General features: G+C 46.6%; 4 protein-coding genes across 11 annotated transcripts; 2 read left to right on the forward strand and 2 right to left on the reverse strand.

The window, feature by feature from the left end:
• Positions 1–7724: 7724 nt before the first annotated feature.
• LOC100273409 (uncharacterized) lies at positions 7725–17911 on the forward strand. Of its 2 annotated transcripts, none has more exons than NM_001147846.1 (15): positions 7725–8080; positions 9688–9812; positions 10124–10226; positions 11364–11454; positions 12400–12572; positions 12965–13069; positions 13145–13233; positions 15426–15533; positions 15616–15706; positions 15810–15899; positions 16266–16313; positions 16503–16574; positions 16663–16762; positions 16951–17077; positions 17278–17907. In NM_001147846.1, exons 1-15 carry the CDS (start codon positions 7916–7918, stop codon positions 17558–17560), a joined length of 1770 nt encoding a protein of 589 aa, NP_001141318.1. In that variant the 5' UTR covers positions 7725–7915; the 3' UTR covers positions 17561–17907. The 2 variants fall into 2 exon arrangements, with proteins under 2 accessions (NP_001141318.1, XP_008661602.1); XM_008663380.4 differs by lacking the exon at positions 7725–8080 and adding an exon at positions 8811–9102 and having other exon boundaries at positions 17278–17911.
• Positions 17912–25154: 7243 nt separating this feature from the next.
• Positions 25155–29169, forward strand: LOC100304233 (S-adenosyl-L-methionine-dependent methyltransferase superfamily protein). Of its 2 annotated transcripts, XM_008663858.4 has the most exons (9): positions 25155–25606; positions 25670–25723; positions 26106–26278; positions 26551–26613; positions 26746–26812; positions 26929–27029; positions 27644–27688; positions 27863–28339; positions 28605–29169. In XM_008663858.4, the coding sequence occupies exons 3-9, from the start codon at positions 26147–26149 to the stop codon at positions 28776–28778; spliced, it is 1059 nt and encodes a 352-aa protein (XP_008662080.1). In that variant the 5' UTR covers positions 25155–25606; positions 25670–25723; positions 26106–26146; the 3' UTR covers positions 28779–29169. The 2 variants fall into 2 exon arrangements, with proteins under 2 accessions (XP_008662080.1, NP_001159150.1); NM_001165678.1 differs by lacking the exon at positions 25670–25723 and having other exon boundaries at positions 25237–25606; positions 28605–28986.
• Positions 29170–29823: 654 nt separating this feature from the next.
• Positions 29824–34576, reverse strand: LOC100193902 (uncharacterized). 6 transcript variants are annotated; one of them, NM_001308371.1, is made up of 6 exons: positions 33620–34028; positions 31065–31290; positions 30852–30917; positions 30666–30731; positions 30514–30567; positions 29824–30337 (listed from the first exon to the last, which is right to left on the reverse strand). In NM_001308371.1, exons 2-6 carry the CDS (start codon positions 31236–31238, stop codon positions 30212–30214), a joined length of 486 nt encoding a protein of 161 aa, NP_001295300.1. In that variant the 5' UTR covers positions 31239–31290; positions 33620–34028; the 3' UTR covers positions 29824–30211. The 6 variants fall into 6 exon arrangements, with proteins under 6 accessions (NP_001295300.1, XP_008661440.1, XP_035818807.1 ...); XM_008663218.4 differs by having other exon boundaries at positions 29843–30337; positions 31065–31287; positions 33620–34576; XM_035962914.1 differs by having other exon boundaries at positions 29843–30387; positions 31065–31287; positions 33620–34576.
• A 4298-nt stretch (positions 34577–38874) lies between these two features.
• On the reverse strand, positions 38875–40155 carry LOC100216890 (Endochitinase B). The gene is made up of 2 exons (NM_001353437.1): positions 39687–40155; positions 38875–39560 (listed from the first exon to the last, which is right to left on the reverse strand). Exons 1-2 carry the CDS (start codon positions 40126–40128, stop codon positions 39157–39159), a joined length of 846 nt encoding a protein of 281 aa, NP_001340366.1. The 5' UTR covers positions 40129–40155; the 3' UTR covers positions 38875–39156.
• Between the last annotated feature and the right edge of the window lie 30139 nt (positions 40156–70294).

Below are 70294 nucleotides of genomic sequence, written 5' to 3' on the forward strand. Positions count from 1 at the left end.
AGCCACTTGTCGGCTCGACTGAACATGTTTGCATGTTCCGACCACCGATATGGGGCCGGGGCAATATTGGTTGCCACTAGGACCTACCGATAGGTGAGCTTCTGTTGCCTCTTGTTCTCTTAGGCTTCATGGCCTCCAAAGATGATGTTGACCTCCCTGTCAATGCGTGGGAAAGCCCCATCACCACCTTCGCCTTGCTGTTGTAGTTGACCCTGATTGGCGGGTTCTCCTCACGGTGGGGGAGGCGATAGCGACTGAAACGGTCGACCGTGCCCGACGAAGTTCTTGAAGTCTCGACAATTCCAGAGAGTGTGACGCATATCCTTGTGATTTAGACACTAGGAATTGAGGATCTCATCCAGTGTCCGTACACCACCACGTGGCGCACCGCGGGACCGGGGGTGTGCACTTCTTCTCGAGGCCTCTTATCCCAATGCTTATCCGGTTGCTTGTTCACGTCCTTCCTCGGTGCTGGAGGTGCAGGCTTCGCACTCTCGAGGAGGTCTTAGGCTCGCTCGTCAGCAGTGATGTAGATGTCTGCCTCCCGGAACGGTTGTTCCGAGGTGGCGGGTGCCTTTTGGAGGATAGCCCGGACGAAGGCCAAGTCATTGGACCCTCGGTAGAAGTCCTCGATTATGACTGTCTCTGCGACATCGGGGATGCGATTTCTCATCGTCTAGAAATGTCTGAGGAATGAGCGTAGGGTCTCGTCGCTCTGTCGCTTGATGGACTTGAGGTCCCAAGGCTACGCCGGTTTGTCGGAGAGGGATTGGAAGTTCGCGACAAACCGACGGCTGAAGTCATCCTAGTCGTCGATGCAGTACTGAGGTAGATGTCGGAGCCATTGTAGCGTGTCCTGCCCTAGGACAATTAGCGGTGATGCTGTCATGACGTCTTCCGTCGCCCCAGCGGCTCGAGCAGTGGTCGTGTAGACGACCAGCTAGCCACTTGGGTCTTTCTTGGGCTCGTACTTGTCGATGTTGGAGACCTTGGAGTTTGGGGTCGTTGGATCACTCAGAGTTGGGGGGTAAGGGCAGAGACTCCACACGTCCCCTGTCCTCCCGGCGATGATCACGTCGATGGTCCTGGGGAGGTGAGCGAGCGTCGTGTCGCCGTGATCGACCCAGGGCCGGACTGTTGGTGGAGGTTGCGCCTGACTCGGTTCTGGTAGCACGACTACGTGCCGGTGCACCACGATCCCGATCATATTCTTCTTGCTGCCTCATCTCTTCCACGCACCGACGATCGCATGAAGCATTGATATTGCTTCGCGTGTATCACCGACTGTTGATGGCACGGTGTAGGTCATTTGACGGGTGAGCGAGGGGGAGAAGGTGGTTTGCCGCTTGGGTGATCACCTGTCGATAGCCTTCTGCATCGGGGATGCACGGTAGGCCATTGGCAATCTGAGCCAGTACCCCTCCGACCTTGCTTGGTGTATTTAGTGCTCAAGCAAAGTCAGGGAATAAGTTCTGAGTGAGAAGTGGATTCTCACGTTGGATCATGGTGTCCTGCTCGGCTTGTTTCTGCTCGCGCTCTTGGGCGTGGCGACGATCACGGCGGCGGGAGTTGTGGCGCTCTCGAAGCACTCTTCCATTGGGGGTTCCCCTGCTTCAGAAGCCTCATCCCGGGAGACGGGTTGACCTAGATCATGTTCCCCGGCTTCATGGTAACGGCGCACATTGTGGCGCCTATTCTGGCGTTGGCGTGCATCGCGCTAGGGGGCTCCTCCCCAGCACGGTGGGCTCGTCGTCAGAAATGGGTGTGCCTTCCACTCTTCCTTGGATGAAGAGGACGTTTGAGAAGAAGGAGCTCGGTGTGGTGGTGTGTACTCCCTCCATCTCCTTTGAGGGCGGAGCGGTCGGGATGACCACTTGTGGTGCCTCTAGGGTCGTGCTAGGCCCAGAAGCATTCGCTTCTCTCTACCGAGTGATCCATGTCCACACCTGGGTGGGTGAGGTGGACAACAGAGTTTGTCGTGATGGATAGAGGTCTTGATCAACCGAGTCGCAGGAGTTAGGGCGTTCCTAGGACCGCCCAATTTTTTGCGATCTTGTGCGAGAAGAAAACCCTCCGAGGTTCCCGCGCTACTGGCGGGATCCTCGTTGGCGCTACTCGTGGCTTCCTTGGAGTCGCCTTTGGCGTCCCTAGTGAAGGTTTTTTCTTGGATGGGTCCGCTATGCGGTGCAAGGCTGCTTCCTGGTCTGCGATGCAGGAGATGGGCCTTAAGTGGAAGACTTCTCTGGGGTTGAAGGTGATTACCATGGAGTCATATATCAACGTCGCACCCCCTACCTGGCGCGCTAGCTGCCAGTGTTTGTGACCCGACCACGCACCACGGGGTTACCCACGTGATGCTTTAGGGTAGGACGACGTCGTTGATCGTGGCTCGATGGTTCGTGCTGTAACACGATGGGGTGACACACAGACTTAGACAGGTTCGGGTTGGGTGGAGTCGTGTAATACCCTACTTCCTGTGGTGATTCTGGTATTGATGTGAGGAATACAAGCTGAGAGTTGTGGGTGTTGTAGGCTAAGATGAGATGAAATGGTAGGGGTCCCTCCCAGCCTTATATACACGACCATGGAGAGTTATCCCGTTACAAGCGATGATTTCTATCTACTTGCTTATCTCCTTCTTTGTCGCGGGTTGTATCCCTACATATACGGTGTCATATTCATCCATTCGTCTGAGTTACCGTTGAGGGTTTAGCCTGTCGGGTGATCACAATTGCATCGCCCGATACATCCATGCTCCTATAGCACTTAACTCGGGCGTTGGTTTTTGTCGACTTAGATCGTGCCTGCCCAGCCTGGTTATGTCTATATGGGCCATCTCATAGGATGACCCAAGAGAGAACCTACCTGGCGGCCCATGACACGTTTCGGTGTACATGAGGACCCGGGGGATATCTATCCCCACACTTTGGTATAGCTCTTGTATCTTCAATGTGCTTGTTGGGGTTTTTATATCCCCAACCACTCAAATAGCCGTTGGAGTAAATGGGCAAAAGTAGTCTAGCGGGTGGAGCATCGGATAGTGAATAGTGTCTGTCCGATGCACACCGGACAACCTACAGTGTATGTCTGGTGCACTGCTAGGTTATGGTTCTAGCGCGTCAGACAATAGTTCTGAGTTGTCAGGTGACTACTGTCTGGTGCACACCAGATAGTCCGGTGCTCCCTGCCAAAGTTTTCTCGAAGATGGAGAGTTCAGCTGGCCTTCACTATAAATGCCACTGGATAGTCCAGTGCACACTGGATAGTCCGGTGCTTCCTTCTGGTGCTGGGCTGCTTCTCTGTCTGAGTTCAGGGCACCCACTAGACAGTCCGGTGCACACCAGACAGTCCGGTGCCCTTCTGTTTGCAAGCTAAAATTTCGTCTTTTCTTCCAAATTTCTTCAAATATTTTTGGCTATCCTTGAGGGTGTTCCTAAGACTTAGACAAACATATGTGCTATCAATCCAACTACTTTAAGTCTCATTTCTTGGACTTTTTGCTTTCTCTAGCTCATAACTTTGATTTTTCTCAAAGTAGCTACAAATAAGTGATTCTTAGATGTGTCAAAAAGGTTCTTAGGGGTATATGCAACCTGACCAAAGTGTGAAACTAGATATTCTTTATATTTTTCAAGTTCTACCTCTCTATGGTTGGTTTTGAGCTGTTTCTGACTTAGAACCGAATTGAGTGGACTTATGCACCTGTGAATCATAGACTAGGCAAACAAGTTAGTCCATAAGGTTATGATTGTCATCAAGCACCAAAATCATTTAGAGAAAATAATTAGAGTCATTTCCTTTTCAAAGGTCTCTTCGGACCAGTCGAAATCCCCAAATAAGTCGGACGGGGAATCCGTCTTCTTCTTCTTATTGTCGCCACCCACCTTGGGCTCCTCACTGAAAGCAAGAGAGGTTGGCATTTTCAGACGACTAGAAGGAAGTGGAAGGCAAGTGTGGAAAAAGAGACCCCTGGGGCCTTCCATATGTACTAGTAAGGAAGGCACCCCTTGATATTCCCAACTGTGCTCGTTTGTGTCATATAGACAACGTCACACAAGTGATAGTTCGATTTCTAATACACCGCAGTTTCCCACTTACACGACATCATAGGTCACTTATGCACATTGTGTCGTTCCATCCAATCAGAGTACTATTTTTTTGGAAAGGGTTGCTAAACCTCACCCGATAACACCCATTAGGTGCACCCATTGGGTGGAGGACTATTTTTTCAAAAAAAAATCAGCAAATGGCATAAGAGATGTTTATCTTAATTGAATTCTGTCGATCTAAGTAACAGAGAACTCAGTAAACCAGTCTTCAGTCGAGCAATTTTCAGTGGGGCATTCCTTAGCTGAGCATTCTTCAATCGAGCAATTTTCAGTCGGGCAGTCCTTAGTCGAGCAGTCTTCGATCGAGCAATTTTCAGTCAGGAAGTCTTTAGTCGGATATTATACCTGCAAGGAAGATGCAATGCTGACTGGTCCAACATAGGATAAGTTGGAAAGGTCACTTGAGGAAATTTCTGTTTAGGACCTTCAAGTTGATTGTTAATCAAGTCAGCTCGAAGCTCGGGAGCTACACCCATTGGGTGCACCCAATAAAAAGGCATTGAAGAAAAGAGGGTTCTGTTGACTCGACAGAAGGAGCAATTATCATTGGGTCTTAGACAAGCAGTCAAGGTATTGCTTCGGGGCCTCGAGCCAGTTGTTCTAAAAAATAACTTGAGTATTCATAACCCGGATTGGGTCCATGGGCCATTAAAAGGTCTGAGTGACCCAGACAGGTGATTTTGTTGGCTATCTGATGAACTCAGACCTAGAGACAACGCAGGCGAGCCTGGAACTCTGTCTCGTGGGTTCACCGATGGACTCAGACATAGAGACGGTACCGTCTTGGACCCTAGGGAATCAATGTTCTGGCGATCTTTCTCCGATACGGTCGACATGGAGCCCTGCATCGCAAGATAGTCGGAACGGTTGCACGGACATGCAGGAAGGGTGCTAGTGGACAGTCCTGATCTCGTCTCTAGGATAGGCTTGTGGGGAAACCCCTATAGAGGCATCGAGAAGACAATAGTCGAGACATTCATTCATTGTTCTATTCCTCATACACTCTGTAATCTCAAACCAAGAGAAAAATCATTCACATAACATACATGACATAGGGTGTTACGCCTCTCGGCCGCCCGAACCTGTCTAAATCCCTATGTTCCATCATGTTGACCATGAACCATCGAGCTATTACTGATCTTCCCATCACCAAAAGCACTACATGATACACCCTGTAGTGCGTTGCCGATACCAAATACCGACAACTCTATCTTACTAAGTATAGAGGCAATGTTAGAGATTAAATAAAATGTGACATGTACTGGCATGTGTGGAACTATATATTCCTAATGTATGTAGCCCCATAGGTAAACCTAATATGCTCGAGAGAAGTTAAACCGTTTGGTCTATTACATTAGTATATTGGGTGAAGCATTGCATTTCCTCTTTCTGTCTCAGCTTGAAGATGGCTCCGCAACATTCATCTTTTGATCACTTTGGCACTTGAGGTCTGCCTCATGAACGTAAGGCTCCTACTCTTAACACTTGATGGTTGCCTCATGTATGCCTAATTGCTCTCATATTTCTATCTTATCCTTCTTTCTCTTTGACCCAACAATTACTTTCTCTACGACATGTTGGTTTTAATTGAAGAGTTATATCTACTAATAACCTAAAGTTCCACAACGTACCAATGCATGTCACCTTTTTTAGCTCATCTTTCTTGTCCAATCCACATGCATGAGTTGTTCCACTCCATATCCCTCATACAATATTAGCCTTTGTTTTCCATGTCTTGCTCATATTCTTCTAGCCATGTAGGCGTATCTAGATTGACCCATTTATTAAATTTGCAAGGCTTAATTATACAATATTGTCCGAGAAATATCTTGAAACCATCATTAAAATGTGGACATCTAAAAATTTCACATTGAATTTGTGTCAAGGCCTATGGTTTGTGCATGTGCTTAATATCGCTTGCTAGGCAAAGTAGCACTTTCGCTCATGGAAATTCAACACTTCGAACGGGTCAAACATTCATGTTGTCATTATAATTTAATAAAAGCGAGATTGGTGAGTAGATGTCTGCTTTAGTGGACCAGATAGCATTTGTGGTTTCACATCTAACAACATGGTAAATATTTGCCTTTTCAGGCACGAGTATAGGAAATAAAAACATATGCTATCATTTTCACTTAACAATTAAATGTTCTAGGTTAGACGTTTTAGTACTCCCTCCGTCCTAAAATAGTGTTCATTTTAGCTCTTGAATTTTACATCTATATTTAAATAAATGATGATAAATCTAGACACGTATGTAAAACATATATATCAAATATTATTGTATGAATCTATTGTTTTTCTAAAATGAATTTTAATTTGGGATAAAGGGATTATTTGATTAAATCAATAAATATTGTCGAATATTTTTTTTAGACATTTAACCACATAAATGGATGTTGTGGACTATCCTTTTCACCTTATAGTTGAAGACTACTTATCCTTTTCAATAACTGAAGATACTATTGCTATTTATTAAAGCAAAGTACATGAAATATAGAAACACACGTACTAGGGACTTAAAATGTACAAAAATACAAACACTTGTTAATAAGATCATAATGTCACAAGCTCTATCATACAACTACCGCAAAAGACACATTAACGGTACTAGCACCTCAAAACTGTAAATATTACCATAGGAAAAACTGTTATAACTTTTGCAAAGTACCGAGGCACTCCGCATGGTGGAGGATAGGACATCTTCCCATGGTACAAGCTGTTACAATGTAGTCACAAATCAATACATATTTGTTGATCTTTCATGGTAATATCAAACTCATCTTTATCAAAAGTACTTTCTTTATAGATATGGTCATGCTATACTCTAGACAAACATTATTAATTTTCATATATTTAGTTATTTTTTTAAAAAATAATTGATTTTTTAGAAAATTAAAATGACACACGTGATAACTTCTCCACCATACATAACCGACACACACAACATGATATTGACAAACAAAAATCCGATAGGCCAACTATCGCCAATTGGAGAACCACAATAGGAATGATGTAGAAGTAGAAATGAGCCATATTGACAATCTAGACGCCAAGCAATGTCTGCTGGGTTGACAATAAATGAGTCATATCTAATTATTTGTTAAAGTAATATTAAAACATACAATGACAAATAAAAAATGAAGAAGAGCATCAAGAAACATAAAAAAAGTCAAGAAGACGTTGGGATGTGCTAACTTAAGCCTAGTTTAGATACTCTTAGATTAAAGTGGTTTGGAGGGATAGGAGAGTGTTTATATTCACAATATCAAAGTCTCCCTTAATACCTTTCGATTCATTCTAATCCACCTCATTCCCAGATCACATAAACTAGGCTTAGGGTTAAGGAAAACATAAACTTATAACAAACGACAAGCAATATGACTTAGAAAAAAATGGGCAGACATTAATTTAAAAAATCAAATGCAAAGACAGTTAAAAACACGGAACAAAAGCTGTAAGAAACGCAAAAGGTAGTAATGGAGGGAGAAACTAGACACCACTAAAAAGGAAAAAAAGGTGAAAGAGAGAGGAAAGCTCTCGTTCCTAGCTTCCTTCTCTTCAACTAAGCGAGCGAATCCAACCCATCCCATCCATTTCTCCCTTCCCTGTTCACGGATTCCAATCCTTCCTCCACACCCCACCCTCCCTTCGCCTCCACATCCACCACCATCCAATCCGCGCGGGTGCTTCGCCACCCTATCCCGATTGCTACCTCCTCGTGGTGGGCGCCGCTCCGATCCGCCCGATCCGCGCTGCTCCTGGGGCTCCGGCGCGCGGCGGCGAGCGGCGGAGGCGGCGCAGGAATGGAATCCGAGGACGATATGCACGACGCAAACGACTCCGCCGAAGATGACTTCTACAGCGGCGGGGAGGCTGGTCTCGCCGCCAGCGACGACGGAGACGCAGACTACGACTTCGCGGACCACGACTCCGACGACTCCGCGGAGCTCCTCTCCCACAGACAGCAGGTGATCTCCGGGTCCCGGTCGTGGGTGGTGCGTGCCGTGTGTGAGAGTGGATCTGCTTCTGTACGGTGAATGCCGGAATTGGAGGGTTGTGAATCTAGGCGGTGGTTGATTTGGACGTCTATTAGGCGTTACACGTGTAGAATATTGCCTCTGTAGTTTATTAACACAGTTTGGGACGTGACTTGCTGGCTCGAGATGGTGGTGATGCTAGTTAAGGCATACCCGAATCAAGTGCAAAATGCGTTACTGAGTAATGCTGTTGATGCATACAATACATTTTAGGCACTAAGCAGACACATTGTGATAGACACTTAAATACTTTCCACGAAAATTGCACAACGTCAATTTGGAGGGAGTATTAATGCTTAACTCTATCTTTTGGCATGTGGCTAGTCATGACACTACAAAAGAAGTAAAGTTCCATCCTGCTTGATGAATTCCAAAATGTGGGGTATGTGAGCTGCCAATGCGTGCAGTCTGTGTCTCTGCGACATGTAGTGCATGAGAAAGTTTGTACTTTTGAGTGCCATATAGTCAGAAATTTTTACCATAAAATTTTATAGCATTTGGAACTGGAGATTGCAGTACAATTTAATCAGCAGCTGTAACAGAAAGAACAGAATTGAGTGCAGTTCTTTCTAATTTTGAAATGACTGGACATATAAAAGTGATGATGGCATAGTAAATCTCACTTCATCTGTATCTTTGTTTTCATTATGTTCTAGGTTTGCCTCGTTCTGCCTAATATGTACATGCTATTTCTACTTGACTTGGTACATCACCAATTTGATTGGGTGGGTGGGGGCAAGGTGAAGGTCTGAAATGGAAAGCATTTGATCCAATCTCGAGATCCCCCCCCGCGTGCGCACGCCCATCCCTGACCCATCCGTGTCTAAGACTCCAAGTATCATTCTTCCGTGCGTCAAAAAACTTGTTGAACCAGACACCCATGTCCACATCCAAGCAGCACTGGTTTACCATCCTTGTCCTCTACAACTCCATTTGGACAACATTCATTTATGGTAAATTACAAATTAACTGGATGTGGGTGGACACAGCTGCTATGTATTTATTTTGTTCAGCTATATTTGTATATAATATCCATGTTTCTTGCATATTTATACCCTGTTCTGCACTTTAATGTACTTAGGTACAGATAACCAAATAAACATGATAGATAGGGTCTTCATGAGTGCTTGAGATTGACATTGAGTTACATAGCTATTACTTTTTTGTGTCAGGATGATGGTTCGTTTCATTATGATCAAGATTCTTTTAACAGGCAGAACTCTAAACTTGATTAGCTTGTATGGCCTATACTTGTTTCGGTGTCTCCTTCCCAACACTATCACTTCCTATCAATCTCAATTAATGTTTTAGCAATTATGAAACATGCTGAACATAAGGTTATCACCTCAAAAAACCCAATGTTTACCCTGTCTTGGCAATTATGAGAACATACTGAAACTGCTGTGCAGCCTGTGCTTTTCTTGTAATAATGCACAGCTCTCTTACATCTTCAAGAAAATAAAACATGCTGAAACTGAAATAACTATATACCCTCATGGACTGCTGTTCTTACACTTGTTTGCTTATTTGTGGCCCAGCAAAATTACAGTATATTGAGTGAAGTTGATATCAAGCGGCGCCAAGAGGATGACATAAATAGGGTTTCAACTGTTCTTTCAATTTCCAAACCAGAGGCATGTGTTCTTCTCCGCAACTATAACTGGTACAGTACTCACCTGCAAGAAGATTGTAATCTTACTCTTGTAGTTTGCTTCTTCTGCTGCCTTGCTAAATATTTTTAGACAATAGGCTATCAAAATTAGAGCTGTGCAAGTAAGCTTAAGGGTTTGTGTTTTACTTAAGTCATACTGCTGTAGCCCGTTAACAGTAGTGCGCTCAACTTGTATAAAATCAATTATTGCTTCTAAAGGTGGTACTTGATTGCTTCTTTGTGTATCGATTCAGCACATGGTGCTTATCTGTCATTTTTCGTGTTGTTAATTTTAGTGTTCGATTCTAACGTTCACCCTACAGGAGTGTTAGTAAGGTGCATGACGAATGGTTTGCTGATGAAGAGCGTGTTCGGAAGGTGGTTGGTTTACCAGAGAAGCATATTGAAATGCCAAATGACAGAGAAGTATTCCCATGCTTCATTAGTTTCACTTGTTCTTCCAGTTGCCTAAGCATTTTTGCTCTCTCTGATTAGTATAGTTATTCTTGCCACTGTTAATTTTAATCTTGTTGCAAGTGTGCATGCTAATGCATCTATAGAACTGAGGCATCATGTAGAAGTGCACATTTAGTTCAATAGCTTGCATGTAGCTAGATATCTGGTGAATTAAACCACTTCGGTCTTTGGGTGACTTTTGTGGTATTGAATAACTTCTTGAGTTGTTTGTATGCGCATGCCGTGCCATGCCTGCATGATCTCATATCTTTGCAGCTAGTGGTGCAGGGCTATTTGCTCATAGCTCTCTCCCTCAGTCCCTCCCTCTCTCCCCCATAGAGCTTGGCAGTACAAGGGGAATACAGATTACATTGGTGTACTATGTACTCCCTGTGTAGTATTTGTATTGTGTGTGCGTTCTTGTGTTGGTTGTGTTCATGGGAAGTACTAGGGAGCACTCGTTACCAACAGTTTTGTAATTTTTTTAAACCTTGGTTAATTATTTTTCTCCTTGTATTTTTACAGTTATAGATATATCAAATTATAGTTAGAGATTTAATACTAGAGATAGGATCACAGCTCCTAATTCAAATCTATAATCCTATTATATAAGTTATAAGCTGTGGTGATCTGCTGGAGATGAATACAGTATTATCATCCTCAAACTTGTTTCTTTCAATATCCTCACCCCACTTGTAGGATGGGTATTGGATGATGGACAAAAGTCTGTCTGTATAGTACATCGGTATCACAGTGCATAAAATACAGACACATGTATTGCATTTGTAGACTTGCAGTCACTCATATTATTTGACCCATGTGTACTTTTTAGTGGACAATCATTAAATTAGCAACAATCTATGTCAGGATACATAACTACCAACTCCTGTTGTTGGGAAATAAAGTGTTTGCTATGCTTGTGTGGCTGGAGGTTTGTGAAGCACATGCATTAGCAGAGTTTTGTGCATGTTATGCATCATGTGCATCTGCCCTTTAACTTGCTTATTGTCACTGGTTTCTACTGAACGTTGATTTGGAACCGTGATACTCCTGAATAGTTCAATGCTTAAATCCTCGGTGTTTACACATTTGTTTATATCATAACAGGTAACATGTGGAATATGTTTCGAAAGTTGCCCTCTCGGATCGATGAGTGCTGCTGCATGTGGTCATCCTTTCTGCGGTACATGTTGGCGAGGTTTGTCAATTGGGGCTAGAAATATTTATCTGCATACAAAGGAACCTTGGATTCCTATTTTTTGTGAAATCATTTCCACTTCTTCATATATTCTATGAAGCCATAGGTCCATAGCAACCACTCCTTTGGCTTTATGTTTATGATGTTAGTGATTCCATATTCAGTTCATATATTTTGTACTACAGTTCTTGTTGGCATTGTCATTTCTGCTTCGCTTTCGCAAACACCTTTATAATTGATGTCATAGTTACTTACAAAGCTTGCTCAAACAAGAAAATGACATCAAGTTATTGTCTAAAGTTACATCTTCATTTACCACCCAAAGTCATTACTCGTTAGACTGTCTCCAACAGATCATGCATATGGTCGTGCAAAACACCGTTTTGCACTGTAGACTGTACTGTTTACAGAGTGAACTTTGAAATAGGAGATAGGATGGGTAAGATGCTGGAGACAGCTTTATTCTGTCTAGTTGAGAGACTAGTCCTCTATATTACTGTCTGACCTTGGTTTTAGGTTTATTTCGTTGACTATTAATGTGCTTCATGCCTGCACTTTACCCTTACATGCCCATAGTGCATGTGGATGTGATTCAGTTTGGGTATGGACTACTTGGGTAAAGAACCGCCAGATATAATTTTTTGAAGCACAGGGGAAGAGGAAGTTTGGATCTTTACACAAAAAACAACAAACAGCAAAGCCTAGGCTATAGATGAAACCCAAAAATAAGCACAAAAAGAGGGTATTAATGATAAATGGCTTTGCATGCACCAATTTATTATACAGTCTCAATATGGTGGTGGGGTGTTACTCAATTGTTTTTTATTGTACTTTTGGACATCTTTGTGTTGTTACTTCATCATTTCATGGAAGCAACTTGCTCTAAAGAATCAACCTTTGAATTTTACTATGTCACTGAGTAACATTTTAGTAATGTATTGACAGGTTACATTAGCACTGCTATAAGTGATGGTCCGGGATGCTTGATGCTGAGGTGTCCTGATCCGTCCTGTGCTGCTGCTGTTGGACAAGATATGATAAATTCACTGGCTGATGTTGAGGATACAGAAAAGTATGGGCGATATCTTCGCAGATCTTACATTGAAGATAATAGAAAGGTGAGTTGATATAATCATACTCCTATAGATGTTGGCACCGACCACAGTAGACAGTTCCATGCACAATAAAAAAGTTGTGCAGTTGATAATTAGATTTTCTCGATTCTGCAGAGTTATTTTTTTGGAATAAATAATTGTGAGAACTGCCGTTTCCATGTTCCCCTTTTCTCAAAATAAGGAACTCAACATTTTCCATGCATTTTGAATGATTGACCACTGTGTTCTCTTTGACCCACACCAATCAGATTCTTTGTACTAGGCCTAAAGTCTTAAGATGTTGAGTGGTAGATATGATACTGCATTCTACTACCATATTTAGCCAACATTGAGTTTGAGTTTGACACTTGACATGTTTTGAAGTCATATTAATTGAATTGGACTGTGTGGAACAGACAAAATGGTGTCCTGCGCCTGGATGTGAATATGCAGCGGAATTCGTCATGGGCAGTGGCAGCTATGACGTTAATTGCAACTGTTCATATGGGTTTTGTTGGAATGTGAGTGCTGAAACTGATTAGTTCATTTTTACATAATCTGCAGTGAGCAGACCATATATTTTCTTCTTTTTTCAGTGCACCGAGGAAGCTCATCGTCCAGTAGACTGTGCCACTGTTTCGAAGTGGATCCTCAAGAACAGTGCGGAGTCGGAGAATATGAACTGGTATAGAAGGATAAAGCACAAGTTTTTTAATAGTGCCGACTGTTTGGAGTTTCTACTTTGGATTAGTCTTAGAAACACTAAGGTAGTGTTTGGTTATGGAGCCAATTGGGATGGAGCGGCTTCATCCGGTAGATTTTAGGGAGCCGAATGATTCATCATTTAAGCATAATTTTCCATTTTTAGAACCACTGTTCTACATGGAGCCAATCCAAACAACAACAAGTTGGGAGCGGAGCGGCTCCGTTCCACCATACTTCAGAACCAAACACTACGTAAATATTCCCCCCCCCCCACCAATTAGCCCAACTATGCTGCAAAATATCCTACATTGATTCCACTACTCGCCAACTCCTTGTCCTTGCTGAGCACGGGTGTGACCCCAAAGGTAGGTCATGCAGACAACTCGGTCGCATATTGTTTTGTGCCAGCGTGTCTTTAAATTGCATAGTTTGGATTTTTTTTCATTATACTTATTTTTATATAGTTTTTCTGTTTCATGTTGAACATTTAGATGCATGTTGATCCATCATAAAAATGTTGCTTGGTTGATGTTCTCTAACCTGCATAATGATTAGTTCACCATTTATTTAGGAATATAGGACCTGTTTGGATACAAGGGCTAATTGCTAGCTAGCTAAAAATTAGCCCTAGTGCATACAAACAAGAGAGCTAATAGATGAGCTAATGTTTTAGCTAAGTCTTCAATTAGTTGTTAGTGAACTAGCCAGCCAACGCCAACTTATTTGGGGCTAATTTTTAGCCCCAACTAGTCAGTTATGTGTATCCAAACAGACCCTTAGTGTTGTGAAATTATGGTTGCATCTTGCATGGCCTGAGAAGCTCTGATTTCAAGTCGGGCGACCAGCTAGTCGACCAACAGGACCGACCAGACGCCTAATCGCGATTAGGGCGACGATTAGGTCGACTAATCGGTTCTGGTCGGCCTCTGGTCGTCCCTAGTCGTCCTATGTATATTCCTAGGCATATAAGCCATATATATATATATATATATATATATATATATATATATATATATATATATATATATATATATATATATATATATATATATATATATATATATATATATGTATTTCTAGGCATATAAGCCATACTGAACTGAAATTAAATTGGAAGTTTGGAACTGAATTACTGAAATATAACAGTAGCAGGCTAGCAGCAATGCAGCATAAGTGAAACCAGTGAATGAGCTACATATGAGTGAAACCAGTGAATGCAGCATAAGTGAAACAATAGAGTACCTGCTAGTCTGCTACCTAGAGCAGATCAGCATCCAAGCAAAAAGCAGCAGCAGCATCCAAATAAATGGGTACTGCTACGCAGAATGCAAAACTGCAGACTGCAGACAAGGGGGAAGGAGGGGAGCAGGGATGACGAGCTCATCTTGTGCCTTGTAGATGAGCAGGGGGCAGGGACGACCTTCAAGGATGAGCTGCACGCCGGCGCTGGTAGACGGTGGAGAGCCCTGGAGGCTGGAGCAGCCGCCGCCGGCAGAGGACAGAAAGTACAGGAGAGGGGCGCAGGCACAGGGGAGGCTTTAGGGTTTAGGGGCGCCAACAGATTTATGCGGCTACTGGGCCCAAAAAACGGTGAAGCCCAATAGCACATCTAGCCCGCCGCGCACTGGTCGACCAGAGATGGCTAATCGGACGACTAATCGGACGATTTGGACGCCTAATCGACGACTTGGACGACCAGAAAAACAAATCGCGTCGTCCCCCTAGTCGGCCACTTACCGGCGACCAGCCCGACTAATCGCGATTAATCGCGATTAGTCGGACGATTTGTAAACAGAGCTGAGAAGTATAGTTTCTTTTCTGTGAACCTCAGTTAGTTCAAGTGTGATTGAAGTTTTGTTCACTTGTGTCCGCTGGTTGTATTTAAGGTTTTGTGGGTGAGTCCTTTCTTCTTTGTCTCTATAGGGGTTGTACAAGTCATCTAGAGTTCTAGACTCCTTAACATAATGATGCGCAAGTTCTCTTGCAAGATCAAGAAAAAAAGTGTGATTGATTTTGTGAAATCGCTGTTGTGGTTGTTTGAGGTCCTGTAAGGTTACTGTACTTGGCTATTGTGGTCTTTCCTCTCTCTTAATGCAATAATGCACATATTTCCTGCGTGTTTGAGCAAAAATATCCAATATTGACTTCGAAACTGTCTATTCATGGTTTCAGGATACTGGCTAATTCAAAGCCTTGTCCCAAATGCAAGCGGCCTATTGAAAAAAATCAGGGATGCATGCACATCACATGCACTCCACCATGCAAATTTGAGTTCTGCTGGTAGGCATTCTTTCTTTTATACATTTTATTCTTATTAGTTTTAGCAAATGGAAAACATGATAGTTGTACTATCATACTACAGGCTATGTCTTGGTCCATGGTCAGAGCATGGAGAGAGGACTGGTGGATTTTATGCTTGTAACCGCTATGAGTCAGCAAGGCAAGAAGGAGTGGTAGCAATTCTGAGCTTCCAATCTGATATCTTTTGTCCGGCCTGCAAAATTTGGGTCATGTACTAGATTTTCTGAATTTATTTATGTTTTGTTGTGGCTACAGTATGATGAATCTGAAAGGAGAAGAGAAATGGCAAAGAACTCGCTTGAGAGATATACACATTATTATGAACGATGGGCAGCCAATCAGTCGGTAAGTATTGAATGTGGCAGAAATGACCTGAAACTTTAAATCTACATAGCATGGAGTTCAGATTGACAATTGATGCATGCCAAGCATCCTGTTGGCTGGAATGACTACTGTCCAGGGTTTTTGTCAGATGTTCATGTTGTTGGTTGAGAAATAAAGAAAATGGTGTTAAATAGTCCCCTTACAGAAAAGGCAGCTGAGTTGCGCATTTAGATCATTTTTTTTAGATTTTGGTTCTTGTCTGCCTAAACCCTTTACGATGGAAAAAACATGGTGTTGGACTGTTGGTTGATATTGCAGTTTTCATATCACTACATTGTGCTAGAACACCTTTTAGTTACTTGAACATCTGTTTTGTCCATGGCGCAGTCGAGGCAAAAGGCACTGGGGGACCTTCAAAGCCTACAGAACGACAAGGTATATGACACATCCCATTGTTTATCTTCTTTCCTTATTTGCTCATTCACATGAACCTGATAAAACCATATACATTTTTTCTTGAACAAAAACAATATACTATTGGAACATTAAAAACCTTATAATGTAGCTATCTCTTTAACCTATCCAGAACTTATACTCATACTGACTTGTCCATTTCTTTTTCAGCTTGAAAGGTTAAGTGACATACAAAGTCAACCTGAGTCACAGCTGAAGTTCATTATAGAGGCATGGTTACAGGTATTTACTTCATTATTGTTCGTTAGTCAAGATTAGTTTATCACAAGTCTTAGTGTTTTATCTTGACCAGTTTAATGTTAATGTACAGATTGTCGAATGCAGAAGGGTATTGAAGTGGACTTATGCCTATGGATTTTACCTGCCAGAGCATGAGCATGCCAAAAGACAGTTCTTTGAATATCTGCAAGGTTTGCCGTTTCTCTCTCATAAATAATCATGTATAGACTTTGTTTAAGGATGCAAGTGATGACACCAATGGGTCGGTTGTGTGGTCCATTTTTATCATACTCCCCTTGCTTTGAATAAGATGAGTTTTGGGTCAACCCAGTTGCCCTACCTATGTACTAAACGGACTATTCTTGGTGTCTTTATCTAGGTGAGGCAGAATCAGGATTGGAGCGGCTACATCAATGTGCAGAGAAAGAACTTCAAATATACCTTGATGCAGAATCTCCCTCGAAAGACTTCAATGATTTCCGTACAAAGTTGGCTGGATTAACTAGGTGTGTGTTACTTCTTTCCATGTTATCTATGCTTGCCTTAATGACATGAACAAAATTACAAAATAACTGTTCTGTTGTATCCCTGTGGATGTTTACTTTGTTTTTTTTCCTGTGAGGGCTTGACCACCTCTAAGGCTATAACTTCAAGAAGTCGAGTTTTTTTAGTATATATACATTTGACATCTTCTTTAATTTTACAGTGTGACTCGCAATTATTTTGAAAACCTCGTCCGGGCTCTGGAAACTGGATTAAATGATGTAGGTCCTTCCACTAGCCATGGTACATGCAGCAAAAGCGCAACTTCGAAGAGCCTCGGTGGTAAAAGTAAGAGTGGCAAGAACCGAGCATCAAGCACCAGTTCCAAGTCGGGTGGCTCAAGCCGAGGTGTGGATGATAGTAACATATGGACGTGCGATCAGTGCACATATGCAAACCCCAAATCTGCCAGAGCCTGCCAGGCTTGTGATCACCAGCATCGATAGCGCTGTCAGTCCTTGCTAGAGATTTGAACCCCATTTGTTGAGAATCTTCTGGTGCTCCCCCGTGTAATACACAAACATACATGAAATTGAATGCTAGCTGATCTCTGGGGGTAATTGCACTAGGAATGCTGTAGGTTTTCGTGTATCTCGGATTGTTTGTCGACTGACATCGCCTGAGAAGCCTCAACTCATCATCCAGTTCGATTTGTGTATATAAGTGTATCATCTGTAACAATGTTCTTTAGATGAGCTAGGAGGCGTCTGCTGCCAAAGGAACTGAACTGTTGTACTGCTGTTGTAATATAATAATGCATTTGTCAAATTTAAAGAAAGTTAGCCATCCTGCTACAAGAGAACTCTTGATACTTGTGATTGTGGTAGTTGTACCAATTTCCTGCCCTTTAGCGTCTACAGATAGGACAAGAGTCTTGTACATAAAATTCATTTTGTCTAAATTGAGAGGCAGAGCCCCATTGCACACGCTCGGCATATTTGTTTCGGTTCTGGAGCGTGAAAATATCTTTTTGGGTGACTTTTCATTTATATTTTCAATCCTTTTTCTAAATCCTAAACTCTAAAAGATCCTTAAAATTAATTTCACCAATATAAAGCAGTGGTTTTCTATTCGTGTGCCATCTCTCCCTTAGAGCTGATTTGGTGACTAAGAATCATGAGGTGCCAGATTAGCTTATTCGTCGTCATGTTAGCCTGTCTCTAGCATATACCCTAGCTTATTTTTTTATCTCAAACTTTACTCCGCAAATAATGTTACCTATAATATAAATATCCTATTTTACATGATCTGTTGTAGACAACTTTATGTCGTGCTTTGGTCTTTTTTTTTTCCTTCCTGTCGGAGAATTTTGCAAACATGACACCGCCGTGGGAGGGCTTCAAATATTTGGCACCGCCGTCGTGGCAATTGTAAGCGTGGCATTCAAATCTCCCGACTTTTGCAAATTTGGCATTGCGGTCGGTTAATGGTCATTTGGAACTCTCTCGTTCCCGTGCTGCCCTCGCTCCGTTCCGCTCCGTTAGGCACTTGCCGTCCCGTGAGTGTCCCGTATTCCATTCTCCTCTCCTCTCCTCCTCCTCTTGCTCGCGATAGCCTGGCCATCGTCTTCCTCGAGCTGGTCTGTTCGTCCCGGCGCGCACGGGGTGCATTGGGGCCCTGTCCTTATCCGGATCTCGCCCTTCCCTGCCTCTGCTGTCCCTGCGCCCGTGGTCCATTGCCGACCTCCGACGCTGGTGAGCTCTCCTTCTTCTGTAACCCTAGGGTTCGCAAATTTGGCAGCCAGCATGGAATCTGCCGCGGCGATTTATGCCCAGAAGTTGTCCTTGGCGGTTGTTGCAGCCCGTGACACACTGAATGCTTCTGCTGCCGCGAGTATTGTTGCTGGTGATTATTGCGCCACATTTTCCATAGGTAACGATGTGGTTTCAACTCTTGATGTTCTTGAATCCGCTGTTGCGGCGGAAAAAAGTGCTATGCATTCTTACAAACAGGCCAGTGCAGCTGTCGATTGTGCTAAGGAGACAGTGGCCAAGTATTCTGAGGTTTGTATTATGAAACTTATACTGAGCCAGACAATTATTGAGATTGTTTAGCCCTGTGATTGAACTGTGAACTGAGGAAATGTGAAGTTAGTTCATCCTTGTTGCTTAGCCCTGTGATGATTTCTTTGAAAATACTGAACTGTATACTACACTTCTTTTGATGCGATGAAATTTGTGAGGGCTATGGTTGTTATCAGCCTGTTAGATGTTGTTTGATTGGAAAATTTGACCTGAGGCTTGTGGTAATTTGAGATTATGAGGTGGCTTAGCCCTGTGATGAATTCTTTGAAAATACTGAACATGTATACTACACTTCTTCTTTTTATGCGACGAAAATTGTGAGGGCTATGGCTGTTTCATTGAAAAATTGGACCTAAGGCTTGTGGTAATTTGAGATTATCAGGTTTCTTAGCCCTGTGATGTTTTCTTTGAAAAAAGTGAACTGTATACTACACTTGTTCTTTTTATGCTAAAAAATTACTGAGGGCTTTGGCTGTTTCAGCCTGTTTGATGATGTTCCATTGATGAGGGCTTTGGCTGTTTCAGCCTGTTTGAACTGTATACCATTGATTACTGAGGGATTTGGCTGTTTCAGTTTGTTTCATGATGTGCCATGTTTGCAAAATTCTCCAGTTCAGTTATTCATATGGCTGTTTTCAGTCTGTTTGATGGTATGGTTTGGTGACCCTGAACCCTCTGATCACTTTGGCAGTATCACTGGTATGGATTTTTTTTGGCCTGTTTGCTGGTAATCTTTTGGCCTGTTTTCAGATGCCCTATGATGTTTTTTTGAATCTTTAGAACTGCCTAGTACATATGATGATTTTTTAAAAAACTGAGGGCATATTATGATCTTACTTCATATTCCACTATATGCTCATATGGCTTACCATATTCTGATGTAACCTTTTTTTAGGTGAACCAAAAACTAGCGCAAGCACTCAAATATGCCATGTCTCAAATGAGTGATACGGCTAAGAAACTACAAGATACTGCCTCTTTGTGCTACACAGACGAAGATGTTGTAGACGGTTTCAAGCTTACTCAAGTAGCTCGTTCAATGGACGAGTTAGCTGAAATGCTTGAAGGAACTGCAATTGACTGCCAAGTCTCCATGATGGATCCAACAACTATGTTAGAAGCTGGCTATGCTAGTGAAGACAGTGCGGTGTGGGAGGACGTATTCCGTGACCGAGAAATAATGAATCAGCCAGTAGAAGCGGAGACACTTGCTGAGCACTGTGCTAAGTGGGGGCTTAATTATAATGAGATCTGGGATAGATCAGTGTAACCTTGGCTTGTGTAGTTCTTTTGTAAGGAGTTCAGTTAGATGAACTAGATCAGTGTAACAATGGCTATGTTATTGTAATGTGTGAGTTCCAAATTGTAAGACATCATGAACTAGTTGTTGCTTCTGATCCTCTATGAAATGCTATGAAGTACCTGTATGACTACATGAACTATTTGTCTTGTGTATTTGTGTTCTATTGTGTCACTCAAAACAGATCCAATTCTTGCCCAGAAAACAGCTGCATGCCCAGAAAACAGCAACAAGCAATAACAGTCCATTGATTCTTGCCCCCTGCGCAGAAAACATCTGCTTACCCCCTGCGCAGAATGGTCCATTGATTCTTGCTGCTTGGCTGGTCAATTGCAATAACACAGAATACAAATGTAACACAGCAATAACAGTCTGCGCACAGCAATAACAGTCTGCTTGGCTGCTCCATTGCAATAACACAGCAATAACAGTCTGGTTGACGAAATGGTGATTTCTAGGGGCATACAAAATGTCCCAGAAATACCATAGTTTCATACAGAGGACAAAGTACCACACAAATTTCACAGAAATAGCATAGTTTCATACACAGACTATAGTACTCAAACATTCCTCTTCCTAGGTGTGATCTTTTTAACTAAGACACGAACTACACGTTCTTCTGGTGGCGACGAAGGTCTTTCTGTGACATTTCTGGTATCTGGTGGCGACGAAGGAATTTCAACTAGATCTTCATTAGCTGGTATAATTGCAAGGACAGCTTCAGTATCTTGGACACCTGCCTGTGATGACTCAGCTACATCTTTGGGAAACCAGCCTTTTGTTGAATTTTTCCTAGGCTTTCGCTTCCTGTACAGAAAGTAGTTAGTACTTCAAGATACACAATTTGGTCACAGACATTAGGTAATATCAGAAAATAAACAGATTGGACACTTTTCTTTGTAACCTTTTCTTTGTGCCATTTAATGGACATTTGTAGCTAGCTTTCCTGTGTCCTAGTTCACCACAGTTTGGACACTTGATCTTCCCCCGAATGCTTGTCTTACCATTGTCAGTGTTAACTTTCTTTTTTCCACTACCTCCCTCAAGGCATCCTTTCATCCTATTTTTCCTCTGTCGACCCACAGCTCGTTTTCCAATTGGAGCACCAACTTCTTTTGCGAAAGGGACTTCTGGCCAAAAGGATTTGTCACCGATAGGTGGAACCACCCTAGAGTATGCTGTGGTGAAATGAGATACAGAGTAGTAGTCATCGACAAAATCCTCCATTCTGACATCCCTAAATTCTTGAGCTGTTATCAAGCACAAAGCATGGTTACATGGTTTGCCCGTGTGCTGCCACTCTTTGCAAGAGCATTCCCGCAAATGAGCATTGACAATGTGCTTCGAATGCACATCATTGTTATCCCTAACCTCAGCAATGTAGTTGTCAGCTTTACGAACTGATAAATGACTTAGACCTCTAGTTCTGTCGTGTAGGATATGCAGGACCGAAGGTAAAATCCTCCCTTGCAACCTTTGTGCAATCCTCCTCCGCCTGTGAAACATCACCATAATTTCCTCCCTAATCCTTTCAGCCAAATCACATACAGGCAGATCCTTCCAATCCTTAATCCAATTGTTGAAAACCTCAGCAATGTTGTTAGTCACGTAGTCGCACTTGATGTCCGTATTGAAACCACTTCTGTACCAAAGGTAGTCATGATGCTCATGTAGCCAACTACTGACCCTAGGAATTTCTTGGATGCTACTAAAATAGTGGTCGAAGACTTCTCTCCTATAAGCTCTAGCTGCTGGATACATGTACTCAGACCCACCAAACAACTTTATGTAGTTTTGTATGAGATGCCTAAAACACTCCCTTTTCTAAGCATGCGGAAAGACATTGTTCATAGCATTTTTCAGACCCTTGCATGCATCTGAACACAATGCTAACAAAGGCAGATCCCCCTCAACCTTGTGCAACTGAAGAAAGAACCATGTCCAGTTTTCAGTATTTTCTGCCTCAAAAAATCCATATGCTACTGGATACATCCAATTGTGCCCATCAACACCTATTGCACAACAAAGGTGACCATTCCACCTTCCATTAAGAGCTGTGGAGTCAACACTAAGGTATGGTCGGCACCCACCCTTGAAACCAGAAATGCATGGACCGAGCGCACAAAAAAATGTACTGAAGAAAGGACGCCCCTCATCCATTTTGACATCTAGCTCAATGATACTGTCCGGTGACTTTTGCATAACTGCTTCTCTCCAACGCCATAGTAGCTGAAAGCTCTCTTCCCAACTTCCAAATAATTCTTTCAAAGCTTTCTCTTTCCCATGCCAAACTGTGTCATACGCAATAGTACAACCAAAACTGTCCTGCAATGTAGTTTGCAGCTCCTTGGCACCCATATGAGGTTTCTTCATTAGCAAAGGAAGGGCACGTGCCGCAACCCAAGCACCTGTAGGTGTCGTCGTCTTACGTCTACCACTCGAAGTACAAGTATGTTTGTCATTCAAGACAATTACCTGCAAAATTGGTTCAAGTGTCAATAGCTATATTCTTTGAGCACGAAAGGTACATATTAAGTGAAAAAGCTATATTCTCAGCTTACTTGAATTGTTGGAGCCCCTTTTATCTCAGGTCTGGCATGAATGCTCCAAGGGCAATCAGGCCCTTTACAATACCCTCTAAATCTAGTTTTATTGGTAGCCTCAATTCCAAGCTCAAATTCTTTATTTATCGCGTATTGTCTAATTGCCAGTCTGAAGTGGTGCATTGTTGCATACAAGCTGCCAGGCTGCATTACTGGATTGTTCATATCATATATGGTCCTCGTCTCATCAAGCACTGCATCAGAACACGGAATGCCTGCTCCCATATCTTCTTCACATGGATTGCTATTTCCAAAACGGGAAGCACTTGAATCTTCTTCCCTTCTATCATCTTGAGTATCCAATCCAAGCTGATAATATAGACCTTTTTCACTAGTAACATGATTTCTTCCTTCTTCGTTGTTGGTTTCTTCCACCAATATTGAATCCCAATCAATATCATGAATTCCATGCCCACTCCCCTATTAACCAATAACAGTTGAAATACATTACATAACAACTAAATTGCATAAAATAAATTCAAACTACTAACCAATGTAGGCTGTGTGTCAATACAAGTCAGTGCCCACTGGTGTTCTTCGACAGTGCTTGCAATCGTTTCGTCCATTGGGGGTACTGCCTCATTGTTGGAAGTATTATTCATACTTAATACAATGCACATACAATATATGCTCAATGGGACAGGAACATCGAAATGGAAGTGCCAGTTCCAAATTACATCGAAAATGTACTACGCTAATTAGTCGGCCGACGCTAACTGGAAAGGATCGACGCAAAGGAAATAATTACCAGAGACGGCGGCGTTGGGGGACTGGATCCGCGCAATGGAGTGGCTCTACGTGCAATGGACCACGAGCGCAGGAACAGCAGAGGCAGGGATGCGCGAGATCCGGTACGCGCGGGAAAGGACCACGGCCAAGAATGCGCTCGAGGAAGACGACGGCCTGCACCCAGTGCGCGCGGGGACGACCGGACCAGCTCGAGGTAGACGACGGCCTGCACCCAGAGCGCGCCGGGACGAACAGATGAGCTCAGCTCGAGGAAGACGACGTCCAGGGCGAGCAAGAGGAGAGAAGAATGGAATACGGGAGACTCACGGCAGAGGAAGACGACGTCCAAGGCCGGCAAGTTCCTAACGGAGCGAGGGCAGCACGGGAACGAGAGAGTTCCTAATGACCATTAACCGACCACAATGCCAAATTTGCAAAAGTCGGGAGATTTGGATGTCACGCTTACAATTGCCACGACGGCGGTGCCAAATATTTGAAGCCCTCCCACGGCGGTGTCATGTTTGCAAAATTCTCTTCCTGTCGCCCTCGTGCTAGCTCAACTAGCTCGGCTGCTCGGCTCAAACTCTGAGAACTAACCACCACCAACCGTGTCATGGGAAAAGAAAAGACAAGGTCAAGGCTGCGTCCTTACCTAGACCTACTGCCCCCGTCGTCAAGATTCTCCTCCATTCGTGGACTCGACCGCGACCGCCGACTTGGTCCTCGCTTGCTTGACAAGGGAACGCGGCCGTGCGTGAAACTGGAGGGAAGCAACAAAGCAACGCATATGATATGAAGCTGCGGATGCTCCACTCAGGTCACACGCTCCTCCCATATCATCCTGTGCCCTGTCGTCGCTTGTCGAAAGCTCTCTCCGCATCCGCTTCACGTCAAACGGGTGAAGGTCAGACTCGTTGGGTGCATCTGGCTACCGATGAATTTCGAAAAAAAATCTAGTGTAAAATGCTGTTTAAACAATGTTTATAGGATTGTTGGCACCCGTGTAATGATGCTGACACCAGCGAATATGGAGGACAGAGCAGCGTGTTCTTTTTTTCTACGTGCCACGCGGACCTTCTCTTGGGCTATCGTTCGCCCCTAGCCGTCACATGGTGGCACCGGTATCTCAGACTCCTTTGGCCACTGGGGGTTCAGACTGTCAAATCACCTGATCATTTGCACGGCCAGAGCCAGCCCACTCATCAGTGACTGACAGCACGGCGCAGAAATTCATGTGCAGTGATTTGACTGATCTCGTCACGCACCTGCAGGGGCACCGACGCACGCACCGTGCCCATCACGGACTCACGGTGGGGGAGGCTGCTAGTGCCACTGGCTGTCCTGAGTCGAGTCCTGTGACGCCACGAAGCGAACCAAACAGCAACAGTTGACCCGAGCCACCGGCAGATAACTATCGGCGAACAAACAAGGCAGAAGAAAGGAGGATATCAGAAGACGGTTGTAATTGCAAGAAGCTGCACGAATCAAAAGAGAGTTGCTGGAGTAAAATCGGCGCCCATGCCAGCAGAAGCGGCGAAACTTCCACCCCCACCTTCCCCTCCTGCTGCGTGTGTATACATATTTACTCGCCCCGGCTGGCTCCCACCACCTCACTCCATTCCTGACGGCGGTTTGACCTTCTGACCGGAGGGAGAGAGAGAGAGAGAGAGAGAGGAGAATCATAGCTGCTGCGTTCGATTTGCGGAGGGCTGGAGGGGACGCGAGACGGGACAGGACGGATCTTCGACGGAGCGTTGCCCGATTCGTCGCAGTTCCCGGACAAGGGAGGAAAGGCGTGGGAAGAGGGAGGACGCGCGTTGGTCTCCGATCCAAGAGGTAATCTCTCCGCCTCTCGTGTCGGCGCAGGATCCGATCCTGACTTTCCGAGGAGTTTTTCAGGGGGAAAAAAAAGAAGGGTTTTCCTTGGAGGCTACCGAGCGCTACTTCGGCCGTGTGGGTTGATTCGTACTCGTGTGGTTTGTTTGTTTTGCTCGCTCGCTCGCTCGCTTGCTTTTACCGAGTGATCTGAATGATGTTGACTGTTTATCTGAGAAGGTAGCGGCTTATCAAGGATTTAATAAGGTTCCACTCGTGGATTTGGATTTTTCTGGCCCCCTCTTTTGGTCTGTCCTAGTTTGTTAAGGTGGCTTCGGTTCGGACATTTGCTTGCAAAATTGAAGCGCCTTTGACGTGCAGAAGTAGCGAAAGTGGTTCGAGTTGCAGCGCTCCAGTTTTTTTTTTCTTTTCTTTTTTCTTTCCATTCACGGTTTATCGTCAGAACCGGTCTGGTTAAAAGGCAAAGCTTAATATCGTCGCCCCCCTCCCCCTTTTTCAGCTTTGTTAACACCAGAGATTAAAAGATAGCGCCGTAGCGCAATGAAGGCACCATCGCTACTGGTTCGGTGTTTCCCTGGCTTGCTTCCCAGCAAGGACACTAGTTGTGTGCCAATTGTGTCCGAGAAGGATCTGCAGCTACCATCACTAGCCGTTGAAATAATTCCCTCAAAGGTACAACACCCCCTCCCTCCCCCCACAGGCCCACACCCAATTTTTGGTTATTATTTGTATATTGGACTCTGAAAGGAGATATATTTTTTTTTCTTCTTTTGCAGAAATCGTGTTAGTGCTAGTTTAGGAACCACAATTTCCCGAGGTATTTTTATTTTCCTATGGGAAAATGAACTAATTTCCCTTGGAAAAATAGAAATTCCTTAGGAAATTGAGGTTCCCAAATTAGCACTAACACGATTTCCCCTTATCATTCCCTTATTTTTTTTCAGAGTGCTCACCCGTACAAATATGCTGGAGAGAAGGTTGATGTGCAAGGTTTTGATATTTTCAAGGTTAGCAGTGAATACAGCTTGCTCTGTTTGTTTAGAATTTGGGTTGGGAATACATTTTTTGTTTGATTCTGCTAGCCATCATGCTGTTAATTCTAACACTCAATTTTTCTTACATATGTTTTTGTTCTTCAGGGTAAAGTTAGTGTAGCAGATATGATATCCTTCTCACCTTCTGAAGTAGCATCATCAAAATATGATGGTAACCTTCTATCAAATAAGCATACCACACTTATGTCCCTTGTCAATGCATTCTTTTTTGTGTCAGAAAAGGTTTATCATTGTAATCTAACAAGAGAACCTACTCTTTTTCCGCAGGAGCTCTGAAAAGCTGGGAGAATTCTATTACTCTTGTCAACATTATTCGAAATGAGATCCGTGATGGCCAGTTGAGCTTCAGGGGCAAGCGGGTTCTAGAGGTAACTCCTGTGAGAAAACTTACATATCTACCTTGTTATTTCATCTAATTTGTCCTTACGACTGACCTGCTTGATGTATGTATGTTCCTGTTTTTATTTTTCATAAGAGCACTCTGCATGCTCCAGCAGAACAATATGGATGCATGCTGCATGATGATGTTACTAGTATTAGAGAGTTTGAGCTTGATATTTAGCTACTAAATGAAACTTCTAAGTTAGCACTAACAAACTGATCAGTAGTCATATACCCCCTATGGTCATAAAAACGTGTCGTTTAAGACAAGATTTAGTCAAACTTTAAGAACACAAATATATATATGCACTTTTAAGTTATTTAGTTCGAAAACATGCAAGTATATATGTATAACTGTATGGAAAGAACACTTGCCAAATCTTATAAACGTGAAGGAATTCTAAGAACATATTCGAAAGAAGTTAGTGGTCAAATATATGCATCAAAGGCCATGCAAAGTCAAATGTGACTAGTGTATTTTTGACCGGAGGGGCTTATACTTTGTCAATACTTAGCCTTGGACTTTTAGCATGGTCATTTTTTTAAAAGTTCTATGGTCACTTCATGATTTTTATTGTTATTGTTGTTGGTATTGGTGCAGCTTGGATGTGGATCTGGCGTCTCCGGGATTTTTTCATGCTTGAAGGTGAGTTCATCTTTCAGGGTGCATCATGATAATGTCGAATTAATAAAGGGGATATTCTTGTTCCAAATAGATTTGTGCATCTCTCTTCATGGTGGGAGCTGAAAGAGAGAGAGAGAGAGAGAGAAACCTTGCATGGAGAACAATGATCTGACTTCGCTTAAATGTTGCATGCAGGGTGCATCCACCGTTCACTTTCAGGACATGAACGCAGAAACCATACGGTGCAGAACAATACCCAATGTTCTTGCAAACCTCGAGCAGGCTCGGGACAGGCAGAACAGACCATCAGAAGAGAGCCCCGTGACGCCATCCCGGCAGCTCTTGGATCCAAACGTGCATTTCTATGCCGGAGAGTGGGATGAACTCCCGACAGTTCTCTCGGCTGTGCCGCCACCCGCGGCGCCAGCAGACCTCAGCTTCTCCGAAGACGATTTCATGGATGGCGGCAGCAGTAGTCATGATGGAAGCAGTGTAGTCGTCGGCCAGGACTACTGCCCCAGAAGATCTAGGAAGCTCTCCGGTAGCCGCCGCGCGTGGGAGAGGGCTAATAACGAGACCGACCAGGCAGATGGCGGCTACGATGTGATTTTGGTCTCCGATGTCCCCTACGCAGCTAACTCTCTGAAGAAGCTCCATGCGCTTATTTCAAAGGTCAGCTCCAAGATCCCTCTTTTTTCTTTTCTTTTTTTGCCGCATCTTCTTTTTTTTTACACGTTTCTCTACGCGTGGTGTACTAAGCTGAAATAGCAGTGGAGGCAGCACGCACGACACTTAAAAAAAGTCGATTAGGTTAGGTTCTTCCATTGATCAGAACCGGGCATAGCTAAGAGTGCGTGCTTCCTCGTCCTTTCGACCGGCGACGCGCTGATACGAAGCAGCGTTGTTTTAACGGCAACAGCGTCTCTCCTGCCTGCAGTGCCTACGCCCTCCGTACGGAGTCATGTACTACGTGGCATCGAAGAAGAGCTCGGTTGGGTCCAACGGTGGCGCCAGGCAGCTCCGAGCTCTGATGGAAGAGGGAGGCGTCCTTGGCGGCCACTTGTTGACCGAGGTGTGTGACAGGGAGATATGGAAGTTCTTCTTCAAGTGAGCAGATCCAGGGACTGGGAGTGGGAACGGCAGGGGAAATGGATCCTTCCTGACGTTGAAATGAAACCCAGTTTTTTTTTTGGTTTCTATCTGCAGCGATGTACATACATACCGCGAGGCGTATAGTACGTAGTTCCATTAATTCTTTGGCAGCAGCAGCAGCAACGTTGAAGCTTCAAGAATCAAATACCTGTAGCTGAGCTTGCACGAATCCTTCGCCGCCTTTGTAGAGATCTGTCTGCTATGTGCTGTGCTAGTGTCGTTCTGTTAAAGTACAGAGAGCAAATTGTAGTGACCTTTTTGTGTATATCGAATACACGGTGATGGCAATTCGGCCGGTGCATGGTATGTGTGAGAAACTCGCGCACAATTTCTACATGCATCTTTCTACACGTCGTACCATGTGTGTTGTTGGATTGGCTATCTGTGGGCTTGTGTGGCTCTGTTAAAAATTGCAGATTCAACTATGTCGGTAGCATGGCAAGGGATTTCTGGAGAAAGAATTGGACACTGTTTTACTATCGTGGAACAATATTCCAAACAAGCTCCGATCCAAGTCCCAAGAAAACTGTGGTGCTGTAGATTTGGCCTGCTACCGTGGTGCTGTAGACAAAAACAGGCTACGGCCACAAACACCGAGCAAAGCGGCCGTCCGGTTCTGCAGACCTAGTTGAATGAGGATTTGGGTTTTGCTTCACCCTGCTCCTCTATTATTCATTCGAGAACGTGCGAAGTTCATCGAAGAAACAGAAGAGAAGAAGGTACTACTGTACTAGAGAGAGAGAGAGACGCGTGGGAGTTGTTTTTTTCCATCCGCAAGGTTCGTCCGGTGTACCTGTTCATTTTGGTTCATGAATCATGATGAGTTAGATTCTTTGGACCCCGGAACAGTCTCTGTTGGCCCGAGGGGCCTGCCGCTGCCGGTCAAAAAGTGTGGGCCTGCGTTGCTTCGTCCTGCGGATGTGAGGGCGAACGAGCCTGTAACACTTAGGTTTTGCCTTGCCTGAACGTGCGGTTTCAGTTCCATCACAGCTGAGAGAGACAGTGAGCGAGAGAGAGAGAGCATACATCAGGCACACGCGCATGGTATTCTTCTGAACTCGATAACACTATCCATCTCAAGGAACAGGCATCAAACTGCCGCTCTGCTTGCTGACAGCCAGCCACACAGGCTTCTAATCCACATGCCGCTCAACACATAAACGGCGGACAACAAGCTAGGAGAGAGAGACCTGACCAGGCAGGTCACGAGAGTACTACTAGGAGTATAATACAAGGCGGCTGATACGGACACGCACGCTTGCTTTAGTTTCTTGCTAGGAGGTCGAATCGGGTCAGTCAGGCGCCTGGAAACTCAACTCCACGGCGCGCACGCAGACGCGGCAGCACTTGCGCGGTTCCCTCCGGACAGACAGACCGGCTCCTCCTCAGTCCTCACCTTCGCCTGGCCGTGTGCGCCGGCGCCCACAGGTCGGCCCCGTTGCTCTGGGTCAGCTGCAGCGTCAGGTCCACCGGCACCAGGCACAGCCCGCGGCTCCGGAGGCTGTAGCGCTGGGGGTCCTGGATCACATGCATGTGTTACACAACGATCTCGTGCTGCTACTAGGTTTCTTTCTTGCACCAAATAGCAGATGGTGTATGTTAGTATGTATGTATGGAGACGAGGTTTAGGGTTCTACAGGCTTGCGTCAAGAACTCATCAGTGGAGACGAAGACGAGGGACGGCGGAAGCTCACCTCAGGCGCAGCGCCAGCGGCCGGAGGAGCGCGCATGTAAGGGGAGCTCAGGACCTGCAGCAAAAGGATTCCCATGGACATCATCAGCTAGCGGGAAAAAAACGAAGGATAAGCGAACGGAAGGTGCGGTGGTCGCCGAAAATAGTAGAGACCTCCAGCTGCTGGTGCAGGAACTTGATGTACCCCGACGCCTCCTGCAGGACAGAAGCCGTGTCGGTCTGCAGCAACGAGGAGAGCAAAGGCGATGAATATAATCAATCCACTTGCGCGGCGCGGGTGAGAAAACACCGCAGGAATAATGCAGCAAAAAAAAAAAAAAACTTGCAAAACACTAGCACCTTTCCGAACGGTGACACGAGCTGCTGGAGCGCTGCGACCCTCTCGCCGATCTTGTCCTTCTTCTCCTGCACAGTCGTCGCAGCAGCAGCAGCAGCACCAACAAGAAAAAAAACTTGAGCCAAACAGATAGCCATGGGAGACCGGAGACGTACGTACGTACGTACGGGGGACAGTGGACACTGGCATCGTACGGTGCGTGCGTGCGTACGTACCTTTGGTGATACGGGCGCGAGTCTGGGGCTGGCATTCCTCGGCTTCTTCGACGACATGCTGCCGAACTCCTCCGAGCTGGTGGCCGCGGCGGCGGGGACGGCGACGGCCTTGCCACTGAAGTAGCTGTCCGTGTGGTTCCTCTTGCTGTGGTTGGCCACCTCGGCCATCATCATCTTCTTCAGTTCAGTCTCGGGCTCAAAGTAGCTCCTTGCCCTGTTTTTCCTGCTGAAATTCGGGAGGAAAGGCGTAGGTCAGACAGAGTAGACGAGCCTCCTTGCTCCTGCTAGGGTGAAAGATGACTTTTTACAGCTGTAGCCGTAGCCGTTGGTTCAGACGATTTCAGAACCATTTTTTTCTGTACAGGAACATCCCTTCTGCAAAACCAGTCGAAATGAAAAAGGATTTGGTCTTCTTTTTTTTCAGTTCACTGGGAAGCTTGTTAATGTTCTGTCTTCACCTTCGGACGCGAGTGCAGGGTGGCAGAACTGTCGTACCGTTGCCCCCCCCCCCCCCCCCCCCCCGGGTCTTTCACATCCGAAACCGACGATTTTGTTTAATTGGAGACTTTGTTTTGCTACCAAAAATCCAAATGCACTGGGCGCTGCCATTTGGACCGTAATTACCCCGAAGGTTCCCTTTGCCAGCACAAAACAAATTGGTTGGGAGTGATCAGACTGGAGAAGACAAGAGGTCTCATCATCTCATATGCAGGCACTGCGAGGCACCGCGGAGTTTTAAGCTACAGCTTTAGCGAGAGCTCGAGGACCTTATCTTCGTTCCCAGTCAGGCTTTTAAAACAATTGCAGGATTGAATGATTGGTCAGAGCAAAAAAAAAAACTAAGGTGATCCTTATCCGTCGGCATTAGAAAACAGATGCATGTAAGGACACATTATAGGAGCTTTATTATTATTATGATCAGTGACTAATTAACAAACGCGTATTTATTCTCGTCATCACACAGCAGAGTCCAGTTAGGAGGCGGCGGGGCCCCATGCATCTATCCTCTGGCCTCTGGCGCATGCGGAAGACAACAGGCAGGCGCCAGCTGTCGGTCAGGCTAGGCTAGCGGCTAGCGACGCTGCTGGTGCAACTGCCCTAGCCTAGCTAGCTAGCTAGCGTTCTTCCATTTGGGCGTCATTCCAGGGGGGGGCTTTGATTGAGAGCTTCAGACAAAGCAGGCGGCGCGCCCCACTGACTGCGTACTACTACTACTGTGGTGCTACTACAGGTTTGGACTGTACGTATATGTACTACAGACATTTGAAAGTTGGAAGCAGCTAGGCTAGTAGGCAGACAGGATCATTAGGGCTGGGCCTGAGCTACTGGAACGGACGTTTACATAGATGAACGCCCCTGGCAACTGGCATCATTTCCCTTCTATCTTCTTCTTCTTTTTTTCTTCCTTGAAGAAGGTTCTGAACCCTTATGGGTGGGTTCGTTCGTTCACGGATCGTCCATCCATACTACCGAGTGTACAGTTCACGTTGTAGTATATATTTCTAACAAACTTGGTGCTCTTTATTGGAGAGAACAAATATGGTTGTGGAACCAACAGACAGACAAGCTCTGGGAAGTAAAAGCGGACAAAAGGGATAGCTTTGTCCCCTTTGGACGACGCACGCTGGCAGCAGAGAACCATTCGTGATCATACTGACTGACGAATTTGTCAAGTAGCACCGGGTTGTTTGCAGTTCCGAGCATCAAATCTAAGCTACCCCCCCTTCCCCCCCCGGCGGTATTTTGCCATCGCCTAATTCCTCCTTTACTACAGAGACGCCTCCTTTACTAGTCCTCTGCAAGCATCTGCTTGCTTCAATGAAGCGAGTACAACAAGAGAAAAAGAGAAATAAATGGACGCGAGATCACGAGTACCGGCAGCCTTTAAACCAAGAGTGGGAGGCATTCAGTGCGCTCGTCGTCCTACCAGAGAGATAGAGAGTGAGAGAGAGACTAATCGCGCGTCTAATTAAATCCGGTCGCCGACGTAGGCCGATATCCGCCGTAGCCACCCGGGAGCCAGCTGTGTGCGGAAAGGACACGGGAGCCAGCCGAGAGAGACCCGCTCGCCGCCTGCCTGCCTGCCCGCCCGCCCGCGCGTCCGGACACGTACGCGCGCTGCGCCGCGTCATCTCTTACATGCACACGCCATGGCTGGGCTGGATGCTGCCTACTCTCTGGACTATCTCTCTCTTTCTTTATGCGTGTCAGCGTGTGTCGGTGTGTGCTTGTTTGTCGATGGAAGATAGAAGAGAAGAAACAAAGGATCATGAACATGGCAGGAAGGCAGAGAGGTTGACGCATAGATAGATCACTTGCGGTTGAGCGAAGAAAGAAGCCCCTGTTTGTCTGAAAGACCGGCCGGGCAAAGAAATCAATTAATTAAAGGCCGTCGCCATGGCTAACTAACCTACCCGATCGATGATACCGCACCGCAGCAGCACGTACAAGCTGGTCGTCGAGGAGTATCTAGCTACGAGCATGTATAAGAACACAGCTATATATGTGTGTGGAGAGATAAGGGTTAATTAAAGCTGAAAGGGAGAGGCTCTTACCAGGATCAATCAGCGGCGACGGACCACTGCGTGCGCGTGCGCGCGGAAGGAGATCGAGCGGGCACAGCTGGGGGAACCTCGTCGGGATGGCACGGCCGAACCAGCGGCAGAGCGCGCGGGGCGAGCGCTTCTTCTCGCGGCGGCCGGCGTGCAGCGCGGCCAGTTATTTCGTCCTGGTAGCCCGGAGCCGCGCGCGCGGGGCGAGCGCTTCTTCTCGAGGCGGCCGGCGTGCAGCGCGGCCAGTTATTTCGTCCTGATAGCCCGGAGAGGAGAACGAAGAGGCACCTGGCGAAGGAGGAGGAGAGGTTGTGCTGGGGAAGGACAAGACGAGGCCTACGCGCGCAGGAGGGTTTAAGGATGGATGGGCGCAGCGCAGTGCAGTGGAGAGGGACCGGGCCGGGCACATTTGGGATCAGGGAAGACGGAGGGCCCTCGCTCGCCGTTTATATACAGAAGAAGAGGAGAATAGTTGCTAGCTATTGCGAGTCTGCGTTCCCAACCTGGGTCTGGGTGTGTGTGTGCTGCAACCCGCAGATAGATAGATAGATGGATGGATGGATAGATTTACTCGAGTTTTTCAAAGGCAAGTAAACTATCTGCACTCTATCTCTATATGCGCTTAAACGACGCAAAGCAGACCGATGGGGTTCCCGTTCCTCATCACGAAATCGTTAGGTGCACCTCCCGGACGGGCTAGCTAGCTAGCTACTGGGGTGCGTAGGGACAAGCAAGGGGGAAAGGAGATGCTGTGCACACCAACTGCTACCGGTTCCGGCGTGACAGCAACTCTGGCGAGGACGGGACGAGACGAGACGAGACGAGCGTGGCGTGCATGGCATGGCATGCCATGCCGATCTCTTCTCCCTCCCTGTATGCTGTATGGTGTGTCCCGACGTCAGTGCGCCTAGCGCTTCCATTCCATCCGTGGCTAGGAATTGCCTTTTTCTTTTTCCTTGCGTGGCTCCTTTTCCGTTCCCTTTTGTTTTTTTTTTTCCCGGCCGCATCGGCCTCGGTGACAGCTAATATCCAGAGGGTGGAGACAGAGAGTGGGAGGGAGGGGGCGGCGAGAGCGACAGAGGGATCGGCGAGACGAGGACAGGAGGTGACGCCAGATGCGCTGCCCACAGGCCACAGCAGCACAGCGGCAGGGCGTGCGACGAGGCGGGACCGGACCGGACGGCGACAACCCGAGGGTTTTACTACTCTCTTCATCTCTTGTAGACTAGGAGTACTTGCGTTTCGGCCGATCGATGTCGTCGGGCTGGCGGGCGGGGCGGGGCGGGGCCGGCCTCGGCTCCGTTCCGTCTGCGCACGCAATGCATGGTGGCGTGGCGTGCCGTGCCGTGCCGCGTGAAAAGGCTGCTGCCTGCCTGCCTGCCCTGGTGCCTTGTGCGTTCATGCTCTGGCACGGGAAGAAGGCGACTTTTCCGCGGCGGGCGGGCGGGAACACGGGCCGTGCCCGTGCGTCGGTGCGTGCGGCTGCGGCTGCGGCCTACTACTACCGTGCAGCGGGGCGCGCGCCCGGGCGTGGACAAAGGAGGATTCGGAATGATACGTGGGGCGGGGCCTGGGCTGCGCGGGTAGGTGGTCGCGTGTCGCTTGTGCCACAGCTGCGGCACGTATGCGCCGCGCGCGCGTAGGACATCGCCTGGGCTCTAGCTGCCTCTGGGAAGGATCGCCCGGCCGCATGTCTCTACTACCTACGTGCACAACTCAACTTTGATAAAGAAAACCACTGCAGAAATACGCCAAGAATCTTGAACAAGGACAAACCGAGTTAGTATTATATACCTAATAACCTAGTGATGTTCTGCTCTGCGGCTGTGCCCATGCACGTGAGTCTACGGTCGAATGGGTCAGCCCTTTTTTTCTTCCCATCTGAGTACGAACTTCTAGACTGGGCAGTTTTATTTGTACAAACAAACTTGTCGACGATGATCAGTTAATAACTGGTTTACGTTACGTACGAGTACGAGCCGCGCTTGTCTTGACGGCCTGGATCAGTAGTTGGCTAGTTGCACGCATGCGTGCGTGCGTGCTAGTACAAGTATGTATCGACCTTTTCGCTTTTTCCGGATCAGTAGTTGCTGTGGCCGACAGTTTAACCCACTCAGGACCTCCATGTCTTTAATTTGAGTGAATTGCCTGTTTGAGCACCGCAGATTCCATTCCACCCCATCTCAATCTCTTTCGGCGCCTCCCGGTTCACCTCACATGATCCAACAGTGACCCCAACGGCGACGTCCGGCCGTCCCCTGCGTCGCCGTTCATGGCACGAGACGACTACTGCACTAGCTAGCTGACACTTGACAGCCAGCCAACAGCGCGCGCGCTCTCGCCTCTCGGCTCACTTGCTGCTGCAGGGATTTCAAGCACCGAACGGGGGCTGCCGGCTGCGTCTGCGTGCGGCCCCGCCTGTCCCGATCCGCGCCACGGCTGGCGCGCCTCCACGGCGACGGCGACCGCGTCGCGAATCGTTTTCCCTTTCCTCTGCCTCCAGCTCATCCGAGCGCGCGCCATGCACGAGTCCACACGACGGCTTTCGCGCGCGGGCGAACGCCAAGGACTGGACTGGACTGGTGGGCGGGGTCCACGCGCTTCCACCGCCTCCTGTCCTGGCGAGTCGCTGTCTGAAAGAGATCTTTTTAGGGCATGTACAGTGGCGTTTAATATGGAGGCTCTTAAGGTGTTTAAGGGGTGTATTTGCAAAAAAATCTTAGAGTCGTCTCTCCGTGAAGAGACGCCTCTGGCTCGTAAACCAAGTAGTAACAGACGCCTCACTTCCTACTGTACGAATTTATCGTCTGTTCTATCGATCTGCTGCTGTACAAATGCATTTAATTATGTATTTATTAGTAGACTACATTTATAGACACTCCATTGTATAATAGAGTCTCTTAGTTGTCTCTTGTGCTTAGAGAACCGTTTTGGTGTCTCTCCACTGTACATGCCCTTATGTGCCGCGCCGCTGCCTGCCTACGCAGTTGTTTTGCGCTCTGCTAGACCAGTGAACTCGCCTACGTACGCTACTTGCGTTGGTCTCGTGTAATTAGTATGCGTGTGGGAGAGAAACGAAATCGACACGACCGCCCGGCGCCCGGGCCGGGTATCCGGCGGCGGCGGCGGCGGTCAGGGTTGCTTCTCGAGAAACGTAGATGAACAGAACATGCCTCGTCACAAGCTGAAACATGTGTTGATTAGAAACGATTTCCGCCACGGCACCGGCATAAACAGGTCGCGGAACCAGCTGAGCAGCTAACGTTGTTCAAAGACCAACGGCCATATGTTTGGTTGCTCTCGTTTCTTATGTATATACCATGTGTTTGTGTTTGGTTTCCCGCATATGAATACTGATATAATCATATGTTTGATTATGGCTCTCCATATATATTTACTATGGCTGGACCTATGTTTGATTCGCTGCATCTAGTCATATTTGCACGCACACACCGACATAATCTAAACTTATTTGCCAGCATCCATTTATACGTAGAAATTGATATTACCTAGTAAAACAATCTCATGGGAACTTGGCTACACACGTCAAAACATCCAATCACATGAATACTGTATACCTTCTCTCTCTCTCTCTCGAAAAGATTATGGAATATTACATATCTGCACCGGCTGATTCTTCTTCCTGCGTCTGCTGCGCCGCGAATCGTGTCGCGGTCCGCGCGCGGGGAAGCAATCCCGTCCGGAACTTGAGGGCGCGCCGCTCGTGCAAGTGGCCGGGCGGGCCGGGGGTGCTCAATGCAAGTCGCAAACCCAGGCTACGTGTCTACCTACCCTACCCAGACGGGGGTTTGGTTTGTTTAACTCATTTTCGGTGATCGCATGTGCTTATAGCTTCGTAATCCCAATTCGAATTTGTTATGGAACGACGTGCATGCCGCTGGGTTCATCATGCGTTCCTTCCTAACCAAGACACCAGAAAACGCCAAGATCACCTAGGGTGCTCACTTCTTCCAAAATTTTCGCGTCCCGCATCTAGGTCCTTCCTCCCTCATATTTCATATTTACGTGTCAGGATTTCCTACTCTCTAAGACCGTCTGCAGTAGTATACATAGTTTATCCAAAATACTATTTTGTACTATTCTACACTAGACTGTACTATTTATATAGATACAGTGAAGTTTGAATCTACGTATGAGATATGTAATACCGCGCTTGTCTCTCGCTTTTTGTTTTGGCCGCGCGCGTGAACTACACGGTGAAAGAACATGGCGGCGTGCGGCACATGCAGTCCCTAGAGCACGACACGTGCAAGTATAATAGAAAGGCCCATTTGCCAGAGCCCATACGCAGGGGCACATATGGCTAGACGAAGATGTCTTTTTAATTTAGTCCAGTTTCCACGATTAAAACACTCCTTAGATTTTTTTTAACCTGCCCTAATAATATTTTTTGGAGGAAATTTTTTAACATCCTTTGGATTTACGATCGTTCGTCACTTCGACAGACGTAGCATGCGAAGTTGCCACCGGCGTCTGATTGACCGACCGACAGACCATCACAGGTACTGTACAAGGGAGCCGGGTCTTAATAAGTGACAGAGATCCAACAGAAACTCTCCCGTCTTTTCTGTTCTGTAGCGAATAAAAAAACACATATGAGTATTTTCCACAATCCACAGCACCCGGCGAGGGCGGCCAGCGGCAGCAGGTCAATTTTAAGCAGCAGATTCATCTACTACATCACCCCACGCAGAAAACTCAGGACGGCAAAAGATTGTTTTGTAAATCATGTAAATATTATTTGTTTAATTATGCTATCTGATACAACTATATTTTAATAGAGTGGCTGGCGTGTTTCATATCGTCTAGAGTAAAAGTAAAACTGATGCGATGTTGTAGCCCGACAGTAAAAGACGTGCAAGTGTTGCGATAGATAAAGACTAATTAATAGCAGTGTCAGATAATATAATTGATAGTTGATGTGGTGTGTCATTTGGTTATAAAAAGCATTGATACATATAAAATACATGTTTTTTTTATTAAAAAAATTAATTTGGCACGGCTCGAGCCTGAATGGCTCGGCTCACTTTTTTCACTTTTTCGACGAGCTTAAAAAATAGGCTCCACTCCGCTCTAAACCACTTAAAGCTCGAACTGCGAGCCTAAGTTTTTTTTTTCCGGCCCTACCGTCATCTGCTCACAGTCACACCCACAGAATGGGTAGAAGACCACGAGCAGAAGGTACAAGACGGCGACAAAAGCGGTGAATTCAACGTGGACTTGCTCCGAATACGTGTGCGGTGAAACAGTGATCGCCTACACACCGTTTATTGATTCAGCCTTTAAACCCTTGCTGCATACAATGCAATCGTAAAGTACAAGCGCTCTGCAAGCGTACACGTTGTGTCGAAACAACATGCATATCACAGCTGCTTCATTATTCAGGTCGAAGTCGAACAAACAGGCTCAGCTAGCCCCGGCGTTTTATTGTCACTATTGCTCGGTTTCGCGCGCGAGGGTGCGATGCGACGCCGAGCACAAGGCCTGAAGGCCCCCGCCGTCCGCCGATGCCGCCTAGCCTAGCAGGTGAGGTTGGGCCCGGGGTCGACGCCGAGCTGGCGGCAGTACTGCCTGTAGTAGCCGACGCGCGCGTTCATCTGGGCGGGGTTGTTCCCGCCGCACTCGAGGGCGCCGTTGATGGCCCTGGTGGTGGCGCCGAACCCCTGCGGCACCACCCCGTGCACGCTGTTCATCCAGAACCAGAGCGCCGCCTTGAACGCCACCACGGCGTCCCGCGCCACCCTGCCGGGGTCCCCGAGCCCGTCGAAGCCGATGGCCCTCCCCGCGGGCCCGTAGTTGTAGTTCCACGAGATCTGCAGCGGGCCGCGCCCGTAGTACTTCTGCCCCGCGGCGCACGGCCACTGCCTCTTGGTCGGGTCGCAGTAGGCGTTGCTCTTGTTGATCTCGCTGATGTAGCAGAAATCTGCCCGTGGACACAGACACAGCAGCGGAAAATTTTCCAAAAAAAAAATTGATCAGCATGATGGGTCAAAAATCAAAGAACCTGCGCCGCGCTGAAGAGCGAGGTTAATAGATAGAGCCAGCTTACGCCCGGTCTCGTGCGTGGCGTGCGCGAAGAAGGCGGCGATCTCGCGCTTGCCCTGCACCTGCGACCCGCCATGGGCGAAGCCTGGGTACGCCTTGACGGCGCTCAGGAACGCGCTCCGGGTGTAGAAGTTCTTGCCCTCGCACCCGCTCCCGGCCTGGCTCTTGATGCCGTTGAAGAAGGAGCCGGTGACGACGCTAGCCACGTTCGCACCACCGCCGCCACTGCTGCCGCCGCCGCCCGAGCGGCACGGGCCCGACTGGCACCCGTCGCCGCAGTACTCGTCGGTCGTGCCGCAGTAGCCAAACTTGCTGCAGCATACGTTTGGCTGGCAGCCGCAGTTCTGCGCGGCGGCCGGGCCGGCGACAGCGCAGAGGAGTGATAGCCCGAGAGTCACCAGCTGGGCCGCCGAGACCCTCGGCGCGCCTGCCTTTGCCATAGCCATACTGGATCAGTGAGATCAGTATTTGAGCTTCTGACAAATACTGAGGTGATGTCAGGTGTCACAAGGGTTGCCGCCCCTTATATAGAGATCAGAGCGTGCATCCTGTCGATGCATGGCATGCGACGTGGAAGACATTGGTGGAGTGGCTGTTCCGGTCCAGTCCACCGTTGCACCGGTGGCATGACTCTTTCCACATTTTATGACGACCTTTTGACACATGGGTTAGCATGTATCGTATCGACAAGCAATCTCACTCTAGCGTAGGTTCAGATCATCAGATTTGGACTGCCGCCGACCGTCGCTCGAATGCTCGGTGGAAACCCCGCACATGCTACCTGTGCTACAAGTCTACAAGTCATTGCTGCTTTCCTGTGATTTTTCTCGTCGTCTGCGAAGACGACAGTTGCCGTCATCTTGTTTACCCGGCCGCCGCGGGCAGCCTCGCATTGTTGCTTCAATTCCACGTACCTCGCATGTGAGGATTTGTTGGTGGCCTTGGCCTGCGTGTCCAAAGGCTAGCAGAAAATGGTCAAGCAAGAGCGGAAGAATTCCAAGCTAGCTACCGGTGATGGATTGCATTCGGCCATATGCATGTTCAGACGAAGTCTACAAATCTGCTTTGTCATTTCTCTAAAAGGCACTTTGGACTTTTTCTACCTTGTTTTCATTTATGCGTGGATTTAGAACTAAAAACTTCTTTAGAGGCATTTAGATCCTCTTTTTTTGAGGAATTAGAATTAGTGTAGTGAAGTAAACTATTTGACTTTGAATTCGATATTTTACAACTTTATAAATTATAATATTCAATATATACTATCTCAATTTATAGGACGTGTCACACCCGGATTTAAGGGACAAAGCCGGGTGCATCTCATACATGCGTCAAAGAGTGTATATAGATAAATCAGAGTGTATATAGATAATAACAGAGTGTATATAATAACAGAGTGTATATAGATAAATGTCACAATATAATCAGAGTACTTATTACATAGCGGAAGTCTTACAAAATAAAAGATAAATATAAAACGAACTAAGGATCAACCTTGGCGCCAATAAGCTAACTGGGAGACGTCACCTAGATCAGATCGAACTCCTCATTATATGGCTCCTCCTAAACCACCTGTTCTTCTCCTAGGGGGTGTGAGACAACAATGGTGAGCTCACACATGATCATAACTCAACAAGTTGTGGGGAAACCAGTGGGCATGAACTCACCAAAGGTGGGAGTTAATGTGAAGTGTAAGAGGCTGATCAACAATAGGGGTTAAAGCTGAGCATTGCTTTTAATAAGTTGGTCAAATTTTATTAGCAATTAATAAATGTAAGTGAATACCAAACCATAATAAATAATAATATAACAAATTTAATAAATAATCCTATGCAATGCAAATGACAAATTGAATTTAAGTTCCATAAATTAATCATGCGAGAGTCCTGAGCTGCTCATGACCGTGAGCTCGGCTAGTATACCAGTTTTACACTCTGCAGAGGTTGTACCCTGTACCCACAAGTTGTGTATCCCATGTCGCCAGGGTTAGCTAGACCCTCAGACACTACCGAGGTGAATGACTAGGGATCCACTATGAGGCCTTTACAAAGTTCCACTAGCTTCCGAAAACCCGCTACAATTTATAGAAAGAGCACTTGCAAGAATCCCTCGTCGGACCGCCATCGCAGCAAAATCAACCCGAGAACCTCCTTGCATGCAACTCCCCTACTGCCCTGGCTCCTTTCGGGTAAGGTAGTCTTCCACTAGCTTTCCTAATTAGTTAGCTGAAGCGTCCCGATCCTTTGGGACTCAAATGTGATACAATTACTAGTCCCAGGAGGCTAGTAACCACATTCATTACTTCAAATAGTTACAGAGTCTGAATAATGTTATTACAATACTGGGGGATACAAGCTCGAGAGTGAGCCGAAAATCATAAAGTGTAGTGGAAGGTAAAATAGCCCAGGCCACAGGCAGAACTGGGTGAAGACACAGCCCCATCAATCAAGCATAGCAGAAAAGAAGTCTTCAGCTGCTGAAAAACATAAATAAATCTGGGTGAATACACTAGGTATTCCGCAAGCCCACCCGGCTCCCGTAAAGAGAAAGTGACCTATATTATACATGCTTCATATGGTGGAGTTAAAGTCACTCATACTTTTCCAGAGAAAGGCAGTACTCGTTGTTTAAGGTTTTCCCAAGACAATAGAAATAACACTTGCTTGACCACCACTGAGCTTCCCGCTCCCGTGGCTCTACTTTCTTTCCAGAAACACACACACATTTCCCTGTTCCCGGTTGTAGTAAAAACACTAATTGTCATACCATATCAGACTCGTCCATACCAATGGACACGGACTATTCGAATAGGTTTAGACTCTGCGCAGAGGGGTACACTTTACACACTAGTCCGGCTCTGCGATCTCATGGCCAATGAGATCCGAATCCGAAACTCTTTCCTTCCTTGCACGTCCTAACCTTAACGGTTATACCGGAAGGAGTCAGGCCACCGCCATGTCCAAACCGGACAAATCATTCCCCCTTCTTATCCTCCCGGTGCTCCCCAGCCTTCATAACCCTGGGGTTGGATCGTACGAGTTCAGATAGAGTGGCTGCCCACACAGCCTCAAGTGGTTGTACTTTTTATGGGTACAGGTAATGAAAGATGACAAACCGGTCTTTATACAAGAGGACAATCCTTCTGCTCACGCTTAAACCAGCTGAGCCAACACCTTAGGCCCTCCCCTAAACCAGGGAGTCCCTGATCATCCTACTCACCAGGTGATGAGGGTGAATACCCTTCATCGCACACTTTTGGAAAACATGCTACTTGCACCCTTTTATTTATCCCATATCTTGTAATCAAGGGTAATAGTTAATGCGGACTCTCTCATGCTCACCATGCAATTCAATTCCCATCCCACATTCCAGGCTTAGGCAGTGGTAGAGAGAAATAGGTAGATAATGCATCAAGTGAAGGATGGACTTGCCTTCGTCGAAGCTTTCCTGGCACAAGAGGTTTATCTCGGAGGGGTCGGGTTCTTGCCCTTCTTCCGAAGCTATAAGTTCCGGAGGATCGGATCCCTCTTCCGCTAATCAAACACAGATAATAACAATACATCAAACATGGTGACTTTAGGGGGTGTGCCAATTCTTATATCTCATTATTTTGGTGCCCTATAATTTATTTAGACTATTTTTGGTGCATAAAATATCAGCATATAAGTATATATATGAAAATGGGGAAAAGAAATGGGAAAAGAAAAAGAAAAAGGAATTTCCAACTAGCTGGGCCGGGGGGGGGGGGGGAATTTCGGCCCACCCGGGTGCCAGAGAGAGGGAGGGGGCTGACGGCGTTGATGGCAACAGAGAGAGGGGGGTTTCGACCGGAGTCCGGCCGGCGGCGAATCTGAAAGGGGAATGTGCCCTTGGGCCATTTCTAAGTATTTTGGTGATTGAGTGCCAACACAAGTGCCTAAGTGTAAAAAGGTGGACAAAGTACAAATCAAGAATTAAGGTATGTTTCTCAGACTTAGTACATTGTTTTATGGACTAATGTATTGTGTCTAAGTGCTGGAAACAGGAAAAATCCAATTGAAAATGTCTTGGCTCGAGCAGCCAAGAATCTGCTGAGTCTGGGAGCACCGGACTGTCCGGTGGTGCACCGGACAGTGTCCGGTGCGCCAGGCTGACTCGGCGTGAAGTGGCCGCTCTCGGGAATTCGCCGAAGGCGTACGGCTAAAATTCACCGGACTGTCCGGTGAGCCAACGGTCAGCCGGGCCAACGGTCGGCCGCGGAATCCGCGCGCGACACGTGGCCGAGCCAACGGTCGGAAGGGGGCACCGGACTGTCCGGTGTGCACCGGACATGTCCGGTGCGCCAACGGCTCCCAGATCTACAACGGTCGGCTGCGCTATTTTAGGAAGGAAATCGGGCACCGGACAGTGTCCGGTGTGCACCGGACTGTCCGGTGCGCCCGATGACAGAAGGCAAGATCAGCCTTCCAGAATTGCTCTCAACGGCTCCTAGCTGCCTTGGGGCTATAAAAGAGACCCCTAGGCGCATGGAGGAGTACACCAAGCAACCTTAGAGCATTCTTGATCATCCACACTCAGTCTTTGCACATCCGTTTGTCATTCTCAGTGATTCGAGCTCCGTTCTAGTGAGAACTTTGAGATAGTCTTTTGAGCTCGATTCTTGGCCGTGTGTTTGCGCATTTTGCTGTGGATTTGTGTGTGTTGCTTCCCTCCCTTACTCCGTGCTTCTTTGTGAACCTTAAGTGTAAGGGCGAGAGACTCCAATTTGTGGAGATTCCTCGCAAGTGGGATAAAGATAAGCAAAGCAAAACACCGTGGTATTCAAGTGGGTCTTTGGACCGCTTGAGAGGGGTTGATTGCAACCCTCGTCCGTTGGGACGCCACAACGTGGAGTAGGCAAGCGTTGGTCTTGGCCGAACCACGGGATAACCACCGTGTCATCTCTGTGATTGATCTTTGTTGGTTATTGTATTTTGTTGAGGATTCCTATCTAGCCACTTGGCGATTATCGGGCTAACACTTAACAAGTTTTTGTGGCTATAAGTTTAAGTTTCACAGGATCACCTATTCACCCCCCCTCTAGGTGCTCTCAATTGGTATCGGAGCCGTTCTCTTCAAGAAGGGACTAATCGCCCGAAGAGATGGATCCTAAGGGGAAGGGAATCGTGATCAACGACAAGGAGAAGGAGTCCTTCGTCAACGAGCCGAAGGATGACAAGCCTACTGACTCGGGCTCGGGCCACAAGCACAAAGACGGGAAGAAGAAGAAGACAAGGCGCATCAAGGAGATCGTCTACTACGACGATAGCGATGAGTCTACCTCTTCCCAAAAGGACGACGACAACGACTACAGGAAGACGGTCAATTCGAACTTTTCATTTGATTATTCTCGTATTCCACATAGTTCGAATTCGCATTTGCTTTCCATTCCTCTTGGCAAACCTCCACACTTCGATGGGGAAGACTACGGATTTTGGAGTCACAAAATGCGTAGTCACTTATTCTCTCTCCATCCAAGCATATGGGAGATTGTAGAGAATGGAATGAAATTTGATAGCTCGGATAGCCCTATGCTTATAAATGAACAAATCCATAGAAATGCACAAGCTACTACTGTTCTATTAGCATCTTTGTGCAGGGAAGAGTACAATAAGGTGAGCGGCTTGGACAACGCCAAGCAGATATGGGACACCCTCAAAATCTCTCACGAGGGGAACGACATCACCATGCTCACTAAAATGGAATTGGTGGAGGGCGAGCTTGGACGATTCGCAATGATAAGGGGAGAGGAGCCAACCCAAACTTACAACCGGCTCAAGACCCTTATCAACAAAATAAGGAGCTACGGAAGCACTCGATGGACGGACCACGACGTCGTTCGCCTAATGCTAAGGTCCTTTACCGTTCTTGATCCTCATCTCGTAAACAATATTCGTGATAATCCCAGGTACACGATGATGACGCCCGAGGAGGTACTCGGGAAATTCGTAAGCGGGCGGATGATGATCAAGGAGGCGAGATACGTCGACGACGCTCTAAACGGTCCAATCAATGAGCCTCAACCTCTTGCTCTCAAGGCAACAAGAAGCAAGGAAACGCTACCTAGCAAGGTGGCACAAATTGAAGCGGCCGGACTTAATGATGAAGAGATGGCTCTCATCATCAAGAGATTCAAGACGGCACTAAAAGGCCGCAATGGGCAACCAAGCAAGACCAAGACAAAGGGGAAACGCTCATGCTTCAAGTGTGGTAAGCTTGGTCATTTTATTGCTAACTGTCCCGACAATGATAGTGATCAGGATCAAGGGAACAAGAGGGAGAAGAAGAAGAACTATAAGAAGGCAAAGGGCGAGGCGCATCTAGGCAAGGAGTGGGACTCGGACTGCTCCTCTTCCGACTCCGACAATGAAGGACTCGCCGCCACCGCCTTCAACAAGTCATTCCTCTTCCCCAACGAGCATCACACATGCCTTATGGCAAGGGAGAAGAAGGTGAGTACTCAAGACTCCACTTATGCTTCTTCTAGTGATAATGAATCTAGTGATGATGATGACATAGATTATTCATGCTTGTTCAAGGGCTTAGATAGATCTAAGATAGATAAAATTAATGAATTGATTGATGCCTTGAATGATAAGAATAGGCTTTTAGAAAAGCAACAGGATTTGTTGTATGAAGAACATGACAAATTTGTAGAAGCACAAAAATCACTTGCATTAGAGATTAAGAGAAATGGAATGCTTTCTTTTGAACTATCTACTTGTCATGAAACCATTTCTACTTTAAAAAGTGTCAACAATGATTTAAATGCTAAATTAGAAGTAGCAAATAAATCTAATTCTTGTGTAGAACATGTTGTAATTTGTACTAGGTGTAAAGATTTTGACATTGATGCTTGTAGTGAACACCTAGTTTCAATTTCCAAGCTTAATGATGAGTTGGCTAGTCTTAATGCTCAACTTAAGACTAGCAAGAATGATTTCGATAAGCTAAAATTTGCAAGGGATGCCTACACGATTGGTAGACACCCCTCAATTAAGGATGGACTTGGCTTCAAGAGGGAAGCCAAGAACTTAACAAGCCATAAGGCTCCCATTCCCGCCAAGGAGAAAGGGAAGGCCCCTATGGCTGGTACTGCTAAAAAGAACCATGCTTTTATGTATCATGATAGGAGACAAACTAGAAATGCTTATAGGAGTTATAATGCTTATGATGATTTTGACTCTCATGCCATGTTTGCTTCTAGTTCTTCCTACATGCATGGTAGAAATATGTCTAGGAGAAATGCTATTCATCATGTGCCTAGAAAGAATATTATCCATACTCCTAGGAAAGTAGTGAATGAACCCTCTACAATTTATTGTGCTTTAAATGCTTCCTTTGCTATTTGTAGAAAGGATAGGAAAATTGTTGCCAGGAAGTTAGGGGCAAAATGCAAGGGAGACAAAACTTGCATTTGGGTCCCTAAGGATATTTGCACTAACCTTGTAGGACCCAACAAGAGTTGGGTACCTAAGTCCCAAGCCTAAATTTGCCTTGCAGGTTTATGCATCCGGGGGTTCAAGCTGGATTATCGACAGTGGATGCACAAACCATATGACGGGGGAGAAGAAGATGTTCACCTCCTACGTCAAGAACAAGGATTCCCAAGATTCAATTATATTCGGTGATGGGAATCAAGGCAAGGTAAAAGGGTTAGGTAAAATTGCAATTTCTAATGAGCACTCTATCTCTAATGTGTTTTTAGTAGAGTCTCTTGGATATAATTTGCTATCGGTTAGTCAATTATGCAATATGGGATATAACTGTCTATTTACAAATGTAGATGTGTCTGTCTTTAGAAGTGATGGTTCACTAGCTTTTAAGGGTGTATTAGACGGCAAACTTTATTTAGTTGATTTTGCAAAAGAAGAGGCCGGTCTAGATGCATGCTTAATGGCTAAGACTTGCATGGGCTGGTTGTGGCATCGCCGCTTAGCACATGTGGGGATGAAGAACCTTCACAAGCTTCTAAAGGGAGAACACGTGATAGGGCTAACCAATGTTCATTTCGAAAAAGATAGACCTTGTGCAGCTTGTCAAGCAGGGAAACAAGTGGGAGGCTCTCATCATACCAAAAATGTGATGACAACATCAAGACCTCTGGAGCTGCTACATATGGACCTCTTCGGACCCGTCGCCTATCTGAGCATAGGAGGAAGTAAGTATGGTTTAGTTATTGTTAATGATTTTTCCCGCTTCACTTGGGTATTCTTTTTGCAGGATAAGTCTGAAACCCAAGGGACCCTCAAGCGCTTCCTCAGGAGAGCTCAAAATGAGTTTGAGCTCAAGGTGAAGAAGATAAGGAGCGACAACGGGTCCGAGTTCAAGAACCTTCAAGTGGAGGAGTTTCTTGAGGAGGAGGGGATCAAGCACGAGTTCTCTGCTCCCTACACACCACAGCAAAATGGTGTGGTAGAGAGGAAAAACAGGACACTCATTGATATGGCGAGGACAATGCTTGGAGAGTTCAAGACCCCCGAGTGCTTTTGGTCGGAAGCCGTGAACACGGCTTGTCACGCCATCAACAGGGTCTACCTTCACCGCCTCCTCAAGAAGACGTCCTATGAGCTTCTAACCGGTAACAAACCCAATGTATCTTACTTTCGTGTATTTGGGAGCAAATGCTACATTCTAGTGAAGAAGGGTAGAAATTCTAAGTTTGCTCCCAAAGCTGTAGAAGGGTTTTTGTTAGGTTATGACTCAAATACAAAGGCGTATAGAGTCTTCAACAAATCATCGGGTTTGGTTGAAGTCTCTAGCGACGTTGTATTTGATGAGACTAATGGCTCTCCAAGAGAGCAAGTTGTTGATTGTGATGATGTAGATGAAGAAGATGTTCCGACGGCCGCTATACGAACCATGGCGATTGGAGAAGTGCGGCCACAGGAAGAAGATGAACGAGATCAACCTTCTTCCTCAACAACGGTGCATCCCCCAACTCAAGACGATGAACAGGTTCATCAACAGGAGGCGTGTGATCAAGGGGGAGCACAAGATGATCATGTGATGGAGGAAGAAGCGCAACCGGCACCTCCAACCCAAGTTCGAGCGATGATTCAAAGGAATCATCCCGTCGATCAAATTCTGGGTGATATTAGCAAGGGAGTAACAACTCGATCTCGATTAGTTAATTTTTGTGAGCATTACTCCTTTGTCTCTTCTATTGAGCCTTTCAGGGTAGAGGAGGCCTTGCTAGATCGGGACTGGGTGGTGGCCATGCAGGAGGAGCTCAACAACTTCAAGCGCAATGAAGTTTGGACACTGGTGCCTCGTCCCAAGCAAAATGTTGTGGGAACCAAGTGGGTGTTCCGTAACAAACAGGACGAGCACGGGGTGGTGACGAGGAACAAGGCTCGACTTGTGGCAAAAGGTTATGCCCAAGTCGCAGGTTTGGACTTTGAGGAGACTTTTGCTCCTGTGGCGAGGCTAGAATCAATTCGTATCTTGCTAGCATATGCCGCTCACCATTCTTTCAGGTTGTACCAAATGGATGTGAAGAGCGCTTTCCTCAACGGGCCAATCAAGGAGGAGGTGTACGTGGAGCAACCCCCTGGCTTCGAGGATGAACGGTACCCCGACCACGTGTGTAAGCTCTCTAAGGCGCTCTATGGACTTAAGCAAGCCCCAAGAGCATGGTATGAATGCCTTAGAGACTTTCTAATTGTTAATGCTTTCAAGGTTGGGAAAGCCGATCCAACTCTCTTTACTAAGACATGTGATGGTGATTTGTTTGTGTGCCAAATTTATGTCGATGACATAATATTTGGTTCTACTAACCAAAAGTCTTGTGAAGAGTTTAGCAGGGTAATGATGCAGAAATTCGAGATGTCGATGATGGGCGAGTTGAACTATTTCCTTGGGTTCCAAGTGAAGCAACTCAAGGACGGCACCTTCATCTCCCAAACGAAGTACACGCAAGATCTGCTAAAGCGGTTTGGGATGAAGGACGCCAAGCCCGCAAAGACTCCGATGGGGACCGACGGACATACCGACCTCAACAAAGGAGGTAAGTCCGTTGATCAAAAAGCATACCGGTCAATGATAGGGTCTCTACTTTATTTATGTGCTAGTAGACCGGATATTATGCTTAGCGTATGCATGTGTGCTAGATTTCAATCCGATCCTAAGGAGTGTCACTTAGTGGCGGTGAAGCGAATTCTAAGATATTTGGTTGCTACGCCTTGCTTCGGGCTCTGGTATCCAAAAGGGTCTACCTTTGACTTGGTTGGATACTCAGATTCCGACTATGCTGGATGTAAGGTCGATAGGAAGAGTACATCAGGGACGTGCCAATTCTTAGGAAGGTCCCTGGTGTCATGGAACTCTAAGAAACAAACCTCCGTTGCCCTATCCACCGCTGAGGCCGAGTATGTTGCCGCAGGACAGTGTTGCGCGCAACTACTTTGGATGAGGCAAACCCTCCGGGACTTTGGCTACAATCTGAGCAAAGTCCCACTCCTATGTGATAATGAGAGTGCTATCCGCATGGCGGAAAATCCTGTTGAACACAGCCGCACAAAGCACATAGACATCCGACATCACTTTTTGAGAGACCACCAGCAAAAGGGAGATATCGAAGTGTTTCATGTTAGCACCGAGAACCAGCTAGCCGATATCTTTACCAAGCCTCTAGATGAGAAGACCTTTTGCAGGCTGCGTAGTGAGCTAAATGTCTTAGATTCGCGGAACTTGGATTGAATTGCAGCATACATATGTTTATGCCTTTGATCATGTTCATTCTGCATTTTGTTGCTTATTGTGGTGCTCAAGTTGTACAAACATTCCCTGGACCTCACAAGTCCTTGTGTAAGTAATGCACATATTTAGGGGGAGTTGTGTTACAACTTGACCCTTTGAGACTAACCATATGCTTGAGTTTACTTGATTTAGTCTCGAAGGAGAATTGAAAGGGAAAAGGTGGACTTGGACCATGAAAGACTTCCACTGCACTCCGATGAAAGGGCAACTTATTCCAAGTTCATCTCATGAACTCTTATTGCCATTTGCTCTTAATTGAAGATTTTGGTGAGGCAATGGGGTTATCGGGCCAAGATTGATCCCGTTTTGGTGCTTGATGCCAAAGGGGGAGAAAATAAAGGCCAAAGCAATAGATGGATCAGCTACCACTTGAGAAATTTTGAAAATAGTAGAATAGAGCTTTTGGTTTGTCAAAACTCTTGCATTGTCTCTTTTGTCAGAATAGAGCTTTTGCATTGTCTTTTTTGTCAAAAGTTGGCCTCTTGTGGGGGAGAAGTGTTGATTATGGGAAATAGGGGGAGTTTTTGAAAATCTTTGATCAATCTCTTTTGGAATGACTCTCTTTATGCTTCAACATGTGTGTTTGACTTAGAGATAGAGATTTGAGTTTGATTTGCAAAAACAAACCAAGTGGTGGCAAAGGATGATCCATATATGCCAAAAATGAATCAAAATAAATTTGAGTTTTATTCGAAGTGATTTTGCACTTATTCTAGTTGCTTTATGTTGTGTTGGCATAAATCACCAAAAAGGGGGAGATTGAAAGGGAAATGTGCCCTTGGGCCATTTCTAAGTATTTTGGTGATTGAGTGCCAACACAAGTGCCTAAGTGTAAAAAGGTGGACAAAGTACAAATCAAGAATTAAGGTATGTTTCTCAGACTTAGTACATTGTTTTATGGACTAATGTATTGTGTCTAAGTGCTGGAAACAGGAAAAATCCAATTGAAAATGTCTTGGCTCGAGCAGCCAAGAATCTGCTGAGTCTGGGAGCACCGGACTGTCCGGTGGGTCACCGGACTGTCCGGTGGTGCACCGGACAGTGTCCGGTGCGCCAGGCTGACTCGGCGTGAAGTGGCCGCTCTCGGGAATTCGCCGAAGGCGCACGGCTAAAATTCACCGGACTGTCCGGTGTGCACCGGACTGTCCGGTGAGCCAACGGTCGGCTGGGCCGACGGTCGGCCGCGGAATCCGCGCGCGACACGTGGCCGAGCCAACGGTCGGAAGGGGGCACCGGACTGTCCGGTGTGCACCGGACATGTCCGGTGCGCCAACGGCTCCCAGATCTGCAACGGTCGGCTGCGCCATTTTAGGAAGGAGATCGGGCACCGGACAGTGTCCGGTGTGCACCGGACTGTCCGGTGCGCCCGATGACAGAAGGCAAGATCAGCCTTCCAGAATTGCTCTCAACGGCTCCTAGCTGCCTTGGGGCTATAAAAGAGACCCCTAGGCGCATGGAGGAGTACACCAAGCAACCTTAGAGCATTCTTGATCATCCACACTCAGTCTTTGCGCATCCGTTTGTCATTCTCAGTGATTCGAGCTCCGTTCTAGTGAGAACTTTGAGATAGTCTTTTGAGCTCGATTCTTGGCCGTGTGTTTGCGCATTTTGCTGTGGATTTGTGTGTGTTGCTTCCCTCCCTTACTCCGTGCTTCTTTGTGAACCTTAAGTGTAAGGGCGAGAGACTCCAATTTGTGGAGATTCCTCGCAAGTGGGATAAAGATAAGCAAAGCAAAACACCGTGGTATTCAAGTGGGTCTTTGGACCGCTTGAGAGGGGTTGATTGCAACCCTCGTCCGTTGGGACGCCACAACGTGGAGTAGGCAAGCGTTGGTCTTGGCCGAACCACGGGATAACCACCGTGTCATCTCTGTGATTGATCTTTGTTGGTTATTGTATTTTGTTGAGGATTCCTATCTAGCCACTTGGCGATTATCGGGCTAACACTTAACAAGTTTTTGTGGCTATAAGTTTAAGTTTCACAGGATCACCTATTCACCCCCCCTCTAGGTGCTCTCAGAATCCCTCTCCGTCGTTGGCCCGGTTCTTCGGCGGGGAAGCGGTGGTGAAGCACGGGTGGGTGCAGGGGATCACGGGGGTGAGGTTAATTGGACCGGCGGGGGCCTATGGCGGTCGGTCCGTGGCGCGGTGGTGAGTGTCCGCGGCGGCGTGGTGTAACGCCCTGAATTTGGGGGTAGAATTTTTTCTTCTTTTCTCTCACCAAATTCGGGCGTTACCCTTTCCTTTTCCCTTTTCTCCTCGCTAAGCCTTGATCTTTTCCAAAGTTATAGCAGGTTTCGGCTTGAGATCCAATGTAAATCAAAACCCTAAAATACTTTATTTTGTTTGATGCACCATGCCGAACCATGCATCCTTTTTGATTGTTTGAAAATGTGAATGCATTCATCTAGAGAAAAATAGATTTTAGAAAAAGGAAAACCTTTTTCTTCTCTCTTTCCCCCTCTCCTCCCATTTCGGCCTAGCCGCCCCTCCCCCCCCCCCCGCGCGCCCCCGCTTTGGGCCCAAAGCGGCCCAGCCGCGCCTCCCTCCCCCTCCTTCCAAAATTTCTCTCCCCTCCCCTGCGGGCCCCGCCCGTCATTCTCTACCCCTCCCTCCCTCTCCCCTGCCCAACCGCCTGTCCCCTCCCCCTGCGCGCCGCCGCCGCCGCGCCGCCCTCCCCCACGCGGTAAGCCCCCCTCCCTCTCCTCTCCCCCTCCCTCCCTATCCCCGGCCCCGGCCGCGCCGTCCCGGCCCTGCCCCGCCTCGGCCCCGCCCCGCCGCGGCCGCGCCCGGCTCGCCGGCCCCGGCCCCGACGCCCCCGCCCCGGCTCCGGCCGCTCCCGCGCCCGTCCCCGGCCATGGCGGCCCCTGCCCGTCGCGCCCGCGCCGTACCCCGCCCGTGTCCCGTCCCGCCCGTGCCCCGCCCCACCAGTGTCTCTTCCCGCCCGTGCTCCGTGCTCGCCCGCCCGCCCCGGCGTGTCCTGCTCGCGTCGTGACGGCCCCGGCGCGGCCTCGAGCTCGGCCCAGCGTGCCTATGGCGCGCGGCCTTGAGCTCGGCCAGCGCGCGGCCCCGACGTGCGCACGGCTAGTTCACGGCGCGTGCGTGCGGCCTCGCGCGCGTGCTCGCGTAGTGCGCAGTGCCTTGGCACGGCTCGCCGTGCCTTCGTCTACCCCTGGACGAGTCCGTCTACCCCCTATATTTTATGCGCGCTAATCACGTTATTCATGTTAATAAAATAGGAAACTCAATTTAGAAATTGGTTACGTTAGTTAATTTATATAGTTAACCGTCTATCTCATTTAATGTTGATCTACTACAAGTGGTCACGTTTCTATTAGTGCATGTAGCTAATCCTTACTATTGGAGCTAAGTAGAACTAGAGCACGTAACGTTTAGTTATTCTTCTACCCGTAATGCGCCTCGAGCATAAGCTTAAACCCCTGCGAGACCCTCCCACGTCTCTTTCTAACCATGGTAAATGCAATATCGCATGTCATATTCTATGCACATTTAATCTACGTGTTCTCTTGTATGGTGTACTGTTTGTTTCCTAATTTGAATGGATGGATGTATGTATGTTTGCACTCGCATAGAGAACGATCCGGTTGAAGAGCCCGAAGAACTCGCAGGAGAAGCCCCTAAGCAGCAGTCGGTTGGTGGAGGCAAGTGTCCCTTGACCTATCTTTGTCCTATACATTCTTTAATTCACCTCCCGCATTACACATTTATACCTAAGGATTGACTAGCTTTTGTTATCCATGTCCTTGTTTACCTATTTGGGTTGGATTATTATTGTTTAGCTTTATGCTATTGCCCAACTCTAATCAATGAACATGATGAGAATTATCAATGATACACTGTTTTCCCTTCTTTTATTATGATGTTATACTTGTGGTCTTCAAGGGGGCTCGAGCGTTTTCTCGAGTGCCTCTCCGTAAGGACCTGTTCTTTGGATGACCGCCCGGGAAAACAGTGCAACCATGAGGGTGGAATGGGGTGCCCTTAGCTGAATAATTAGAGGATCCGGGGTGTAGTTCGCTTAGCCGTTGTGCCGTCAATGGGGCTCGGTGTATGCGGCTCGCTCTGCCAAGCTTGGGTTCGCCCCTTAGGGAGGAGTGCGGTGCATTTAGGAAACCTAACGGGTGGCTACAGCCCTGGGGAATCTTTGTAAAGGCTACGTAGTGATGCCCTGCTGGGTCACCTTGGTAGTGATCAATGGAGAGTCATGATCTCCGGGCAGAAAGGGAATCACGGCTTGTGGGTAAAGTGCACAACCTCTGCAGAGTGTTTGAAAACTGATATATCAGTCGTGCTCGCGGTTATGAGCGGCCAAGGGAGCTCCAGTGATTAGTGGTACCTGATCAGAGACATTTTGGTTTACAGGTAGCAATGAGACTGATGGTTTTGGTTATGACTATGGTGCTGGTAAGTGGTATTCTTTCCGTTTGGAAAGGGTACATCGGGCTAATAACCTGGGTTAATGCTAAAACCTGGCTTTCTACTAGTAAATAATAACCTGACTAACTAAAAGCAACTGCTCGACTTACCCCCACATAAAGCTAGTCCACTACAGCCAAACAGGATACTTGCTGAGTATGTTGATGTGTACTCACCCTTGCTCTACACACCAAACCCCCCCATCCCCAGGTTGTCAGCACTGCAACCACTGCTCAGGAGAAGATGAAGCTGTGGAAGGAGACTTCCAGGAGTTCCAAGACTACGACGAGTTCTAGGCGTGGGTTAGCGGCAACCTCCAGTTGGCTGCCTGTGAAGGCCGCGTTTATCTACGTTTCTTTTCCGCACTTTGATTTATTGTAAAGACTATGTGGATGTCTCAGACATATGATGTAATCGACTATTATTTCCCTTTTTAATACTATTTGAGCACTGTGTGATGATGTCCATGTTATGTAACTGCTGTGTACGTGAATTGCTGATCCTGGCACGTACATGGTTCGCATTCGGTTTGCCTTCTAAAACCGGGTGTGACACGTGGTCGCCGGTGCGGCAATTGGGTGCAATAGCGAGCGGGGAGGTGTGCCTCATGACCGTGATCGTGTGGTGGAGCTCAAGTGCTAGTTTAATTGTACAGAGGATCACCAGAAAGGGGGAGAGGAGCTCACCGGAGCGACGAGGGAGGCACGGCGGCGCTAGCTCGATTGGCTCGGGGGAAAGCAGTGGAGACGGCCGGAGCTGGTGTGGTGAAGACAGGGCTCGGGCGGGTCCTTTTATAGGTGCCCGGGGGAGGGAGAGGGATGGAGGAGACGACGAGCACCGACGAGCTCGCCATGATGGCGGGAATGGCGCTAACGCCGATTGAGATGGCTCGAGCAGGCGGGGGGTGAGGGGACGGCTCGGGCACAATGGTGGGGGTTGCTGGGGCCGGTGCACGCCTTAATGGTGAGGCGACGGGGCGAGAGGGGCTCGGCGGCGGATGCGCCGGTGATGGCATGGGAGAGACAAAGGAGCTGACAGGCGTGGCCAAGCTGCCAGAGAGAGGGAGCGACGCGAGAGGGAGGGAACGAGTCGCTGACGGGCGGGGCTAGGATGTCAGCGAGGTGCGCGACGCGCGGAGCGGGGCCGCCTGGGCCGGGGAGAGAGGAGGGGAAAGCGAGGGCGCGCGGGGGTTGGTTGGGCCGAATTCGACCCAGCCGAGGAGGGGAGGAGTTTCTCCTTTTCTTTTCTTTTTCTAATTCTTCTCTTTTCCTTTTTCTATTTTTGTTTCTTTTGTTTCTTTTTCCTTTGAATCAAAAATTCTCTAAATGGTCTTGAGTGATAAATATAGTCTATGTGAGGTGCTCTAATTATTTCAAGTGTATGCACATGATGAGATGTCCTAAGGGTAGAGTTAAAGGAGAAAATAAAATAAAGGGGGGGTTAGGAGGTTAGGGTTTCAAACCTTGGGTTGGGATTTTTGGGATGTTACAAACCTACCCCACTTAAAGGAATCTCGCCCTCGAGATTTAGACTGGATTTGAGAAAAGATAAGGGTATTCCCTTCTCATGGAGTCCTCACTCTCCCAGGTAGCTTCCTCTTCTCCTTCTCTGCTCCACTGAACTTTACAGAGCTTCACCTCTGAGGTGCGGGTATTTCTGACTGTTGAATCAAGAATCTTTACTGGCTTCTCACGGTACTGAAGGTCTTCCTGAATCTGCACTGTCTCTTCTTCGATGTGACTTTCTGGTGCTTGTAGGCATCTGCGGAGCTGGGATACGTGAAACACATTGTGGATGTTGGACATGGATTCCGGTAATTTCAGACGGTATGCTGCGGGTCCTACCCTACCAATGATGGGATAGGGACCGATGAATCGCGGTGCTAGCTTTCCTTTCACTTGGAACCTCCTGACACCACGCATTGGAGAAACCTTGAGGTAGACGAAGTCTCCTTCCTCAAATCTGAGTTCCCTCCGCCTGTTGTCTGCATAACTCTTCTGTCGACTCTGAGCTTCAAGTAACCTTCTGCGGATCAGTGCAACTTTCTCTTCCGCCTCTTTGACAAAGGCAGGTCCTTCTAGTGCTTTTTCCCCTACGTTGGACCACATGAGAGGGGTCTGGCATTTCCGTCCATACAGTGCTTCGAATGGCGACATCTTGATGCTGGCCTGATAGCTATTGTTGTATGAGAACTCTGCGTAGGTTAGACTGGATTCCCAACTTCTATGAAATGCTAGCACACATGCTCTTAATAGATCTTCGAGGACTTTGTTGACTCTTTCTATCTGCCCATCTGTCTGAGGGTGATAAGCGGTGCTAAAATCTAGCTTGGTGCCCATAGCTTTCTGAAGGCTTGTCCAGAATTTGGAGGTGAACTGGGTTCCCCTGTCTGACACTATCTTTCTTGGGATGCCATGGAGTCTGACTATCTCCTTGAGATAAATCCGGGCAAGGGTGGCTCCTCCAAAGGTAGTTTTCACTGGGATGAAATGGGCTACCTTGGTGAGGCGATCTATTATTACCTAGATGGAATCATTCCCTTTTTGCGCCCGGGGCAGTCCGGTTACGAAGTCCATGCCTATTTCTTCCCACTTCCATTCAGGTATCGGGAGGGGTTGCAATAGGCCTGCAGGTTTTTGTGCTCGGCCTTCGTTCGTTGGCAGATGTCACATCGGGTCACATACTAAGCTATTTCTTTCTTCATCCCTCTCCACCAGTATCTGGTTTTGAGGTCTAGGTACATCTTGGTAGTCCCTGGGTGTATGGAGTAGGCTGAGTTGTGAGATTCTTTGAGCAGGACTTCTCGGGCCTCCCCTTTTGGTACACACAGACGATTTTTGAACCAAAGGACTCCTTGTTCATCTGTCCTGAAGTCCGGGAGTTGTTCCTTGCGGGCTTTCTCCACAAGTCTTGCTGTCTCTGAGTCTAGACATTGAGCTTTGCATATGAGGTCTTCTAGCATTGGTTTGACTTCTAGACTGTCGCTGTTTCCCAGACATGTATTCAGTTGAGCTGATTCTTTCTTCCAATCTTCTAAAAAGTTGGTCCCCTTTATTCCGAATGGTTTTCGACTGAGGATGTCTGCTACCACGTTGGCCTTCCCAGGGTGATAATGAATTTCCAGGTCATAATCCTTTATTAGCTCCAACCATCTTCGTTGATGGAGATTGAGATCTGGTTGAGTGAAGATATACCTCAGACTCTTGTGATCGGTGAAAATGTGACATTTGTTCCCGATTAGGTAATGCCTCCATATCTTCAAGGCATGCACTATGGCTGCCAATTCCAAATCATGGGTGGGGTAATTCTGTTCGTGCGACTTGAGTAGGCGTGATGCATAAGCAATGACTCTCTCGTTTTGCATTAGCACACACCCTAAGCCTTGCCTCGAGGCATCACAGAAGACGACAAAATCTTGATGGATATCTGGTAGTGATAAAACGGGTGCTGTTGTGAGTTTCTCCTTTATGATCTAGAAACTTCCTTCACATTTTGGGGTCCACACAAATTTATGGTCTTTCTTGAGAAGTTCTGTCATTGGTCTTGCTATGCTGGAGAATCCTTTGATGAAGCGGTGATAATATCCTGCCATTCTCAGAAAGCTCCGAACTTCACTGACGTTGGTCGGCTGCCTCCATTTTGATACTGCTTCCACCTTGGAAGGGTCCACTTCTATTCCTTCTGCGGTTAAGATATGCCCAAGGAAGGCTATCTTTTCCAACCAGAATTCACATTTACTGAGTTTGGCATAAAGTTGGTGTGCTCTAAGTTTTCCGAGGACGATCCAAAGGTGACGCTTATGGTCTTCGCGGTTCTTGGAGTAGATAAGGATGTAGTCAATGAAGACTACGACAAACTTATCTAGCTCTTCCATAAACACTTTGTTCATGAGGTTCATGAAAAAGGCGGGTGCGTTTGTCAGTCTGAACGACATTACTATGAATTCATATTGCCTGTACCGGGTGACAAATGCAGTCTTCTGGATGTCTGCTTCCTTGATCCTTAGTTGGTGGTAACCAGACCTTAGGTCTATCTTGGAGAAGTACTTGGCCCCTTGAAGCTGGTCGAAGAGGTCGTCGATTCGGGGAAGTGGATACTTGTTCTTGATGGTGACTTCATTTAACGACCGGTAATCAATACACATTCTCATGCTTCCATCTTTCTTAGAGACGAACAGCACTGGTGCTCCCCAAGGGGATGAGCTGGGACGAATGTATCCCTTTTGTTGAAGATCTGTGATTTGAAGCTTCAGTTCTGCTAACTCGGTAGGAGCCATGCGGTATGGTCTCTTCGCGATGGGTGCCGTCCCAGGGATCAGATCTATGTAGAACTCCACTTCTCTTTCTGGCGGCATTCCTGGTAACTCTTCTGGAAACACATCCATGAATTCTTCTACCACTGTTATACTTCCCGTTGCTAGATTGAATATCATTGGGTCACTGGCGGGTGGCTGTGCTTGACAAGAGACTGACTTTCCCTGCTGGTCGGTGAGGAGGACTGTCTTGTCTGCGCAACTGATGATGCCTTTGTGTTTAGTTAGCCAATCCATCCCTAAGATCACATCAATTCCTTTGGATGGTAAGACAGTTAAGTCTGCCTGGAATACTACCCCACTTAAAAGGATTCTGACTTGGGAGCATTTGAGCTGGCATAGAAGGTCTGATGAGGACATCACTTCTATATATACAATGAATGGACCGATAACACGATCTCGTGCACGACAGCTAAATCTCCAGGTACGTTCTACCCTAGTCAATTGTGTTTCAGAGCTTACGCTTGGGGCCATGGATGTTTTGATGATTAGGTACCTTGGAGAGGACCATCAAGGACTTGGGAAAGGCCAAGGTGTTGAGGAGGAGCAGCAAGGGCGTCCACAACAGGAAGGAGATCAAGTCCGAGTCGGCTGCGACTCTATCTCGGGTTCCAGGACCAGTCTGCACTAAAATGGACGCCCAAGATGCATCCGAACTCCGATTGCGACGGACTGGATATGGTTGGAAAGATAACGAGATTATCTAACCAACCCAACTGGTTCTACCCTAAAATTCATCCAGAGTCAACGGGAATCGTCGAAACAAGTCAGCGTTCAGATTCTGTTTTGGTGCTGCGACATCGTCTGTTGGGCCGTTGGGCCGTGTATCGCGTCGGAGCCCATTAGGGGCGAGTCCAGGGCTACGCACGCCCTAATACTCTATTTATTCAGCAGCCGCCGCCACATTTAGGTTTGGGTTTTGCTTAGATCAATTCTGTCATTGAACAGTGTCGCCGTCATCGGCTTGTGAGACCCCCCTCCCGTAATCAATACAAGTTTGGTTGCGTTTCTTTCCTGTTCTTGCTTGTGTTCTTGATTGCGCTTGCAGGGATAAGCCTTCGTGGCGAGGTCATTCGTGTGTCACGGGTGATAACCAACGGAGCCGTGGTGTAGTGATTGCCAGGAACCGTTCGCTCGGAGCCTTGGATCATCAACGTCGAGATCTCCACTCAATCAAATTATCGTATCTCACGGAAGATCGGGCCACGTCTACTATCAATTGGTATCAGATTTCCAGGTTGCCCGTGAGGTATAATTCTACCTTTAGATTAGTTTTGTTTCGTCCCATAGTCCACAAAAGCCGAAAAAATTACGATCAGTTTATTCCGACCTAAAACCATCGCCTTAGCCTTTACACAATTCAGTTTTAGAGTCCACAGTTCTGAGTTCGTGTTCTAGTTGAGTTTGGTTGCTGGATTAGATTTGTTTTGGTTCAGTTTGATTGTATCCATCTGCTTCCATCCTATAAAACCGACCCTATCCACAAAACAGATCCTATCTCTACAACCGATCCTATTCACAAAATAGATCCTATCTCTACAATCGATCCTATTCATAAAATAGATCCTATCTCTACAACCGACAATATCCACAAAACATATCCTATCTCTAAAACCGACCATATCCATAAAACAGATCCTATATCTAAACCAACCATATCCAGAAAACAAATCCTATCTCTAAAACTGAACCTGTGCTCCATAGCCGTCGCTTCGGTTCCTGCCGAGTTGTGCCTTTGAAAACCATAACTTGAGGTACCTTCCATAAAACGGGCATAACTTTTCGCTCGGTGCTCCATTTGAGCTCAAATTTTTACAGCAGATTCTTGACTCCATTCTAGGGTGACCCAAACTAGCCTACGGCCTGTTTGGTTCGGTCAAAAACTAGCCTCCGTTTAAGTGTTTTCACGAATTTCAAAGATCCTTTGTGAATTTCTCTAGGCCACAATACAACTCTGTTTCAAGTGAAATTTTGTGTGCTTCCATCTTTTGTGTTTTTGGATCAGTGGTAAAAAATTCAGAATATTTGGAGCTCTTTTGATGGTACTCCTTTTGAAACGCGCCTTTGATTTCTACTAGTGCTGAAAAATCTGCCATATTTACATAACTGCCATTCCCACTAGATACTTGTACCTCCTTTCTTGTGCTTTGGTCCAACCGTTCTATTACATTTTCTAGGCCAGCAACTAGGACGAGTACTTGGAACACTTATTCATTATTGCTATCTATTACTGACTTGTGTGCCACATATATATATTTAGTTAGCCTTCCCATAGCTCCAATTTTCTCTCGAGCAGAACAGGTACTCTTTTGCAATCACACCCACGCTCGTTGGACAGTCACACCGGTCACCGTTTGCCACATGCAGTGCTGGTAAGAACGTTGTAAGAGCGGGGTAAGACGCTTCATAATTTGTATTCCACCACCTCCACCACCACCCTGAGAGATAGTTGTAGGGTTCACATTGTTTGTTGCCTTTTTGTCTCTGTTTTGTGCTAACAATGACAGGACCAAAGAATCAAATGGACAAGGACAAGGGGCCTAAACTTAACGACGATGAGTGTGTCTCTCAAATGGAATTGAAGGAGATGATGTGCGCGATGACTGAAGCTTTTAAAAAATACCAGGACTCTGCCTCGACATCCTATGAGCAGCTTGATCGACGAGTTGCTGAACTTGTTACATGCATGGACGTACTGGAGGCTCGTCCCCCACCACCAACTCCAGCCCCAGCTCACTCTCCTGTGGACGACGACGACGATGACGACGATGTTTATGCACCGCTGCGACAACGCCTCGCACGTAATCGATAAGGTATGTGAGGTAATGGTAGACGTCGTCATCATAATCCTGAACCAGACCATGATCCATTTGCTAAGATTAAGTTTTCTATTCCACCGTTGATGGGTTCTTATGATGCTGAAGCTTACTTAGACTGGGAGATGACGGTAGAACAAAAATTTAATTCCCATCTTGTTCCTGAGCAGCATAGGGTTAGACAAGCCACTAGTGAATTTAGAGATTTTGCTATCATTTGGTGGAATGAACTTGTTAACACACGTGTCGCACCACAAACATGGAATGCGTTAAAAGAGGAGATGCGAGCTCGCTTTGTTCCCCCTTCTTATAGACGTGATCTTCGAAAAAAATTGCAACGCTTAGATCAGGGAGACATGTCGGTACAGGAATACTACCAAGAACTTCAGAAAGGTATGCTACGATGTGGGGTAGTTGAGGATCCGGAGGATCAAATGGTTAGGTTTTATGGGGGATTGACGCGGGAGATTCAGGATATTGTTGATTATAAAGAATATCATTCTATACAACGCTTGTTCCATCTTTCTATGTTGGCAGAAAAAGAATTGCAGGGTCGTCAACAACGGAGGAACAGCACTTTCGCTCCACGCCAGCCACCGGCGCCAGCCAAGGCGTCATCATCTTCGGGCGTACGGACGTCCACATCTTCCATTGTACCTTCGGGTGTTGCAGCAAAACCTCCTACAACCACCTCTTCCATAGGCCGCTCCTCCGACATCAAGTGCCACCGCTGCCAGGGACTTGGTCATATTCAGCGAGATTGCCCCAGCAAACGGGCATACATTGCTACTGGTGATGGTAGGTATGTTAGTGCTTCTGATGTTGAAGATGAAGATACTGTCGGAGCTAACATTGCAGAGACTTATGATGGTGATGAAGAGGTTCTTGGTACAACAGCGACCGAGACCTATAAGGCCTTGATTGTGCAACGAGCTTTGAGTACCACGGCTAGTGACGATGACAACAGACAGCGCCACAACCTTTTCAACATGTTCCTCATCGTCAAGGACTGCCGTGTACATACCATCATTGACGGTGGTAGCTGCAACAACTTGGTGAACGTTGAGGTGGTCAAGAAGCTTGGCTTGACCACACGAGAGCATCCCCACCCTTATCACATTCAATGGTTTAACAACAGCGGTAAGTTCAAGGTAACAAAAACAACAAGGGTGCATTTTTCTATTGGCTCTTACCATGACTTTGCTGATTTCGATGTGGTGACTATGGATGCTTGCTCTCTTTTACTGGGACGTCCTTGGGAGTTTGATATTGATGCTATTCACCATGGTAGATCTAATAAATATACTTTTATGCACAAGGGAAAGAAAATTGTGTTGCTTCCTATGACTCCCACTGAGATTGTCCACTTTGAACATGAGAAAAAGACTAATGCTAAGCAAAAAGGTGTTTTGAACTCTGAAAATCAGCAACCTATTAAGTTAAAAACTCCTACTTTGCTAGCCACTAAATCTTATCTTGATGAGTTACATGCCTCTCTTGGACTTTGCTATGCCTTAGTGTGCAAAAATGCTTTCTATTCCATTGATGATACATCTATTGTCTTGCCACCTGCTATTGCTAACCTTTTGCAAGAGTATATGGATGTGTTTCCCTCCGAGATACCCCCTGGATTGCCACCTGTGTGAGGCATTGAGCACAAGATTGATTTAATTCCAGGGGCGAGCTTGCCCAACCGTGCTGCCTACAGGACCAACCCTGAGGAGACTAAGGAGATTCAGCGCCAGGTCCAAGACCTTCTGGACCGCGGGTACATTCGTGAGAGCCTTAGTCCTTGTTCTGTTCCTGTTCTTTTGGTTCCTAAGAAAGATGGCACTTGGCGCATGTGTGTTGATTGTAGAGCCATTAATAACATCACAATTCGGTACAGATATCCTATTCCTAGATTGGATGACATGCTTGATGAATTAAGTGGTTCTATTGTTTTCTCTAAAATTGACTTGTGTAGTGGATACCACCAGATTCGTATGTCTTTAGGTGATGAATGGAAAACTGCATTTAAAACTAAGTTCGGTCTTTATGAGTGGTTAGTCATGCCTTTTGGGTTAACTAATGCGCCTAGCACTTTCATGAGATTGATGAACGAGGTTTTACGTGCTTTCATCGGTAAATTTGTGGTGGTATATTTTGATGATATTCTTATCTATAGTAAGTCTCATGATGATCATATTGAACATTTACGTGTTGTTTTTGATGTTTTGCGTGATGCACGTTTATTTGGTAACCTTGAGAAGTGCACCTTCAGCACCGATTGTGTGTCTTTTCTTGGATATGTTGTGACATCGCAGGGCATTGAGATGGATGAGGCAAAAATTGTTGCCATCACGAGCTGGCCACTTCCAACCACGGTCACGCAGGTTCGAAGTTTTCTTGGTCTTGCAGGATTCTACAGGCGATTTGTGCGGGATTTCAGCACCATTGCAGCACCTCTCCACGAGTTGACAAAGAATGGAGTGTCGTTTCGTTGGGGACCATCACAACAGCAAGCCTTTGATGCCCTCAAGTCGAAGCTCACACAAGCACCACTGCTGCAACTTCCTGATTTTGACAAGACATTCGAGCTTGAGTGTGATGCGAGCGGCATTGGGATTGGAGGAGTGCTCATTCAAGGAGGTAAACCTGTTGCTTTCTTTAGTGAAAAATTGAATGGTCCAACTCTGAATTATTCTACATATGACAAAGAATTATATGCTTTAGTACGAGTTTTACAAACTTGGCAACATTATCTATGGTCTAAAGAATTTGTCATACATTCGGATCATGAATCTTTGAAGTATCTTAAGGGACAATCTAATCTAAACAAACGACATGCTAAATGGATTGACTTCATAGAATCATTTCCTTACATTATTAAGCATAAAAAAGGAAAGGATAATGTAATTGCTGATGCTTTATCTAGACGTTATACTATGCTGTCCCAACTTAATAATAAAATATTTGGTTTGGAGACTATAAAGGAATTATATGCTGCTGATTTGGACTTCAAAGATGCTTTTGAAAATTGCAGAGAGGGAAGAACGTGGCAAAAATTTATGCTGCGTGAAGGCCTTCTCTACCGTGCTAACAAGTTGTGTGTTCCAGCTAGCTCCGTTCGTCTTCTACTCTTGCAGGAAGCACATGGAGGTGGCTTGATGGGACATTTTGGTGTTAAGAAGACCGAGGATGTGTTGTTTACTCATTTCTATTGGCCTCGGATGCGGCGTGATGTTGAGCGCTACGTCTCTCGTTGCACCACGTGCAACAAAGCTAAGTCCCGACTTAACCCCCATGGTCTTTATTTGCCTCTTCCTGTTCCTCGTGCACCTTGGGAGGATATTTCTATGGATTTTGTTTTGGGATTGCCTAGAACAAAGAGGGGGAGTGATAGTGTTTTTGTCATTGTCGATCGTTTTTCAAAGATGGCACATTTTATACCCTGTCACAAAACTGATAATGCTTCACATATTGCTGATTTGTTCTTCAATGAGATTGTGCGTTTGCATGGTGTGCCAAATACTATTGTTTCTGATAGGGATGCTAAATTTTTAAGTCATTTTTGGAGAACTTTGTGGTTTAAATTGGGAACAAAGTTGTTGTTTTCTACTACTTGTCATCTCCAAACTGACGGGCAAACAGAGGTTGTTAATCACACTTTATCTACCATGTTGCGGGCTATTTTGAAGGATAATTTGAGGTTGTGGGAGGAATGTTTGCCACATATTGAGTTTGCTTATAACAGATCGATTCATTCCACAACCAAGCTTAGTCCATTTATGGTAGTATATGGTTTTAATCCTCGTGCCCCAATTGATTTGCTACCTTTACCACCTTCTGAAATAGTGAACTTGGATGCTACACAACGTTCTGAATTTATTCTTAAGTTACATGAAACAACTAAGTTGCAAATTGAAAAGATGAATGAAAAGTATCGTATTGCTGCTAATAAAGGTAGGAAGGAAATGAAATTGGAACCTGGTGACTTGGTGTGGGTTCATTTGAGAAAGGATAGGTTTCCTGATTTGAGAAAGTCTAAACTTATGCCACGAGCTGCAGGTCCTTATAAAGTTCTTGCAAAAATTAATGATAATGCATATACACTTGAGTTGCCGCCAGATTTTGGGGTTAGTTCCACCTTTAACATTTCAGATTTGAAGCCATATATGGGTGACGAAGATGAGGCCGAGTCAAGGACGACTCCAATTCAAGAGGAGGAGGATGATGAGGACATCACTTCTATATATACAATGAATGGACCGATAACACGATCTCGTGCACGACAGCTAAATCTCCAGGTACGTTCTACCCTAGTCAATTGTGTTTCAGAGCTTACGCTTGGGGCCATGGATGTTTTGATGATTAGGTACCTTGGAGAGGACCAGCAAGGACTTGGGAAAGGCCAAGGTGTTGAGGAGGAGCAGCAAGGGCATCCACAACAGGAAGGAGATCAAGTCCGAGTCGGCTGCGACTCTATCTCGGGTTCCAGGACCAGTCTGCACTAAAATGGACGCCCAAGATGCATCCGAACTCCGATTGTGACGGACTGGATATGGTTGGAAAGATAACAAGATTATCTAACCAACCCAACTGGTTGCACCCTAAAATTCATCCGGAGTCAACGGGAATCGTCGAAACAAGTCAGCGTTCAGATTCTGTTTTGGTGCTGCGACACCGTTTGTTGGGCCGTTGGGCCGTGTATCGCGTCGGAGCCCATTACGGGCGAGTCCAGGGCTACGCACGCCCTAATACTCTATTTATTCAGCAGCCGCCGCCACATTTAGGTTTGGGTTTTGCTTAGATCAATTCTGTCATCGAACAGTGTCGCCGTCATCGGCTTGTGAGACCCCCCTCCCGTAATCAATACAAGTTTGGTTGCGTTTCTTTCCTGTTCTTGCTTGTGTTCTTGATTGCGCTTGCAGGGATAAGCCTTCATGGCGAGGTCATTCGTGTGTCACGGGTGATAACCAACGGAGCCGTGGTGTAGTGATTGCGAGGAACCGTTCGCTCGAAGCCTTGGATCATCAACGTCGAGATCTCCACTCAATCAAATTATCGTATCTCACGGAAGATCGGGCCGCGTCTACTATCAAGGTCGGACCCTGGGGTTCGGGTGACCAAGGGAATCTCTAGAGGAGTAGAGGGAATGCCATGCTTTTCCACAAAACTAGTGGCTATGAAGGAGTGGGATGCTCCAAAATCGAAGAGTACGGTAGCGGGAGTAAATTCAACAAGGAACTCACCGAGCACTACTCCCGGAGCTTGCTGAGCCTCCTGGGTATCGACGTGATTCACTCGTGCCCTTCCTTGGTACGGGGTCTTGTTTTGCTGGCTGACGGAGGAGGGCGCCTTGGGGGCGGATGCCGAGCTATTCTTGGGGCCATTCACCGAGTTAGAGTAGGCGGGTCCTGGTGGCTTCAGGTGCGGACAGTTGTTCTTGAAGTGACTGGGATCACCGCAGTGCCAACATGCATTCGCCGGGGGTTGGTTGCTTGCCACTGAGGGGGTATGGAAAGAGCTCTGACTCTGCTGGCTGAACTGTGACGGGGTGGGTCTAGCTGGTCTACTGAAGTTTTGCCCCTTGGGTGGAAATCCAAATGATCGAGTCTTCTGGTGTCGGTCCTGCTGCTGTGCCCGGAGAACCTGGAACTTTCTTTTGAGATGCCCTTTTTCTTCCTCCTTTGCCCTTTCAACTTGCATGGCCTTGTTGGAAAGGTGAGAGAAACTGATGAAGTCTTGGCTAGCCAGAATTGTCTTGAGTTCTGGCCTGAGTCCCTTCAGGAAACGAGCCATCTTCTTGCCTTCGGTACAGACGTCATCTGGCGCGTAGCGGGCTAACTCTGTGAACTTGTGCACATATTCGCTGATAGATCTTCCGTCTTGAGTCAGTTCTCGGAACTCGTCCTCCTTAAGCTGTACGAGCCCTTGGGGCACATGGTTGTCACACCCGGGTTTCGGGGGCACCAAGACCCGGGCGCGAACATAATCACCAGGTGTGCTGGGACCAAGTCTCACACATATGATGAATCATGGCACAGGATCGAATGTCACATCTTTACTACATAATAGGAGTTCTATACAAAATAAATAAATAATTACATTATAAGGAGACAACGGTCCAGCAACCCAAAGTTGACTGGGAGACGACGACCTAGACCTCTCACGAACTCATCACAGCATCCTCCATGCGCCTTATCCAGTGGTACCTGTTCTTGACCTGTGTGGGGGGGTGTGAGACAGCAAGAGTGAGCTCACATACGTTCATCGCTCAACAAGTTGTGGGGAATAATGTGCATGAACTCGCCAAAGGTGGGAGCTCACATGAAGTGTAAGGCTTACCAAAGAGGATGGTTAGAGTTGAGCATTGCTTTTAAAGTTGGTCAAAATTTTATTAGCAATTACTAAGTATAAGTAAATACCAACCCAATTAAGTAGTAGAACAAAAGTAACAACATCACCTGTGACGCATTGCATATGACAAATTGAATTTAGTTCCATAATTTAATCATCAGAGAGTCCTGAGATGCTCATGACCGTGAGCTCGGCTAGTATACCAGTTTTACACTCTGCAGAGGTGGTACCCTTTACCCACAAGTCATGTTACCCATCTGCCAAGGGATCGCGACTTCCCATACACCTCTACCGAGGAGGCGAGGCAGGGTAACACTACGAGGCCTTTACAAAGTTCCACTAGCTTCAGAAAACCCGCTACAGTTTATGGGAAGCTCCAATGCAGGGTTCTTGCCTGACCGCCATCGCAGCAAAATCAACCAAGGACCTCCCTACACTGACCACTCCCCTACTGCCCTTGCCCCTTTCGGGTAAGGTAGTCCTCCACTAGCTTTCCTAATTAATCAGCCAAGGGCGTCCATAAACCCTTGTGGTGGCACGTGTTTCTCAAGTTAAGCTCTATGTTCCAATTAACATTAATGATCTTGACATGAACAGTAAATAACAACTGATAACAAAAGTATAATCATGAATAATGTGTATCTCAATGCCCAAAACCACATGGTATCATGAATAATGTGTCCTCACTGCTAAACGTAGCAATACAAACAAACATGGTATAGGCAAAATGAACATCACATCAAACATATAAACAAAATACACAGTAATAATCTACATATTAAAATAGAATCCTAGGAACAGGAATCATAATTTTTGGAGTTATAGATTTTAAGTTATGAATTTTCAAAGGTTTCATGTGTTTTAAATAGGATTAAGTGAGAAATAAATTTTATTACTATTTTCATGACAAAACAGAGACTCTAAGTGATAGAGAATAAAATTACAAAATTTTAGGAACTGAAATGAAGTGATTTGGAGTTCATATGAATTTTCTATGAAATAAACAAGTTCTAGCCTTTTCTTTTTACACTAAAATTCCATTTTCTATTCATTTATTCGATTTAAACGATCTCTGGACTGGGCCTCAAAATATGAGAACAGCAGGGGGCTCGGGGCAAAAATCCCCAAGGCACAGAGACAAGCCGTGCAGGACGGCGGGTTGTTTTCTGTATAGTTCAGGGGTTCTTTAGCAAAGTGCACCCGCGAAGGGGTATCACGGATCTAGGGCCGTTGGATCTAATCTGAAGGCCGAGATTAGATCGCGTTTTAAATGAAAGGGTACGTAACCGTGATCCACGGATCTTAGATCAACGGCCAGCATACCCCACAGCACCTAACCCTCGGTTTCGAGATCTGCGGCTACGATTCACTAGAACGAAAGGGTATGAGTGGTTCTAATCTCCACCGCTCGCTCGCAATCCGACGGCGCGCGAACACCCTTCCACCTCCGACGACCAGGGAAGGTGGAGAAGAGGCCCGCGGTGGCACTCCACCAGCGCACTGCGATTTCGGCCAACCTGACCTCCATCTCCAAATTCCTTCGCTCCTCGCCCAATTGACGATGTTATGAACTCATCCTCTCTACCAATTTCTACCGTCGTCGAGCACAGGGCTCGGTCCACGGCACGCTACACTTTTAAGGTGGCGCCACCGCAACGCACAGGTGACCGGTCCTGCCAGCCAACGGCGAGCTCGCCGCCGTGACGGTGAACAACCCAAGCAGCACCCAGCAGATCAAGAAGCGGTGAAAGCACGAGATTTGGAATCAGGAACTAGGTAGGTCAAAGATTTACCTGCAGAGGTGCGGTGGAGGCTACCCACGGCTAATGGCGGCTTGAATCATCACCTCAGGTTCACGGCTGTTTGAGCCGCACAGGGAAGAACACCGCGGTCAGCATACATATCCTAGGGACACGGTGGTCAACACCC

This window comes from Zea mays, chromosome 10 (genome assembly GCF_902167145.1).
Source record: "Zea mays cultivar B73 chromosome 10, Zm-B73-REFERENCE-NAM-5.0, whole genome shotgun sequence".
Taxonomy (NCBI): domain Eukaryota; kingdom Viridiplantae; phylum Streptophyta; class Magnoliopsida; order Poales; family Poaceae; genus Zea; species Zea mays.

Coding starts and splice junctions, on each gene's coding strand:
- LOC100273409 (NM_001147846.1), top strand. CDS start 7,916: ATGGAATCCGAGGACGATATGCACGACGCAAACGACTCCGCCGAAGAT. Junction 13,070..13,144: donor CATATGGGTTTTGTTGGAAT/GTGAGTGCTGAA, acceptor TTCTTTTTTCAG/TGCACCGAGGAAGCTCATCG. Junction 16,314..16,502: donor AAAGCCTACAGAACGACAAG/GTATATGACACA, acceptor TTTCTTTTTCAG/CTTGAAAGGTTAAGTGACAT.
- LOC100304233 (XM_008663858.4), top strand. CDS start 26,147: ATGAAGGCACCATCGCTACTGGTTCGGTGTTTCCCTGGCTTGCTTCCC. Junction 26,813..26,928: donor AGCATCATCAAAATATGATG/GTAACCTTCTAT, acceptor CTTTTTCCGCAG/GAGCTCTGAAAAGCTGGGAG. Junction 28,340..28,604: donor TCCATGCGCTTATTTCAAAG/GTCAGCTCCAAG, acceptor TCCTGCCTGCAG/TGCCTACGCCCTCCGTACGG.
- LOC100193902 (NM_001308371.1), bottom strand. CDS start 31,238: ATGATGATGGCCGAGGTGGCCAACCACAGCAAGAGGAACCACACGGAC. Junction 30,568..30,665: donor TCCTGCACCAGCAGCTGGAG/GTCTCTACTATT, acceptor CTTTTGCTGCAG/GTCCTGAGCTCCCCTTACAT. Junction 30,338..30,513: donor CCGCTGGCGCTGCGCCTGAG/GTGAGCTTCCGC, acceptor CATGTGATCCAG/GACCCCCAGCGCTACAGCCT.
- LOC100216890 (NM_001353437.1), bottom strand. CDS start 40,128: ATGGCTATGGCAAAGGCAGGCGCGCCGAGGGTCTCGGCGGCCCAGCTG. Junction 39,561..39,686: donor CGCCACGCACGAGACCGGGC/GTAAGCTGGCTC, acceptor GTCCACGGGCAG/ATTTCTGCTACATCAGCGAG.